This window comes from Musca autumnalis, unplaced genomic scaffold (genome assembly GCF_047663935.1).
Source record: "Musca autumnalis isolate F117 unplaced genomic scaffold, ASM4766393v1 scaffold_1, whole genome shotgun sequence".
NCBI lineage: Eukaryota > Metazoa > Arthropoda > Insecta > Diptera > Muscidae > Musca > Musca autumnalis.
Window position 1 is genome coordinate 134,803,740 of NW_027411644.1, and position 52,154 is coordinate 134,855,893.

A 52,154-nucleotide genomic window follows, 5' to 3' on the forward strand; every position below is an offset into this window, starting at 1 on the left:
CCATTACTTGTTGATAAAGCTGCGGACGCGCTCTAGTACATCGTACGCATTTTTGAACAGTTGATCTTGCTGTTATTTTGCCTTTGATTGGCCAAAATCGCTGCCTTATTGTGTTTAACAGGGCTTGGGGCCCACAGTGCTTATTCTCTTCATGAGTCATCTTGAAGAGCAATTTCACCAAGGAATCGTTATATGGTAATATTATCGGATGTTTTGCATCTGGTTGTAGCATGGAATGTTCCAATCTTCCTCCGACGCGAATAATACCTTCAACATCCAAAAACGGTGATAGACTGCATAAAGAACTATGCTTGCTCGGTTGCTTTTCAGCCTTCAACTCTTTTATTTCGACTGCGAACTCGGTAGATTGTATAGCGTGAGTAATTAAGCGAAGGGATTGATCCAACTCTTTGGGATTAAGTGCTATATTTTCAGGCCGTTCCGTCCTTGGTATCCGAGAGTTTCTTGTAAATCTAAGCACGTACGCCATGATTCTTTGCAATTTCCTGAAGGAATTTTTGTGTTCGATTCCATAAATGAAATTGATGTCAGCAGTTACTATTCCTGCAATAGCTGCTCCCTTTAATTACATGTTATTAGTAATAGCATTTTGAGAACAAAGTTTTGCCGGCCATAGCTCCTCTTTTCCATGAAGAAAAACTGGTCCATGGAACCATAATCGACATTTATCGAAATATATATATATATATATATATATATATATATATATATATATATATATATATATATATATATATATATATATATATATATATATATATATATATATAAGGGTTATGACTTTTTTACAACCTCATATCCCTGTATCATAGCGTGATGAGTTTTGCCATAAGATTACATCAAATCTTAATTATAAGGTGATTCGGTGAAAAAACCTCACGCACAAAATGATTTTAAAATTTGAATTTATCAAAATTATGGACAATTTTTGAAGTCACTGAAAACAGATATATAATTGAAAATAAACTTTAGAGCCACATGAGATAATTAAAATAACATAAAATTTATTTCTCACTATTTTTCTTCAATTCTGAGAATCGTAAAAATGTCGTAAACGCTTTTATTCAAAAATATAATTTTTTAACAAAAAACAAAAAAATTTAAATTTTTTCAAAGTGACTTTTTTGGCGACTTTTTTAATATTTGAATGAAATAAACGTTATTATAGTTATTAGTAGGCTTATATTTATTCATTCGTGCAACAAAAAATAATTTTTTGAAACATTTTTTTTTCATTTCATATATTTTTTCAAAAAATTATTTTTTTAAAATCGATTTGTGCGTGAACTTTTTTATATTTCAATGGAATAAACGATAGCATAGTGATTAATAGGCAAAAGTTCATTCATCCCTGCTACAGGAAATCATTTTTGAGGAAAAATGTCAAAAAGTCATAACCCTAATATATATATTTATTTATTTATGCCTGAACAACAAGACAATGTCTTATAAATTACAGTTCAGGATTATAATTATAATATATCACGTCCATCTTATACTAAAGCTTGTACAAAGATAAATTTATATGAACATATTTTGAGTGTATAAATTAAATAATGATGTTTTTGAAGTTAATTTTTAAAATCGCAACCTAACCCTGCGTTTACACATGACAGGACAGTTGAGTACATGTATTGATTGTCAAAAACCCAAAACTTGCATGTGTGACGTGGCCGTCCAGACAACTGCAAAAACAGTTGTAAAATTATGAATGAAAATCGTCGATTTCTTTTTGTTTTCTGTTCACATATTTTGTTTTTGTTCATATTCTTTTGTTTTAAACACATTTCAATTATTATCTCACACATTTTTACAAAAAATGTCAAAAATTTGTTAACCCTGCTGTCTGTGAAAAAATGATGGACAGCTGGGAGACAACCGACAAATGTATGTATGTGTTAGTAAATCAGAGTTGTATTTGAAGACAAACTGTCTGGTGTAAACGCCTAGTAAGGGATGTTCAAAGTAAAAAGTTACAGATTTGTGTGAGAGGTCAATATGGAATAAAAAATATAATTAGAAATTAAACGTTATAATAATGTGTTTAGAAAAAATGTTCCAGTTTATGTTTAAAAGTGGATACGTTGTTGATGCGTTGTAAATCGTGTGGAAGAGTGTTCCAAAGACGTGTAGCGCCAATAAAAAAATGCCATTTTGAGACGAGACTTTTTCTTTTTTTGGGTTTGATGTTTCTCCCTCTATATGATCTACTGAATGAAATCCTTTGGTAAAGATAGTTAGGTGAATGTATAGTAATAATTTTGTGCAAAAACTGCAAGGACGTAATTTTCATTAGGGTATTAAGGCTGAATCCATAAAGAGACTTTGTAAGATGTGAGATATGTTGAGTTCTAGTTAAACGATAGACGTATCGTATGATGCTGTTAAAAGCCACATTTAATTTGTCTTGACTTAGCGAATCAAGCAAATAGTTCGAAACCGTACAACAACCCAGGCACTAGGTATGATTTGGCCAAGAGGCAACGAATACTAATGGGTGTATAAGAATGAGACAGCCATAAAGCACGAAGTTTAGCAAATGTTTGGCCAACGACTACATTAACATGATTTTCCCATGAAGGAGAACTGTTGAATGTTACTCCCACTTGTAACGAGTTCATGATTCACAAAGATGCCTATGTCTTGGAAAGATATACGCTTATTCTTGTGTATTACTAAACATTTTGATTTTTTCGGGTTTAATAATAGTCCATTAGCATTGGCCCATTCGTGAACCTGGAGTAAGTCGTCGTTTATTTTTTGAATGCACTGATTCATGTTAATTATGTGGCAACTCAAAAAAAGTTGTACGTCATCTGCGTACATATGAATTCGACAGTTGGATAAATGTGGAGGAAGGTCATTAGAATACATAGAGAAAAGGAGCGGGCCAATTATGGAACCCTGTGGAACTCCTTTGAGAACTGGAAGAGACTCAGATTTTTTGCTTCCTATGTATACCGATTGTGAGCGATTCATTAAGTAAGAATTTATAAGCTTTGTCGACGTCAAAGAAAAGTGGAAAAATTTGCGAAGTTTGAGAAGCAGATTTTGGTGATCGACGGTGTCAAAAGCGCTGCAATCTAATACCTCGGCAATAGTAACACACCGAAACTCAAAAGCTCCATCACTAGAAAAGTTGACATGTGAGCCATAGTATGTGAGATCTGCCCGTGATGTCGGAATGTTAGTAAAAATTTTATTAAGTTCATCGGGATCATCGTGACAGTGACCAAAGCCATTAGATTTTCCAATTCCAATATCATTTATAATCCTCCATTTACTTTTGGAATTAATGGCTGAGCTAAATCTATTAAGATAGTATTCTGTCTTGGCAGCACTAATATTTACATTCACTCTTCTTCGTGCTATTTTAAACTCTTCATATAATTCCACGGTTTTAAAACGTTTCCACCTAAAGTAAGCGTTATCTCTTTCTTTTATACAAGACTTTATATAGGAATTAAACCAGGGCTTAGCATTGGAAATAATACGCTTTTTTTTAATTGGAACCGTTGCATTATACAGGTAAAGAAGGTTTTTTGAAGAAACTCGAGTTGGCGATCGACGCTACTGATAGTGTACAGTTCACTCCAGTTTATTTGGGAAAATTTGTTTGCTAGGTCACAGAGGTCCACGTTTCTGTAATCCCTAAAGTAGCAAGTTTCTTCCTGTGTGTGTATCCTTATATTGTAGGCCAGAAAAATGAGGTCATGCTTCGAACAACAGGAAGCAGAGAGCTGATCATACAAAAGAACGTTATTTAGATTATTAACAAAAAAAATTGTCCTTTAGAAATGGGTCAACAATAATGTTAGAATTAAAATCGCCTGTGATAATTACTTCATTGTATCCCAACTTAAGGGTTTCCAGAATGCCTAGAAAATTACTAAACTCGATGGTATTGTTAGGACGGTATATACAACCTACTAACATTCTCGTATTATGACATTTCAAGTCAATAAACAGATGCTCGATTTCGTCCCCTGTGTTTGATTTAAGACAAAGCTTTGCATTCAGAGTGGATTTAACAAAAACAGCAACGCCTCCTCCGCGTCTTTCTCTATCCGACCTGAATACAGAGTACCCTTGCATGTTTATGAAAGTATTAGAAATTGACGAATTTAACCATGTTTCCGATATGCATATTATGTCAATATTAGAATTTTGAAAGACATACCTAAATTCGTCGATTTTATTAACTATGCTTTGTGCATTAATGTGGCATATTTTAATACCATTTTTTTGCTTGGCAAGAATCCTTACTAGGTTCTGAGTAACGTCCTTGGAACATCTTAATGCGCTATCCGAAGAAGTCATCGGAAGGTATGAACGGAGGAAAAAGGGCATCAACAAAGTATATAAAATGATAAAAATTTTGAAGTAGCATCCACTTTGCAATTATTAGAAGTAGAAATATTGGTAAAGTAATCACTGTTATATGAAAATTAAAAATAATACGTAAGTGAATAAATAGGTGATAAAAGCATAATGTTATATTATATATTATGGTGAGAAGACAACGGCTAGTTCTGTGGTTCATTACAAGGTTCCTCACCCAGACGACGAAAGTCATCGAGAATTCTTGAATGGTATACGCAGATGGGTTCGTTGCTGTTATTCCGTTTAACATATACAAGACCACGAAATGTGTAAGCCGCTTTTTTAAGATGTATCGCGTCTTGGAGGTACTGATAATTTGTGTTCGACAGATTTTCATTGACATAGAATTGGTTGTTCGAACTAAACCCAATAGAATTCAGAATAAGCTTGTTGTTGTTGAGCTTTTTAAATTTAGCCAGCGATTTGAGGAAAAAGTTCTTGTCGTAGGGTGACAAGAATTTTACGATGCTAACACCATCTGGCGAGTTTATCTTCTTAGTGTTGTTTCGATTCTCCAAACGATGAATTGATTTCACGCAAGGTGTAGTTATGCCCACGGAGCTTGATATATTTCCAAAGACAGTTCCCAAGTTCTCATTGGCAGAGTATTTGTATACCGTTAATACGAATTTCACAGCATACATGTGAATTTTCTTGTTTAAGAACTTGCATTCTAAGTTCCATAACTTCTGATTTTAAGAATTCAACTTCATCATGGACTTTTTCCAATTCCACTACTCTTCGATTGACATTATTTAAGTCAGCTCTAATATCGGATAATTTTGTATCCAACTCATAAAGTATACGATCCTCAGTCTGCTTCAACATAGATTCAAACTTCTGCATGAGTCGGTCTGCAAGTTTGTCAATACTATCATCAAGTATTTGCATTACTCGAAGAGGCGAATCAGTGAGTCGTGGTGTCTTAGATAAGCGTTGTATAATGCTCTCTCTATCTCTTTTAGGTGCTCGCGCGTCACGTATAATTGTATCATTTTCAAAATTTAGATTTAATTGAGTTACATCAGACTCTTTTTGTTCATATATTTTTTTTTTATTTTAGGTATATTTTAAACACGGTTTGGATTACCACAGGGTGTAATGAAATGATTTTTAATTTGGTATTTATTTGTTTGTAAAATTCTTGTGGAAATCTGTGGCCTACTTTTAGGCGCAGTTTGAGTATTCGATTGCTATTGTTATTGTAATGTTATCATTAACAGTTTTAACAGATTTGTTTTCCGTGAAAAAGCTTTTCTTAGATGTAAAACACTTTTTGACACTTGACGTTTTCCTTAGTTTTCAATGCTCAATTGCTCTCTTTTGTTTACGTAGATTGTGCTCTCAAATATAATTGCTCACTTGACTTGTATTTATTCTTTTTGCTGTTTAATAAATGCAATTTTGATTTACAAGTTAAAGCGACACAAGACTTTGCACAAAGGGTCTTTTGGAATTATAAGGCACAGGGTGTGTAGTTTATAATTGTTGAAGAGTTATTTGTTCGTAAACTGGCGTTTTAACCGAGATACAATATGATTATTTGGAGCTTGTATGAAACACGTCTGCACGTCACGGAGATTTTTTATCAACATTTAGCCAGATCTGATGGTTGAAGTCCACGCGATAGAATGTCGGCTGGATTTTCTTTCGATGGTACGTGTTTCCATTGTTCTGGTAAGGTTAATGTTTGGATAATCGATACCCTATTAGCAACAAAAGTCTTATATAAAGTTGACTGTGATTTTATCCAGGCCAGTACAATTTCCGAATCGGTCCAAAGAAACATAGGATGGTCTTGAAGCCTTAAATCAACCTTTACTCTGTTAGCTAGCTGAGTTGCTACTACTGCGGCACATAGTTCCAGTCGAGGCAATGTTTGTTGCTTCAAAGGAGCCACCCTGGATTTAGCACAGATAAGACGCACCGTTACGCGGCCATCATTCGTAAGAAATCGGATGTATACAGCTGCGCCAAAAGCTCTTTCAGATGCATCGGCAAACACATGTAATTGTGTTTTTGTCGGAATTTCCCCACAAAATACATGCCGAGGTATTTTGAAGTTGTTGAGACCTTCCAATTCACATCGAAATGTTTTCCAAGTAGCACAAAGTTTCTCTGGTAATAGTTCATCCCAATCTAATGTAAACTGCCACAGCTGTTGAATAAATATCTTTGCTTTCACAACAACCGGAGCCAGTAGACCAAGAGGGTCGAACAGTTTTGCAAGTTCAGACGCAACTGAGCGCTTTGATATTGCTTGATGATGGTCGATATTTGTCTTCACGCAAAATTGGTCTGCTTGAGGCATCCAATATAACCCCAATGTTTTTATTGTTTTGTTTATATTTTCATCCAAATCTAAGTTGACTTCTCGGTCGCTATGTGGTATATCTTTCAGCAATCTAAGAGAATTCGAAGACCATTTTCTTAAACTGAAACCATGTTGCTTCAAAAGAGCTATCAATTCCTTTTGAGTTTCAAGGGCTGCACTTAAGCTGTCGGCATCTGAGCCCATCATCCATATAAAAGTTTTCCTTGAGCATCTTTGATCCAAGTGGATAACGATCCATGTTGTCGTCTGCAATTTTCTGCAAACATTTTGTAGCAAGATAAGGCGCGGTACGAGTGCCATATGTCACAGTATTCAATTTGTAATAACTAACAGGATGCGTCGTATCTTCTCTCCATATAATCAGTTGATATTTTTGATCATCAGGATTTAGTAGTATTTGCCTATACATCTTTTCAATGTCTGTGGTGAAGACAAATTTTGGCAATCGAAAACGCAGCAATATAGAAAAAAGTTCACTTTGGACAGTTGGCCCAGTGTACATCAAATCATTTAACGAGCAACCTGATGAGGTTTTTGCGGATGCATCAAATACGACCCTTAGTTTTGTTGTGGTACTATCCGGTTTGAGAACACAATGATGCGGGATAAAATATTTTGGGTTTGATACCGTCCCCACGTCAATCTTTTGCATGTGTCCCAATTGTTCGTATTCTTGCATAAACTTAATGTATTGACTTCGGATGTCTTCCTTCTGTAGAAGCCGGCGTTCCAGGCTCATAAATCGGTTATACGCCATTGCATGTGATTTCCCCAATGCAGTTGGAGATTCTCGGAAAGGAAGCCTGACAATGAAACGACCGTATTCATCCGTCTGAACATGTTGATTGTAGTGAGTTTCACACAGCTTCTCTAGCGGAGACATTACTTTCTCACTCGCTTCTACTTCCTCGAGCTTGTTCTAGTGGTTCTAGTTTCACTGTCGAAAATTGCACATGTCAACGCTGCTGGTGTGGCGTCCGTTGAGGTTTGTTCTATTAAGCCGCCAACAATCCAGCCGAGCGCAGTTTTTTGTAGTATGGGTTGAGTGCCACTGAGTTTTATTGTACCTGGCTGCATTAGGCTAAAGTAGAACTCTGCTCCAAGTAGAATATCAACCTTTCCTTGCGTGTTAAAGTTGGGATCCGCTAATTTAATATTCTGTGGGATCTGCCATTTAGAGATGTCCAGATCGTGATTCGGTTGCGCTGGTATAATTGTTGGCAAAACAAACTCCTCCAAATCAGTTGAAAATTCAGAATTATTAGATAACATCTGCACATTCACCCTATGATAAGCCTTCCTTTGAGTCTTTCCAACTCCCTCAATGGCCAATGAGGCATCTCTGGTTCTAAGTGATAACTTTTTTATCAGCCTTTCAGTCACAAGGTTCACTTGTGAGCCCGAGTCGAGTACCGCTCTAAATTCGCCTGACATACCGTTTGCAGCCTTGACGATAACCTTAGCAGTAGCTAGAATTACGTTCTTCTGATCTTCGACTGATGCTGACGAGATTGCAGCTGTGTTGGCTGGTGCGGCATCATTCCTTGTGGTTGGTGATTAATTCGAAGCTATTGAAGGTGTCTTCGATTTGCTTGGCAAATGTAGTAAAGTATTGTGCTTATTACTACATATTTTGCAGTTACTAGAAGTACACGCTTTCGATACATGATCGTATTTAAAGCAGTTCGTACACATTTTATGTTGTTGTACCCATTTGAGCCTCTCAGATTCCCTCATTGCCAAAAATTGTTTACAACGATAGATGGGATGGTGGCCGTTTTTGCATAGGCTGCATTTGCTGTTATCCTCCACTGATGCTATGGACGAAACAGTTTTGCTTGAACCTTTTTGAGTAGTTGCCACTTTTCCAATTGATTCCATCGACTCAAATTGCAGCTCCAAAAATGCAAATAGCTCATTCATGGTAGGGACTTCCTTCGGCTTTGTTAACGATTGCATGAATCGTATGTACAGCGTCTGATCCAATTTTTTCGTGATCAATTGGATCAGTAGAGCGTCCCACGACGAAGTGTCGATATCCAAATTTTTCAGGGCTAGCATGCATTCCCTCGTGGTGTCATGCAGAGCCTTTATTGAAGCGGTAGATGAGATTCCTGTTGGCTGGTTGATAATCTTTTCTACCAATGTTGAAACAAGAATCCGTTTATTGTTGTAACGATCTTGAAGCAACATCCATGCTGTTTTGTAGTTTTCCTCTGTCAAGGCTAGATGGCTTATGAGTTTGTCAGCCTCGCCCGACAAATTCGTTTTGAGATACCACATTTTTTGGACGTTGGGGAGTGGCTGTTTGTCAACCATATCTAAAAACAGTTCATATAATTTTCGCCACTTCAAACAATCCCCATTGAATTGAGGGATTGTTACCTTCGGTAGCGGAAGTGCGCTGTATGTTGCCAAGTTACTTCCCAGTAGAGGTGCGGTTGTTGCATTGTCAGAGCATTCGTCTTTCAGGACGGCCAGCCCAATTAGGTTATGTCGAACCGTATCTTCTAGGCTATCGTAGCTATCTTGATCTAGCCCGACTCTGGAAGGGTCCTCAATCTGCGGCCAAATTTCGTCGTACAAATCTGTGATTTGACTCCACAACTTTTTGATCGTCTCTTCTTTGATTCCATAAAATTGAATTGACTTCAATTTGTCTAGTTCCGCCTCGATATAGCCCATCGTTGAACTAAACTTTTCTCCAATGTTCTTGTGTAAATTCTCCGCTATGTATGGGTCGTCCTCTGGCAAAGATGGATCATTGCGGATCTGGTTTTCTGCCTTTTCCAACGTCTGCCAGAGCCCCACTAGCTCATTACGCTTTCCTACGTAGAACTCTTCCGTTCTTCTTTCAAGCGGAGCCTTTTTAATTGTCGCCACGAATTTATCAAAATTACTGCCCCTTACTTCCTGCAGGGCTATGAGTTCTTGTACTGTCGCCATTGATAATTAAATTTTTTTTTTCAAAAACACTTGTGGGGTTTTAATGGATTATATTTTGTAAAAGTTTCCGAAACCACTTGTGGGGTTATTGGATCCTCTCCACTTGAACGGTGAGCAACTGCCCTTTTTAAATAAATTCCAGGATACGTGTCGTGTCACGTCTGGTTACCTTACCGATGATTCGGTTTGCGTCCTTTTTGAAATAAGGTACGCTTCTGTTTGATTCAAAATGCGTGTGGCTAGCACGAGGGATGCGATGTATCCAAAGTTGCGAGTAGAATCTGCAAGGATTTGTGTTGTATCCGAGGTTGAGTGTAGAATCTGCAAGGATCTGTTGTGTCTGAGGTGGCGTGCTGAATCTGCAAGGATCTGTTGTGTCTGAGGTGGCGTGCTGAATCTGCAAGGATCTGTTGTATCTGAGGTTGATTATAGAATCAGCAAAGATGTGCGGACACGAGGATTCGAATTTAATATCCGCGACACGTTATACTTAAACCGAAACTATCACGTCGGGGTCAGCAAAAAATGTTAATCTAACTAGGATCTAGTGTTAGTCCATTCAAGCACATGAACTTGAATTGGCACTTAGGATCCACTTTTTAATTGTTCCTTACAAGCACATAAACTTGAAGGAAACCGTCGACTAATAATTAAGAACAAATGGTTGGTTGTAGTACTAAAAGACGACTGACTTTCTTTATTAATAGCCTTTTTTTTTTAAGATTAATTTTCTGCTGACATACATAACTTATAACTAGGTGAAGTATTATGTTTGCAATAGAGGTAAATAAATGTGCATTAATGAAGTTTAAAACATTGCAAAGGCTAACGAACGAATGACCGTGAAATTAAATTAAACGGTATGTTGACACTAAAGTAAGCAATGGGCAGTGAACTTAAATGAAATAAGTTTTACGTTACCAATAAAATAAGAAATGCTATGTTAGCAAACTATGTAAATAAAATTAATAATTGTAACTACATATGTATGTATGTGCTGTTGTATGTATCTTCGTATGTCCTTAACATATACGTTTGAGGAACTGTCAACACTTCTATGTAGGATAGAAGCATGTTTAAATTCGCGGCCTCTGTGTCCTATGAACGACAGCCCAGATTCTCAAGTGGCACTAACTCCGGGACATTTTTTGATAGGATCTCCTATTCTTGCTCCGGAGCCAGCAATAAATGAATCTCCCTTGCATATCGTTAACCGGTTTAGAAAAATGAAAGACTTAACTCAACAATTCTGCCTCCGGTGGAAGGAAGAGTATTTGAAAGGTCTCCATAAACGTTATAAGTGGAAATATCCGGAACGCGATATACAGACGGACGATTTAGTCGTTATTCGTAATGAGCAATTACCCCCCACTTCGTGGAAAATAGGTCGCGTTATCAACGTGTTTCCGGGTGTCGACGGACACGTACTCGTGGCGGATGTCCGCACAGAAAACGGTGTTGTAAGACGACCGGTAGTCAAGTTAGTCATTCTGGGCAACGAGTAATTGTTTCTTATAATATTATCGCTGCATCTCTCTTTTTTCATAGAATGGAAAATATGAGCAAGATTGCCGCTACCCTACAGTCCTACAGTAGATGATGGTAGTGCCCTTAAGGCAAATAGAGCCGAAGTGACTCCTATCCGGGAGACTGCACACACACCTCGCGCTTCTCGCTTGGATTTAGATATCACGAAAGCCGCTCCTATCCGGGAGGTTGCACAAAAGGCTTCGGGTGAACAGTTGAAGAATTCCGTATCCGCGGACCAAAGTAAGTCGGCTCCGTCGACTGTATCTATTCGGAAAAACTCAGGTTCGAGAAGAAGCGAACAGCGCTGCGCATTCTGCAATCACGGTCACAAACTTCGTGACTGTTGTAAATTTCAAAGTTTGTCCCATGAGGGCAAAGTTCGGGTCGTGGTGTCCAAACGGTTGTGTTCGAACTGTCTTAATGTGGACCATTTTTACAGGAATTGTCGGAACCCAAAGAGAAGCCAGATCTGCCAACGTGATCACCACACTCTGCTACACCCCACAAACAATTCCCAAAATCTGGATCTTAGGAGGCCAAACCGCAGAAATGTGCGTTCACATCCTTCTGTCCCATCCTGTAACAACGAAATATCTCCCTTCACTCCCTTCCAAAATCCCATCCCCATGTCCGCTCCTTTGCTTTCCTTCCAGCCAACCGTGACGTTGACCCCAACAATGATTGTGAACATCCATATAGGTGAGCGAAGAATACCCGTAAGGGCTCTTTTAGACTCGTGTTCGGGGCACAGTAGGATCTGCCAGTCGCTTGCGGAGGAGCTTCAGTTGGGTGTGGTGCCAATGGGACATGGCATGTTCTCCCAAATAAACGTGGGGTCTTTATATGAACGGGCCCAAAACGTGACGGTGTTTGCGCCGTTACGAGATATCGTGAAACCTTCGACGTCAGCACCAGAGAGTATTAAGGAACGATACGCTGGTCTACAATTAGCAGATCCCGAGTTCTATAGGGCGGGACACATAGGTCTCATTCTTGGGTCTGAGGTTTACCCCAGAATCATAAAGATGCAAACCTTCTCGAACCCGGGTTTTCCGTTGGCTCAACTCACTATATTTGGGTGGGTTATAACTGGGCCCTGTTGTATGTAAGTTGAAGTTGTAGCGCCAATGTTTGTTGGCATGGACTATCCGAGTCAGTTGTTTATGAAAAAATGAATAATAAATGAATTGAAAACAAATGCTCACCATTGACGGTTCTACCCTTGAATTTTCATATATATAGACACATTCATAACTAACATAAACGCTGTATGTTCCAAGGTGGCCGAGAAATGTTTAATTCCAAATGATTTCCGCATTTTAGCAAATTTAATTTCTTCTGCCGTAAGAATTTGCACATCTCTAACCCAAATGCAACTTTGGGCATTCGCACAAAGTGATAGATGTCAAATTCTAACGAGTTAAATTCGCGGCACTTTGCAACACCTAGTTTACTCGTTACTATTATACTTCACTACTCTTTGGATTTTCGTCCACCGAAGAACACCAATTGTAAATAAACGGTAAAGATATTGTTTTCCGAACAATATTATTTAATAAAGGATTTTTCATTTTTATTATTATAAAAGAATTGATACTGGTGTTTTTCTTTTTTTTTGGTTTTTTTATTTCTTTTTATTGCTCCGCAAACAGTTACAAAATGATGATTCTTCGACATCAGTTATAAAAATAACGAACATTGTAGACAATATTATACATATACGGGTTTAACATAGCAGCTCTTCAGAATTTTTATTCCCTACCTATACCATCCACTCAATTGGGTATATCACTCGTCGACAGTATCAATGGAACAGGAACTGAAGTTGAGTTCAATTTATTGTTGCAATTGAACTCAACTTCAGTTCCTGTGATGTACCTGCATGATGTAAGTGCAAAATGATGTGCCTGCCGTATAAACAACAATTTCTGGTTATGCCAATGTTACACAATTGTGTATAAATAAAATATCGTTTTGTTTTTGTATTTTTAATAGTTATTACATTAGATCAAATAATTATAATCTATATATATATAAAATTCTCCTGTCACGGTGTTCGGCTTTGAACTCCTCCGAAACGGCGGGACCGAATTTGATGAAATGTTGTATGTGGAGTTTGTAGGTCTGAGAATAGGTTTTTAACTACTTTTTATAGTGGTCTGTGGAGTGACCAGGGTACCTCCCCCACAATTTTTTTTAAGAAATCGTGAAATGAAATTTATTTTTGAACGTTTTGTTTAAAAAACGTTTGCAATAATATGATTTTTACTGTCTTGATCTTGAATGGTCATCTCAACCCAATTTTTCAAAAATGTATAATTATAGATAATATCCTTAATTTTAGTAAGCTTGACTACAAAAACGCTTTTAACCCGGGCTCCAATAGGTGGGAAAGCGCGATCAATTCCACATTTTAGAATACAGTACAACACCGATAATGTGCATTGGTCACTAAAACGACGGGCCAACAATGCGGTTCGAAAATCTAGAGGGATCAATATTTAAGTGATAAATTGTAAATAGATTACAAAGGCTTACACGGAAATCCAAAACGACGGGCCAGCAACGCGGAACCGCGTCAGCTAGTTTAATATAAAACTATGAATGTGAATACACAATCTATATCAACTATAACACTGTGCAACACTGGAAATGCAAACAACTTCTAATGGGTATTTTCTGAAAGTACATATTGAGACTACAAAAACCTTAATTGGTTTTTGTGTTCTTAGATCGGGTTTAGATTTTATGGCCTCATCTAAACCGACCTAAAATGAGAATTTTTTCCAGTGATCGGGCCTTTATCTCCGAAACTAATAAGAATTTTGCTTTGCAGTCTTCAGCAATACTGTAGCCGTAAAGTAGTAGATCTTACGTGTCAAACTGATGAACTAGGAAAAGCTGCATCTAGCGCATCAAACCCGTTAAAATATAGAAAAGTTTACATAATTTCTGAAATTCTGGTCAGTAACAACTAAACAGTTGGGAGTTGAAACAAGTAACCATTCTAAAAATTTTCCAAATAATGTGACAATTAATTCTTCAGAACATTCTGAAATTTTAAAATGGTTATTTCACGTTGTTTAAGTGGTATTTCATAACACACCTTTTACAAAACTTATTTCAAACAATGTTCACACAGGCTGTTTATTAGGGGTATAACTTTTTGCACTTTTTTGCAGATATCGAAAATACCACCACATTAAATTACAAAAAAATAAAAATTTTAATGAAAAGCAAATATGTTGTTATAACAGATAAAATTAAAAAATGCATTTCTGAACTTCCATGCATTTGGTGCGGAAACTTTTTTCGCGATAGAGAAAAATTGACACCGTATTTCATAATAGTTTTCCATGCTCTACACGGCTATGTGGTGGTATTTTTTTGGTTATAGCCCTACTGTTTATCCTCATGTTGGGGATTTCAATGAATTATTGAAATATTTACCTAGTTGTTGTTGAAAAATTTACTATAAACAAGGCGATAGAGGCATTTTACAATAATATAATGTTCTGAAGAGTTGTGTATTTCATTCCAGAGAATATTTTCCCAAAAGGTAACATTAAGAAGAATTTAACATTTTGGAAGATACGCTGCGAAATATACACAAATTATAGAATTTTTAGATATATTATAAAATTTGAGGCAATAAATTCAGTTGTTCGAGTTCACTATTCCTACAAATATTTTCTTCTTGCTCTTATCTACAAGTTTGCTGCAGATGTCAACACAAGATGCGTATTGGTTTCAGAGATACAGCCCCGATTTGTTTTAAAAATTCTATCTCTAACCATGTTTAGATGAGGCCATAAAAACCGAACCCGATCTTAGAAAACAAAACCCAAATATGGTTTTTGCCTATTGGTCCTCTACTTTCATAAAATTCTGAACAGAAGTTGTTTGCACGCGATTGGCTCAAAAATTTTGCACAGTGTAATACTAAAATTGGAAGAGATTGTTAAGCGGCAGGAAGAATTAGCGAAAATATTGGCGGAGAATAATGTTTTACTGCGGAGTAACTTGGGAGTTTTTGAAGCTACGCAATCGATATTTCCAATTTCTTCGGAGGATAGTCTTAAAGAAGTAGAAAATGTTTTGCAAACGGAGAGAAGAGCGGAAATAGTAAGTGTATTTTAAATTAATGTTGACAATATTTATGTATATTTAATCACTTATATAGGATGGCATTATGAGAAAATTGCTTCAATACTCCGTGAAAGGTATTGACAAAATTCTGGGTAAAAAGATCATAATGGATTACAACTTTGAAGGTACCAAAAACAAAAAACCTTTGAAAATGTATATAAACTTTGTATCTAACATATATGGTAAGTATTTTATTAAATACTGTATTTTATAATATTACTAAATACTGTATTTTATAATATTACTACAATATATAAAACATCTTCATATTTACAGAAGCAGTTAAATCCGAGGGACTTACGTATGAGGAGTTCATATGTATTTTAAGGAATTCATTCAAAAGAATTAAAAATACAAGAAATAAAACTAATTCGAGAAAAATATTGAAAGAGTGTAACATCAATTCATAAAAGTTAATTAGTACTACATTATTAAATATATTTTCTTTTCATTATTCATTATTTTTAATTATTTGTTATTATTAAAAGATTCTTTTTAGAAAACAATGAATATTACTACTATACATTAAACATATGTATATCCTTGTTTTTTGATTTGTCACTTTGTAATTATTATTTATATTGAAATGAATTGAATAAAATATGTGCACATTCTAAATGACATTTTCCAATATTCCAAGGGATTTAATGTAGGATTCGACCCTTCTATTGTCATCGAAGATAATATTGTTGACCATGTAATGTAATATGTCGTCAACGAAAAGTTACACGACTATGTCGGTGGAAAAGTCGTCGACGAAAAGTTGGGGGTTTAGCCATCGAAGTTGTCATTAACGAAAGTAGGGAGTTTTTTCCTTGATGTTGTCTTCAGTGGCAACTTCGCTTACCCTGTCGCTCAAGTTGTCTTGCATGAACACATGGACATTTGTGTAAAAATTTCGTCGATGATTTCACATTGCTGTCTGCAAGGTGTCTTCAGGGATTTATCATTGTCTTAAACGATTCGTCAATGTTGTCTTCAAGACACTTTCTACTGGGAAAAAGATCGATCGAATTCATATTCAAACATACAATAACCCTGCAAACATTTTCTATCGTCTGCTTGACGAAACAGTCACTTAAAAGCGATTGTGGTGTCTGCTGCGACAGTCGAATTTTTAACCGAAAAGATAAAAATGACTAAAGAAACTGTTCCACTTTTGCGGCCCTAACTGATTTGTCGCTTCCGTCACAACTAGGATCTAAAACTCCTAGCGATAAAATGGGCATTGACGAAAAAAGTAATGTTATTTCTCTTTTATTATATCCTACACCACCATATGGGGTTGGTTGGTTTTGGCCAAAAAGTTGTAACGCATCGAAATAATGGTCGTAGACCCATCTTCTTTTTTTATTATATAAAACTGAAATGACGTTCGTACGTAAATCAAAAACTCGTCCAATTTACAACCGATTTTACAAAATGTTCATATTTATACAAGGAAGGATCTGACATATTTTATTTATTAGATATCGCGAAAAATCCGCGACAATTTGCAAAAATATAGTTTGAAAAAAAGATTTTCAGAGAATATTGCTACATCGCCTGAAAGTAACATTGGCTATATAAATCTTTGAAATTCCACGTTGATCTGGGGATATAGCATCGGAATCAGAGGTAACTCCAAAAAATCTAAAAGTTGTTTGTGAATATCTATAGAGCGGTAAGAGATATAGTCTCCAAAATTTGCATGCGTGACGGAAAATGATTCAAAAATAAGTATGCTCAATTATGTTCAAATCGGTTCAGATTTGAATATAGCTCCCATATATATTTTCGGTTGTTTTCATGTATTTTATGCATCAAACATGCTATGTATGTCCAATTTCATTGAAATTTGGAATGTGTGACGGAATTTGGTGTAGAAAGAAGTATGTCAATTTATATTGAAATCGGTTCAGATTTGGATATAGCTACTGTTTATTGAATGGACTGTTTTGTCCTTCAATTAGGTTTTAGATGTCGTTTATCAAGGCGGATCACCAAGATAAATTAGATGAGGTTGTAGATGTCGTTTATCAAGGCAGTGTCACCAAGATAAATTGTAGTTTTAACACAAGCACATGAACTTGGTTAAATCGGAGAGGAAATGGTGTATGCACAAGAAGGCTTTTTCAAGTTCTCACATTCTTTATTGATAAATTGGTTCTTAAATACTAACTTATTGCTAAATTGCACATTTTGTTTGGTGTCTAGTGTGTTGTAGAAATTGCTTAATTTACAAAGTAATTATTATGAAAAGAAACGTTGTGGTTCATTGCCCCACAACAGTACTACAACATTGATTTTTTACATTTTTAGGTAATGATAGTAAATCTGCGTTTGCACTTTCAAGTAGAACATTTAGTTTGTTTGCTTTTTGCAATAACCTACTGTCTGAGTTATTATTGTTATACGATATGAAGAATTAACAATTTCATTAATGCATTATGTGCTTAATCATACTAGGCAATGTGAATGTCGTTGAGCCATGCTCAACTGAAATTTGATGTGCTGATACAACAGATGTCAATTGCTGCTGTTAAAAAAGAAATGCAGTAGTTTGGTTATTCTTGACCTAGACACCAAACAAAATGTTTGTATGAATTTTATTTTCTTATGGATATTATGATACGGAAATTACAAATTCTGATGACGCGACATTTTGACGGACTGCTGCAATGGGAGGTTGTTGACTTGGCTCCATTTTAATGAATTGTCTTCTTTTGTAGACTGCTGTTATAGTAATTCCAATTGCAAGAATGAGGGCGGCGTAAGCTACTGTTGCATGATGTCTCTTGATGTTGTTAAGTTGCAGTGGCAAGTCAGTTAGAACTTGTTGATGAAGGTGATTTTGAATCTCAGATATATTCTTGATGTGGTCAATGAAGTTTATATGATATGTTTTGCTATGTTTTGGTTCGTCTGGATAACTGATTTCTGTAGCGTTGGCGGTGGCTGTATATGATGAGTGAAGGGATGATGAATATGTTTGATGTCCCTGAATGAACATTGACCTGTACTTTACGGTACAATCTGGACTTATTTTAATGAGTCCGGTGCCCTGCAATATTACTCGAGAGTGTTCCTGATTGCATACAGTGGTTATTTGAGTTTGATGTGACATTGTATACATCCACTGGTTGCCGTGTTTTAGTTGTGTCATCGACGTGTTGTCTATGAATGGGTCCACGGTACAACTGGGACGAGTGATATTATTAAGAAGTGAAATTTCGCATAGGCACTTGGCTGCGTCTGCATTGAATTTGGACTGCATATTTGGACATAAGAATTCATCTTCTGTTAGTGGTGTGCATGCTGCCCATTCTTGTTCTGTTAATGTATAATACTCATCTCTGTGGGCAGTTATAGCGATGAGGTCGCTGCATGGCCTAATGATCATCATGGTGCTATTAACAGGTGCAGGAATTGGATGTAGCTTAAGCAGTTCCAACGATTCTGGGTCACATAGAGGAATTGTTATGTAGAAAATTATATGATTATCTGTGATTCCTCCCTTTACATTCATAATTTTGTAGAGCTGCAGGAGATTCTCTTGACGGACAGGTAGCTGCAATGCTGGTGGAAGATGATTTCGGACTTGTATGAGCTCTGATTGAAGTTGTAGCGGTGATAGTAACATTGGGCTGATTTTCCCATGATGTGAATCGGACAATGTTGTTATTATTGCTGTTTGTATTCGGTGTAGCCTAACTGATATCAATGTCAATTGAGAAGATAGTGACACCATATTTTGGAACAGATTAAATTGGTGATTCTCTTGTTCATTTTCGTGTAGCCGTTTCTCAATGTTGTTCATTTGATAATCGAGGCTGTCGAAGTTTGCTTTTAGTTGTAGTTCATCTTGTTTGAAAATGTTGAGGGTTGAGTTAATAATTGAAGTTTGGTTTTTTAAGAGCTGTTTCATGTGGTTTTCATCTTCCTTGATCAAGGTAATAGTGTCCGACATTTGTTCCGCGTAATTTGAGTCCAAAACTCCAAAAAGTGAGTTAGCAATGTTTCCAACAATATTTACAGCACCACGTTTGCTTCTCTTGTTTTTTAGTAAAAGGTTTCCGTCCTTGAGGTCTGAGAAACTGAGTTCAAGGGTATGCAGAATGTTCAGACATGGTGCCCTTTGGGATATAAGGGTGCATAACTTCTGGAGTGCCAATGTGCCATTTGTAAATGTGTTCATCTCTCGCCAGTATGGTTGAAGTTCGTAGTACGTTATGAGTTTCCATTCAGATCTTGAGATACGTGTGGTGCCAATTCCTTCAAAGTGTATTCCAATGTTGGGTTCAAACTTGGTTACCTCTATTTTGTTTGCAAATAGAGCGACGATCATCGTTAGCATGATGCTGGAGCTTGAAGCCGTTCGTTTCCTTTTGCTTGGACGTTCGTCTGGTGATGCTGAAGATGATTGCGTTTCCTGCTCTTTCTCATTGATCGGGTTTGGTGACAATTGCATGCTCGGCTGATCTTTGCATGTATTGTCTTCTTCGAGTCGCGGAAGTGGTGCTAAATATTGGATGGCTCTTTTAAAAGCTCCGGATGCGGTTTTTACGTCAACAACTCTCACTACATTGTCGTTTCCTTTGTATGTTTTGATAACACGACCTAAAGGCCACTTCATGACCGGAACATTGTCTTCTTTTATAATGACAATGGCTCCTGGTTTTAGATTCTTCGACTGCTCTTGCCACTTATTACGGTATTGCAATTCATTAAGATAGTCTCGTGACCACCTGCTCCAAAATTCGTGCTTAAGTCGAGAAACCAGATTCCATCTAGTTGCCAGGCTTATGGTTGGTTGCTTTGCTTGTGAGTCCACTTGTGCAGTGAGTGGTTCTCCAATCAAAAAGAGCAGAATAGAGCGACGATCATCGTTAGCATGATGCTGGAGCTTGAAGCCGTTCGTTTCCTTTTGCTTGGACGTTCGTCTGGTGATGCTGAAGATGATTGCGTTTCCTGCTCTTTCTCATTGATCGGGTTTGGTGACAATTGCATGCTCGGCTGATCTGTGCATGTATTGTCTTCTTCGAGTCGCGGAAGTGGTGCTAAATATTGGATGGCTCTTTTAAAAGCTCCGGATGCGGTTTTTACGTCAACAACTCTCACTACATTGTCGTTTCCTTTGTATGTTTTGATAACACGACCTAAAGGCCACTTCATGACCGGAACATTGTCTTCTTTTATAATGACAATGGCTCCTGGTTTTAGATTCTTCGACTGCTCTTGCCACTTATTACGGTATTGCAATTCATTAAGATAGTCTCGTGACCACCTGCTCCAAAATTCGTGCTTAAGTCGAGAAACCAGATTCCACCTAGTTGCCAGGCTTATGGTTGGTTGCTTTGCTTGTGAGTCCACTTGTGCAGTGAGTGGTTCTCCAATCAAAAAGTGTCCAGGAGTGAGTGCACCTATATCATTGGGATCATTTGACATTGGAGAAATAGGCTTGAGTTTAATATGGCTTCAATTTCAATGACCAAAGTTTCGAGTTCTTCATAAGTCAAGGATGCGTTCGCCATGCTTCTGATTAGAAGATGTTTTGCTGACTTGACAGCGGCTTCCCAGAGGCCACCAAAGTGTGGCGCTCTTGGCGGAATGAAATTAAACTGAATGCCTCTGTTATTGCAAGCATTTGTAATGGCTTCTTTGGCATTTGTTGAATGTATTATGGTTGATAGTTCAGGTAGCTTGTTTTTGGCTCCTATGAAGTTCGTTGCGTTGTCGCAATATAGGTTTTGGCAATGTCCACGTCGTCCGATGAATCTTTTAAGAGCACCTATGAACGCCTCGATGGTGAGGTCACTCACTAGTTCCAGGTGTACTGCCTTTGTTGAAAAGCAACAAAATACTGCAATGTAGGCCTTGTGTGGCCGTTTTCCGCGAAGTTTGTAATGTACTGTTATTGGCCGCAAAAATCTACCCCAGTATTAATGAAGGGCCTGGCTGGTGTGACACGTGTGGAAGGCAAGTTTCCCATAACTTGATTAAATAATGCTGGCTTTGCTCTGCTACATGTTGTACAGCGATGAACCGTAGCTCGAGCCATAATCTTTCCTTTTAGTGGCCAAAACAGTTGTCGTACGATTCCCAGCAATGTTTGCGCGCCACAATGTTTATTTTCCTTGTGTACCATTTCAAATATTAATTTTGAAATTGGGTCATTATAGGGAATAAGGAGTTGATGCTTGGAGTCGAATGACAAGGACGATGCTTCAAGACGACCTTCAACCCGAATTAAGCCGTCATTGTCCAAAAATGGTGACAGGTTACACAGTTTACTTATTCCACGCAATTCTTGGTACTTCTTCAGCTGTTGAATTTCTTCCTTAAAGTCCGACTCTTGTATGTGTCTGATTATATGCTTTAAAGCCGTGTCTAGCTCGATCGTTGTAAGTGATCCTTGGGCCTGTCGAAGGATATTTTTGCCCCTGCTCTTAGTAATGAAGCGCAAAACGTATGCTATGATTCGTTGTAGACGGGTGAACGAGTTGTTGTGATTTATTTTGTACATAAAGTCGTTTGGTGTTACTGTGGTAAAGAGTGCCTCTGGTACCTTCCTTTTTCTCTCAAGGTTGGTCGAAATTGCAAGATGTGGATTGAATTTTGCTGGCCACATTGTGTCTTTTCCGTGTTAAAATAAAGGACCACAGAACCAAAGAGCACAATCTTTAAGGGCTGTTGGTGAAATGCCGCGAGATAGTACATCGGCTGGATTGCACTTTGAGCTGACATGACGCCATTGTTCTGCCTGAGTGACTTCTTGTATGATTGCAATTCTATTGGCCACAAATGTGTTGAATGCTGCAGATGATGAGTTTATCCAGGCCAGCACGATTTCTGAGTCAGTCCAAAACCAGGTTGGACACGTCAATTGAAGATCGATTTTGATTTTTGAAGCTAACTGGGCTCCAAGTGCTGCTGCGCAAAGCTCCAAACGTGGTATGGTTTGCCTTTTGAGTGGGGCAACACGAGATTTCGCACAGAGGAGACGTGTCATGGTAGTTCCGTCTTTAAAGGTTGATCGCATGTAAGCCGCTGCGCCATACGCCTTTTCTGATGCATCTGTGAAGATGTGTAGTTGCCTTGATTCTGGCACTCTCCCTTTAAAGATGTGTCTATATATCTGAAGAGTTTTTAGAGCGTTTAAGTCCGATCGAAACTTGGTCCATTTACAGTGTAAGGATTCTGGTAACGATTGGTCCTAGTCTAATTTTAACTCCCACAATTCTTGTATGAATATTTTGGCTGTTACTGTAACTGGAGACAGTATTCCTAATGGATCAAAAAGTCTGGCAAGATCTGATGTAACTGTACGTTTAGTGATTCTTCTGACGGAATCAATGTTAACTTTTACACAAAATGTGTCATCTTTTGGAAGCCATGTTAGTCCTAGTGTTTTAACGGTGTCAGCCTTTGAGCTCTCGAAATCTAAGTTTACTTCTTGATCTCCTTCTGAAATGTTTTTAAGCAGTTGAGGGTTATTAGCACACCACTTGCGTAAGTTGAAACCTCTGTCTTTCATAACTTGAATGAGTTGCTGCTGCATATTAATTGCCGTTATTAAACTGTCGGCTCCGCCCAGGCCATCGTCGACGTAAAAATTCTCTTGGAGAAATTGCGAGGCGAGCGGGTAACGGATTGCGTTGTCCTTGGCTAATCGTTGCAGGCATTTTGTTGCCAAATATGGGGCGGCTCTTGTGCCATATGTGACTGTGTTGAGTTGGTAGTAGGTTATAGGCTGAGAGACATCCTTTCTCCAAATTATTAGTTGAAACTGGCGGTCCTCAGGAGAGATTAGGACCTGCCTGTACATTTTCTCGACGTCAGTTGTGAAAACGTATTTGGGTAGCTTAAATCTCAGTAGTATGGAGAACAGATCGCTTTGAACAGTAGGTCCTGTGTACATCAGATCATTTAACGAATGCGATGACGAAGTTTTGGCCGATGCGTCGAATACTACACGAAGCTTTGTTGTTGTGCTCTCAGGTCGTTGCACGCAATGATGTGGGATGAAGTAGTGTGGTGAGCGAATAGCATCCGCCGATATTTTTGTCATGTGTCCTAGGTTCTCATATTCTTCCATGAATCTGACATATTGTTCCTTCAACTTAGGATCTTTCTGCAACCGGCGTTCGAGGGAGAAAAATCGATTGATTGCGATCCCATGCGAGTCTCCTAACGCGTCAGGGTTTTGTTGAAAGGGTATTCGGACTACAAATCGATTTTTGTTGTCCTTGATGGTGTGCTGCTCAAAGTGATTTTCGCATTGTCTTTCTTCGATGGACATTGGTTTGTTAGTTGTCTTGATTTCCTCCAATTCCCATAACCGGGCGATAGAGGCGTCAAGCGATTCATCCGTGGTACAGATTCCACATGTAAAGTTCCTGGGCTTTTCCTCTTGAATTTTTCCTGATATTATCCACCCAAACACAGTGTTCTGCATTGTGGGGAGATCCTTGGCTAATTTTATTTGTCCAATCGACAACAGTTCGTGATAGTGTTCTGCACCTAATAATATATCAATTTTATCAGGACGGTTGAAGGCTGGATCAGCTAGCGTCAGATTCTTTGGAATCGACCAATCTTCAACGTTAATGAATTGTGATGGCTGTGGTGACAGGATACGAGGCAAGACAAATGCTTCAAGTCGAGTCGAATAATTGTTGATTCGAGACTTCAGAGCCACATTTACTCGATGGTTTGTTCTAGTGTTGGTTGCACCGATTCCGTTGATATTAATTGTTGACTTTTGCATTGAAATGCCAAGTCGCTTTACTAAACGTTCTGTGATGAAATTGACCTGTGAACCAGAATCAAGCAAAGCGCGGCACTCCACTTCTGCTTCATCCACCTTTATTTTGACTACTGCTGTGCTGAGTAGAACGTACGAGCTGATTTGTTCTTTATTTGCAGCGGCCAGCGAGGTGGCTTCCTGATTATTGGGCGACTCAGTATTTACGGAGGCTACCCCTCCGGCAGGCTTTGTACCAGTTTCAGCTGATAAAGTCATACGACTGTCTTGTTTGTTTGTAGATCCTTGCTTGCGCTCTAGATGCAACAGTGTGTTGTGTTTCTTGTTGCATTTCATGCAGCATCGCGTAGTACATTGCTTCGATGAATGGCCCGCCTTTAAACAGTTTACACATCGTTTTTGCTTTTGTGCGAAATTTAGTCGTTCTGGTGGTGTCATTTTGAGAAAGTTCTGGCAGTGATATAGTTTATGGGTGCCATTTTTACATAGAGTACATATGTTGTTTCCTTGGTTTGCCGATGCCACTGTAGCACAAGATTTAGATGAAGGTTTTTCCTTTTGACCCATTGCCTCCATTGACTGGAATCGAGTCTCCAGAAATTCTAGGAATTGACTAACTTGCTGCAATTCCCTTGGGTTGACAATTGATCTTTCGTATTGATTGTAAATACTTCGGTCTAGTTTCTTCGACAGTAGATGAAGTAGTATTGGACTCCAAGAGGACGTGTCGACTCCCACGTTCTTAAGCGCATGTAAGCACTCTTGTGTGACGTCATGTAGCTGCTTTATGGACGCGGCTGATGATCCGGTTGATGGCTGATCAATCAGTTGATGTATAAGGGATGCTACCAGCACTCGCTTGTTGTTGTATCGGTCTTGCAAAATTTTCCATGCTGCTTCATAATTTTCGGCTGTTGCTGAGATATGACTTATCAAATTTTCCGCTTCACCAGTGAGATTGGCTTTCAGATACCACATCTTTTGTACTGTGGGTATGCGTTGATTGTTTACTAACTGTGTGAAAAGGTCAAAGAAGGCCGGCCATTTTAGATAATCTCCATTAAATTTTGGGATTGTTATTTTGGGCAGTGGCAACACATTTGCTTGCCCAAGTTCTATTCCTTTTTCTGCAGTTGGTGTTGTTGTTGTTTTGAAGTTTTCTACTACCATATTCTCCAGAGTGGTGTAGGAGTCCATATCGTAGCCTTCTTCCAGTGGATTGCAACTGTTTTCCCATATTGAGAAATGCAGTTCTTGAATTTGTTCCCACAGTTTTTTCCTTCAGTTTCATGTTGGATGCTGTCGGATCCATGGTAAGTACCCTCTTCAGAGACGCTATCATAACGTTTTGTCTTCTGATTGCCGAATTGGTTGAGGATACTGAAGCTATTGAGCCGCCGTTGTTTATGGTTGATTTCTTTGCATGAGGTTTATCAGCAGTTGTTTCTGATTCTTTTGAAGGCTCCAACATGGCTGTCTCAAATAGCTCCCGGTACTTCATTGTAAGTTCAGACACCTGCTGGTAGTACTTCTCGGTGAAGTACTTGTGGTCCTTTGGATAATTTTCGAGACACTGTATTTTCGAGTCTGTGATTTCGAATTCGGCCCATGCGGCGTCTAATTTAGTGAGTCGATCCTTGTAGAAGCTAGTTGTTCTTTTCGAGAACGGCTCCTTTTTTGCATTGCGGATGATAGTTTCTATCCGATCACCCGTGGCTCGTTGAGCATCTACCAATTGACTGAACAAGGTCATGCCTGCCGAATCTTCACCGGTTGCCATTTTTTAATTATTTAATGTCCGGAATTTGCCCGAAGATTGCCTTCTGCAACAGTAGCTATATGTAATCCTTTGGAAGCAATTTATTCGTATTGTCCAATCAAAATTTCGGTATTCTGTGCTTGATACGCTACTGTTCTAGAATGCCGACTGATGTCCTGGTGGACTTGCTAATGTTGATCCTGTGCCGTGTTACAGGATCTGAAATATTTTGGGATGTATTTTGTCCTATTGGAGGGACTCGATGTCACAAATGTGGTTGCGTGTTTCGTCCTATCGCAAGGACTCGGGCTCACCAAATGTGGTTGCGTGTTTCGTCCTATCGGAAGGACTAGGGGTCACCAAATGTGGTTGCGTGTTTCGTCCTATCGGAAGGACTAGGGGTCACCAAATGTGGTTGCGTGTTTCGTCCTATCGGTAGGACTCGGGGTCACCAAATGTTTATTGAATGGACTGTTTTGTCCTTCAATTAGGTTTTAGATGTCGTTTATCAAGGCGGATCACCAAGATAAATTAGATGAGGTTGTAGATGTCGTTTATCAAGGCAGTGTCACCAAGATAAATTGTAGTTTTAACACAAGCACATGAACTTGGTTAAATCGGAGAGGAAATGGTGTATGCACAAGAAGGCTTTTTCAAGTTCTCACATTCTTTATTGATAAATTGGTTCTTAAATACTAACTTATTGCTAAATTGCACATTTTGTTTGGTGTCTAGTGTGTTGTAGAAATTGCTTAATTTACAAAGTAATTATTATGAAAAGAAACGTTGTGGTTCATTGCCCCACAACAGTACTACAACATTGATTTTTTACATTTTTAGGTAATGATAGTAAATCTGCGTTTGCACTTTCAAGTAGAACATTTAGTTTGTTTGCTTTTTGCAATAACCTACTGTCTGAGTTATTATTGTTATACGATATGAAGAATTAACAATTTCATTAATGCATTATGTGCTTAATCATACTAGGCAATGTGAATGTCGTTGAGCCATGCTCAACTGAAATTTGATGTGCTGATACAACAGATGTCAATTGCTGCTGTTAAAAAAGAAATGCAGTAGTTTGGTTATTCTTGACCTAGACACCAAACAAAATGTTTGTATGAATTTTATTTTCTTATGGATATTATGATACGGAAATTACAAATTCTGATGACGCGACATTTTGACGGACTGCTGCAATGGGAGGTTGTTGACTTGGCTCCATTTTAATGAATTGTCTTCTTTTGTAGACTGCTGTTATAGTAATTCCAATTGCAAGAATGAGGGCGGCGTAAGCTACTGTTGCATGATGTCTCTTGATGTTGTTAAGTTGCAGTGGCAAGTCAGTTAGAACTTGTTGATGAAGGTGATTTTGAATCTCAGATATATTCTTGATGTGGTCAATGAAGTTTATATGATATGTTTTGCTATGTTTTGGTTCGTCTGGATAACTGATTTCTGTAGCGTTGGCGGTGGCTGTATATGATGAGTGAAGGGATGATGAATATGTTTGATGTCCCTGAATGAACATTGACCTGTACTTTACGGTACAATCTGGACTTATTTTAATGAGTCCGGTGCCCTGCAATATTACTCGAGAGTGTTCCTGATTGCATACAGTGGTTATTTGAGTTTGATGTGACATTGTATACATCCACTGGTTGCCGTGTTTTAGTTGTGTCATCGACGTGTTGTCTATGAATGGGTCCACGGTACAACTGGGACGAGTGATATTATTAAGAAGTGAAATTTCGCATAGGCACTTGGCTGCGTCTGCATTGAATTTGGACTGCATATTTGGACATAAGAATTCATCTTCTGTTAGTGGTGTGCATGCTGCCCATTCTTGTTCTGTTAATGTATAATACTCATCTCTGTGGGCAGTTATAGCGATGAGGTCGCTGCATGGCCTAATGATCATCATGGTGCTATTAACAGGTGCAGGAATTGGATGTAGCTTAAGCAGTTCCAACGATTCTGGGTCACATAGAGGAATTGTTATGTAGAAAATTATATGATTATCTGTGATTCCTCCCTTTACATTCATAATTTTGTAGAGCTGCAGGAGATTCTCTTGACGGACAGGTAGCTGCAATGCTGGTGGAAGATGATTTCGGACTTGTATGAGCTCTGATTGAAGTTGTAGCGGTGATAGTAACATTGGGCTGATTTTCCCATGATGTGAATCGGACAATGTTGTTATTATTGCTGTTTGTATTCGGTGTAGCCTAACTGATATCAATGTCAATTGAGAAGATAGTGACACCATATTTTGGAACAGATTAAATTGGTGATTCTCTTGTTCATTTTCGTGTAGCCGTTTCTCAATGTTGTTCATTTGATAATCGAGGCTGTCGAAGTTTGCTTTTAGTTGTAGTTCATCTTGTTTGAAAATGTTGAGGGTTGAGTTAATAATTGAAGTTTGGTTTTTTAAGAGCTGTTTCATGTGGTTTTCATCTTCCTTGATCAAGGTAATAGTGTCCGACATTTGTTCCGCGTAATTTGAGTCCAAAACTCCAAAAAGTGAGTTAGCAATGTTTCCAACAATATTTACAGCACCACGTTTGCTTCTCTTGTTTTTTAGTAAAAGGTTTCCGTCCTTGAGGTCTGAGAAACTGAGTTCAAGGGTATGCAGAATGTTCAGACATGGTGCCCTTTGGGATATAAGGGTGCATAACTTCTGGAGTGCCAATGTGCCATTTGTAAATGTGTTCATCTCTCGCCAGTATGGTTGAAGTTCGTAGTACGTTATGAGTTTCCATTCAGATCTTGAGATACGTGTGGTGCCAATTCCTTCAAAGTGTATTCCAATGTTGGGTTCAAACTTGGTTACCTCTATTTTGTTTGCAAATAGAGCGACGATCATCGTTAGCATGATGCTGGAGCTTGAAGCCGTTCGTTTCCTTTTGCTTGGACGTTCGTCTGGTGATGCTGAAGATGATTGCGTTTCCTGCTCTTTCTCATTGATCGGGTTTGGTGACAATTGCATGCTCGGCTGATCTTTGCATGTATTGTCTTCTTCGAGTCGCGGAAGTGGTGCTAAATATTGGATGGCTCTTTTAAAAGCTCCGGATGCGGTTTTTACGTCAACAACTCTCACTACATTGTCGTTTCCTTTGTATGTTTTGATAACACGACCTAAAGGCCACTTCATGACCGGAACATTGTCTTCTTTTATAATGACAATGGCTCCTGGTTTTAGATTCTTCGACTGCTCTTGCCACTTATTACGGTATTGCAATTCATTAAGATAGTCTCGTGACCACCTGCTCCAAAATTCGTGCTTAAGTCGAGAAACCAGATTCCATCTAGTTGCCAGGCTTATGGTTGGTTGCTTTGCTTGTGAGTCCACTTGTGCAGTGAGTGGTTCTCCAATCAAAAAGAGCAGAATAGAGCGACGATCATCGTTAGCATGATGCTGGAGCTTGAAGCCGTTCGTTTCCTTTTGCTTGGACGTTCGTCTGGTGATGCTGAAGATGATTGCGTTTCCTGCTCTTTCTCATTGATCGGGTTTGGTGACAATTGCATGCTCGGCTGATCTGTGCATGTATTGCCTTCTTCGAGTCGCGGAAGTGGTGCTAAATATTGGATGGCTCTTTTAAAAGCTCCGGATGCGGTTTTTACGTCAACAACTCTCACTACATTGTCGTTTCCTTTGTATGTTTTGATAACACGACCTAAAGGCCACTTCATGACCGGAACATTGTCTTCTTTTATAATGACAATGGCTCCTGGTTTTAGATTCTTCGACTGCTCTTGCCACTTATTACGGTATTGCAATTCATTAAGATAGTCTCGTGACCACCTGCTCCAAAATTCGTGCTTAAGTCGAGAAACCAGATTCCATCTAGTTGCCAGGCTTATGGTTGGTTGCTTTGCTTGTGAGTCCACTTGTGCAGTGAGTGGTTCTCCAATCAAAAAGTGTCCAGGAGTGAGTGCACCTATATCATTGGGATCATTTGACATTGGAGAAATAGGCCTTGAGTTTAATATGGCTTCAATTTCAATGACCAAAGTTTCGAGTTCTTCATAAGTCAAGGATGCGTTCGCCATGCTTCTGATTAGAAGATGTTTTGCTGACTTGACAGCGGCTTCCCAGAGGCCACCAAAGTGTGGCGCTCTTGGCGGAATGAAATTAAACTGAATGCCTCTGTTATTGCAAGCATTTGTAATGGCTTCTTTGGCATTTGTTGAATGTATTATGGTTGATAGTTCAGGTAGCTTGTTTTTGGCTCCTATGAAGTTCGTTGCGTTGTCGCAATATAGGTTTTGGCAATGTCCACGTCGTCCGATGAATCTTTTAAGAGCACCTATGAACGCCTCGGTGGTGAGGTCACTCACTAGTTCCAGGTGTACTGCCTTTGTTGAAAAGCAACAAAATACTGCAATGTAGGCCTTGTGTGGCCGTTTTCCGCGAAGTTTGTAATGTACTGTTATTGGGCCGCAAAAATCTACCCCAGTATTAATGAAGGGCCTGGCTGGTGTGACACGTGTGGAAGGCAAGTTTCCCATAACTTGATTAAATAATGCTGGCTTAGCTCTGCTACATGTTGTACAGCGATGAACCGTAGCTCGAGCCATAATCTTTCCTTTTAGTGGCCAAAACAGTTGTCGTACGATTCCCAGCAATGTTTGCGCGCCACAATGTTTATTTTCCTTGTGTACCATTTCAAATATTAATTTTGAAATTGGGTCATTATAGGGAATAAGGAGTTGATGCTTGGAGTCGAATGACAAGGACGATGCTTCAAGACGACCTTCAACCCGAATTAAGCCGTCATTGTCCAAAAATGGTGACAGGTTACACAGTTTACTTATTCCACGCAATTCTTGGTACTTCTTCAGCTGTTGAATTTCTTCCTTAAAGTCCGACTCTTGTATGTGTCTGATTATATGCTTTAAAGCCGTGTCTAGCTCGATCGTTGTAAGTGATCCTTGGGCCTGTCGAAGGATATTTTTGCCCCTGCTCTTAGTAATGAAGCGCAAAACGTATGCTATGATTCGTTGTAGACGGGTGAACGAGTTGTTGTGATTTATTTTGTACATAAAGTCGTTTGGTGTTACTGTGGTAACGAGTGCCTCTGGTACCTTCCTTTTTCTCTCAAGGTTGGTCGAAATTGCAAGATGTGGATTGAATTTTGCTGGCCACATTGTGTCTTTTCCGTGTTAAAATAAAGGACCACAGAACCAAAGAGCACAATCTTTAAGGGCTGTTGGTGAAATGCCGCGAGATAGTACATCGGCTGGATTGCACTTTGAGCTGACATGACGCCATTGTTCTGCCTGAGTGACTTCTTGTATGATTGCAATTCTATTGGCCACAAATGTGTTGAATGCTGCAGATGATGAGTTTATCCAGGCCAGCACGATTTCTGAGTCAGTCCAAAACCAGGTTGGACACGTCAATTGAAGATCGATTTTGATTTTTGAAGCTAACTGGGCTCCAAGTGCTGCTGCGCAAAGCTCCAAACGTGGTATGGTTTGCCTTTTGAGTGGGGCAACACGAGATTTCGCACAGAGGAGACGTGTCATGGTAGTTCCGTCTTTAAAGGTTGATCGCATGTAAGCCGCTGCGCCATACGCCTTTTCTGATGCATCTGTGAAGATGTGTAGTTGCCTTGATTCTGGCACTCTCCCTTTAAAGATGTGTCTATATATCTGAAGAGTTTTTAGAGCGTTTAAGTCCGATCGAAACTTGGTCCATTTACAGTGTAAGGATTCTGGTAACGATTGGTCCCAGTCTAATTTTAACTCCCACAATTCTTGTATGAATATTTTGGCTGTTACTGTAACTGGAGACAGTATTCCTAATGGATCAAAAAGTCTGGCAAGATCTGATGTAACTGTACGTTTAGTGATTCTTCTGACGGAATCAATGTTAACTTTTACACAAAATGTGTCATCTTTTGGAAGCCATGTTAGTCCTAGTGTTTTAACGGTGTCAGCCTTTGAGCTCTCGAAATCTAAGTTTACTTCTTGATCTCCTTCTGAAATGTTTTTAAGCAGTTGGGGGTTATTAGCACACCACTTGCGTAAGTTGAAACCGCTGTCTTTCATAACTTGAATGAGTTGCTGCTGCATATTAATTGCCGTTATTAAACTGTCGGCTCCGCCCAGGCCATCGTCGACGTAAAAATTCTCTTGGAGAAATTGCGAGGCGAGCGGGTAACGGATTGCGTTGTCCTTGGCTAATCGTTGCAGGCATTTTGTTGCCAAATATGGGGCGGCTCTTGTGCCATATGTGACTGTGTTGAGTTGGTAGTAGGTTATAGGCTGAGAGACATCCTTTCTCCAAATTATTAGTTGAAACTGGCGGTCCTCAGGAGAGATTAGGACCTGCCTGTACATTTTCTCGACGTCAGTTGTGAAAACGTATTTGGGTAGCTTAAATCTCAGTAGTATGGAGAACAGATAGCTTTGAACAGTAGGTCCTGTGTACATCAGATCATTTAACGAATGCGATGACGAAGTTTTGGCCGATGCGTCGAATACTACACGAAGCTTTGTTGTTGTGCTCTCAGGTCGTTGCACGCAATGATGTGGGATGAAGTAGTGTGGTGAGCGAATAGCATCCGCCGATATTTTTGTCATGTGTCCTAGGTTCTCATATTCTTCCATGAATCTGACATATTGTTCCTTCAACTTAGGATCTTTCTGCAACCGGCGTTCGAGGGAGAAAAATCGATTGATTGCGATCCCATGCGAGTCTCCTAACGCGTCAGGGTTTTGTTGAAAGGGTATTCGGACTACAAATCGATTTTTGTTGTCCTTGATGGTGTGCTGCTCAAAGTGATTTTCGCATTGTCTTTCTTCGATGGACATTGGTTTGTTAGTTGTCTTGATTTCCTCCAATTCCCATAACCGGGCGATAGAGGCGTCAAGCGATTCATCCGTGGTACAGATTCCACATGTAAAGTTCCTGGGCTTTTCCTCTTGAATTTTTCCTGATATTATCCACCCAAACACAGTGTTCTGCATTGTGGGGAGATCCTTGGCTAATTTTATTTGTCCAATCGACAACAGTTCGTGATAGTGTTCTGCACCTAATAATATATCAATTTTATCAGGACGGTTGAAGGCTGGATCAGCTAGCGTCAGATTCTTTGGAATCGACCAATCTTCAACGTTAATGAATTGTGATGGCTGTGGTGACAGGATACGAGGCAAGACAAATGCTTCAAGTCGAGTCGAATAATTGTTGATTCGAGACTTCAGAGCCACATTTACTCGATGGTTTGTTCTAGTGTTGGTTGCACCGATTCCGTTGATATTAATTGTTGACTTTTGCATTGAAATGCCAAGTCGCTTTACTAAACGTTCTGTGATGAAATTGACCTGTGAACCAGAATCAAGCAAAGCGCGGCACTCCACTTCTGCTTCATCCACCTTTATTTTGACTACTGCTGTGCTGAGTAGAACGTACGAGCTGATTTGTTCTTTATTTGCAGCGGCCAGCGAGGTGGCTTCCTGATTATTGGGCGACTCAGTATTTACGGAGGCTACCCCTCCGGCAGGCTTTGTACCAGTTTCAGCTGATAAAGTCATACGACTGTCTTGTTTGTTTGTAGATCCTTGCTTGCGCTCTAGATGCAACAGTGTGTTGTGTTTCTTGTTGCATTTCATGCAGCATCGCGTAGTACATTGCTTCGATGAATGGCCCGCCTTTAAACAGTTTACACATCGTTTTTGCTTTTGTGCGAAATTTAGTCGTTCTGGTGGTGTCATTTTGAGAAAGTTCTGGCAGTGATATAGTTTATGGGTGCCATTTTTACATAGAGTACATATGTTGTTTCCTTGGTTTGCCGATGCCACTGTAGCACAAGATTTAGATGAAGGTTTTTCCTTTTGACCCATTGCCTCCATTGACTGGAATGTGTGACGGAATTTGGTGTAGAAATAAATATTCCAAAGTAACGTTGGCTATATGAATCTTTGAAATTCCACGTTGATCTGAAGATGTAGCATCGGAATCGAAGGTATCTCCAAAAAAATAAGTATGCCAATTATATTGAAATCGGTTCAGATTTGGATATAGTTTCTATATATATTTTCTGCCGATTCGAATTTCAATAAAATTCGGAATGTGTGACGGAATTTGGTCTACAAATAAATTTGCTACATTTTGTTGAAATCGGTTAAGATTTGGACTTTGCTCTCATATATACTTTCAGCCGATTTCATATATTTGATGCACCAAACACGCTATGTATGTCCAATTTCATTGAAATTTGGAATGTCTGACAGAATTTGGTCTAGAAATACAGTTCCCAAATTATACTGAAATGGATTCAGATTTGGTTTTACAGCTCCCGAACATATTTTCGGCCGATTTCATGTATTTGAAGCATCAAACACGCCATGTATGTCCAATTAAGTTTGAAAAATTATATTGAAATCTGTCAAGATTTGTAAAATGTGTGCAGAATTATTGTGAAATCGGTTCAGATTTCAGGTTGTCCTTTTATTAAAAAATATCACTCGTGTATAAGTTACATCAATATAGGTTCTTAAATTTTAATTTGAACAAAATCTTTATTTCAATATGCAAGTTACATCAATATATTTTTCATATCCAAATTACATCAATATAAATTGTTGTGTGTTTTATTTTTAATTATGTTAGACGAGCAGCGTTGCTGGCTCTTATGTTCTTGACTTGCGACGGCAGAGTGAGTGTTATTTGGTATTTTGTATGTTTATGTGTTAACTCAATTCAGTTGGTATTTTTTATGTTTATGTGTTAACTCCTCCCTCGTTTAAATGGAGGACGTCCCCGGAGTCCCTAAGACCATCAATAACAATTTGAAGATTTTGTCGGCGTTTGGTTTTTTGATGGTTCTGGTAGTTTTTAAGGAAAACATAACATATAATCAAGAATGCCATTATGACAATTCCGGATATTACAGTCCAATTTATGAACTGTTTTTCCATGTCGTCAACGTATTGCAGGTTCGGCGTATTTAACCTTTGCAAATATGGCAAACTCAAAATTTCTTCATGGCCTGTTATGTTAACGAGTGTTGACACGGCCGGTGCTGGAGATTTTCTAACATAACTTCTTAAGTTCCGGTATGTGGAGTTATTGATCATCACCTCATCTTCAAATGTAATAAGGAACGTCCCGGTTACTACACCTTTTTCAGATGTAATTCGAATCATTTTAGTTGTAATTCGAGAATTCCATTTGTAATTCGTAACATTTTATTTGTAATTCGAGAATTCCATTTGTTATTCGAAACATTCCATTTGTAATTCGAATTATTCCATTTGTAATTCGAATTATTCTATTTGTAATTCGAATTATTCCATTTGTAATTCGAATTATTCCATTTGAAATTCGAATTATTCCATTTGTAATTCGAATTATTCCATTTGAAATTCGAATTATTCTATTTGTAATTCGAATTATTCCATTTGTAATTCGAATTTTTCCATTTGTAATTCAAATTATTCTATTTGTAATTTCAATTGGAATAATTCGAATTACAAATGGAATAATTCGAATTACAAATAAAACAATTCGAATTACAAATAAAATAATTCAAATTACAAATAGAATAATTCGAATTACAAATAGAATAATTCGAATTTCAAATGGAATAATTCGAATTACAAATGGAATAATTCGAATTTCAAATGGAATAATTCGAATTACAAATGGCGTAACTCGAATTACAAATAGAATAATTCGAATTACAAATGGAATAATTCGAATTACAAATGGAATTCTCGAATTACAAATAAAATGTTACAAATTACAAATAGAATAATCGAATTACAAATGTACAGCCAGTTTCTGTATGTCGAAAGAAGAATGTGTGCGAAAGAAACACGACCAAACTCTTGTGTGTTTTTCAAATATGTTTTTTGTTTTGAAGCAAAAGCAAAGGTAAACCTATTTCAAAAACTAAAGTTCGGGCGTGTTTCATTCGCACAATTTCTTCTTTCGACATACAGAAACTGGCTGTTAATGTTACGAATTACAACTGGAATGTTTCGAATTACATGTGAAAAAGGTGTAGTTGGCCATTGATGATGATGATGCCGTCATCAATAATTGATAACGATTCGAGATGGCTGGGACGTGTGGTACAATGTGCGATACCCCCTGAGTGGAGTTGTTGAGCGCAAGTTGTCGTATTTTGTAGTTTTTTGCTAAATTTTGTTGTAAGTGTAGCTCTGCAGTTTATGATGGGTATAACCTGGTCGCCACATTCAGCTTTGTTGTTATTATTGGCAAAATTAAGGGTGGTATTGTTGTGCTGGACTGGATGTATGATAATCCTCTTACAAACTAACTTAACTTTAGGGTATTTAATTATGAAATATAAAAAATTATTATTTAATAGAACTTTAATTTGGGATACTTCCATAAGGTCAATAACCGTAATATTGGTAAAGTGTTCATTTACAATTTTCTCCAAATCATTGGAGTCTAGGATTGCCGGATTAATTATTCCGATTTTTGTAAGTGTAACTGATAACATCAGGGTTTCAAGCTCGGCAATATTGATTCTATTTCGGGAAATCATATAAACCTTCTGTATTCATTTGTTCTGGTTTTGTGTTCTTTACTAAATTATTTACAGCGTCTGTTAATTTAATTATTTTTCCTGCGTCTTTGTATTAATTGTTATTTGCCTATGCTCTGACTCGATGAGCTCTTTTTGCGTGAATTTTATATTTTGAAAGTCATCATTGTTTGCGGAGGCAATAAAAAAAAAAACAAAAAGAAAAACAAAACAACAGCAGTATCAATTTCGTTATAATAAAAATGATTCAATCCTTTATTTAAGAAATATTGTTCGTATAAACAATATCTGTACCTTTTGTTTTCAAAGTTGTTGTGGACGAATATCCAATAGTAGGTGGACGAAAATCCAAGTTATTTCTTCAATCGACGAAAATCGAATGACAACCCTTTATTTGCAAAAGAGAGAATAAAAACAAACGATGGACACTGCAAAGTGGCGCCAATTTTAGTACATTCTCATTAGAATTTGACATCTTTCACTTTGTGCGAAAACACAAAGTTGCACTTCTGCTAAATGGTCAAGTTCTAACGGAAGAAATGAAACATCATAATTTGAAAAGAGAATTAAACTATTCGTAATTAAACATTGCCGGCCACCTTGAAATATCCAGCGATGTTTCAACTTAATTTCTAGTACTTCATTTATGAGTACATATTTATGAATACATACACAGTAGGGTGGGGCGATTTGAGTGGAAGGAAAAAAACCTTAATGAGCCCTTCGCGTTTCTGATTCCTGGGATTGAACTGAGCAAAAAAGTTTACTGGACCATATATCTACCGCGAAAATCGAGCCTCCCGATTTTGACTTTAAGTTTTTTATTGACGTTTTTTTGATATTTTGGCATATAACAGCTTAACCATTGAGATTTTCGATCCAACACAAAGACAAAAATTGTAGTCAAGACAATAATTGAAAACTCTCTAATACATTGCAAAAGCATTGGAACGCTCCTTCAGGCAGTTTTGGTCTTAAGAATGTGCAAATTTTTCGGAAAATGTCGATAAATGACATTGTGCTACAAAATTTAACCAGAAAAATATTCAAGCGTTCTGTTACAAAATTCTATCGTGTTGGGATCCATGGACAACGAAAATGCTATTAGTTCGTTTGGGTCACTTCGTTTTATTTTTGTATAACGGTAAAAGTAGTGAACATCTAGGTTTCTAACATTTCCAAATTTAAACGGGCATATCTTCTTTTTTACACAACGGAAAACCCCCACAAAAAAACTATAACTGAATTTCTCATAATTTTCAAAAATATTATGTTGTTTTCTTTTGTTCAATATTTATTTTGAAAATTGTGAGAAATTCAGTTATAGTTCTTTTGTGGGGTTTTTCAGACTTAAACCACTATAACTTAGCCATTTGTTAACCGATTTAAAAAAATAATATTTTGTTTGAAAGATATTATTCGCCCCTTTAAAAGTAAGAAGGATCAATAGAAATTTGTTGTGAGAAAAAGAAGATATGTCCGTTTAAATTTAAAAATGTAAGAAACCCAGATCTTCAATACTTTTACAGTTATAAAAAAATAAAACGAAGTGGCCCAAACGAAATAAGTGCACTAACGTTGTCCATGGATCCCAACACGATAAAATTTTGCATCAGAAAGCTTGAATAATTTTCTGGTCAAATTTTGTAGCACAATGCCATTTATCGACATTTTCCGAAGAGTTTGCACATTCTTAAGACCAAAACTGCCTGAAGGAGCGTTCCAATGCTTTTGCGATGTATTAGAGAGTTTTTAATTACTGTCTTGGCTACAATTTTTGTCTTTGTGGTGGATCGAAAATCTCAATGGTTTGGCTGTTATATGCCAAAATATCCAAAAAACGTCAATAAAAAACTTAAAGTCAAAATCGGGAGGCTCGATTTTCGCGGTAGATATATGGTCCAGTGGACTTTTTTTGCTCAGTTCAATCCCACGAATCAGAAACGAGAAGGGCTCATTAAGGTTTTCAAATCGCCCCGGCCTAATACACAGTCTTACATAAGTATACGTACGCCCCATAAATCTCGGGTTTTAGAAAAAGTAATAATAGTTATGAAATTCCAAGTACACAGGTTTATTTCGTCTCACTAATAAACAATATCTAATACAACAAAAGTATATTCCATAATATAAATAACGGTAAATTTTACAAAAACCAAAAAATGATACTTACATAAGTATACATACGCCCCAAGGAAATATGAGTATTATCGTACAATTTATGGAATTAGCAGCAAAATTTATACATTTTATTGTTTTGGGGAATGTGTCTGGGTGTCCGAGATATATTTTAGAGAAAAAAAATAATTTGTGGGTGTTAAGTGCCGTTATTTAATGCCAAACTTCTTGTATAGCTCGTTAAAGCGGACCCTTGCTGATTTCCTTCCGTTTTAGGTATTTGAGTATACAAAAGCCACAATATTAGTGTCAGATTGTAGATTTTGAGATCCTAGAAAGCCTTTTAGTTGACCTTGTGCATAACACACCTTCCTGGGTGTCGATAAATTCACATTTTTCCTTGGATATCTCAGGAAGTTAATAGTTTCCTCGGAATTCATGGCTCAAATTGCATACAGAAGACCTTGAATTGTGTTTTAATATGGTTTGCATCTTTATGATTCTGGGGTAAACCTCAGACCCAAGAATGAGACCTATGTGTCCCGCCCTATAGAACTCGGGATCTGCTAATTGTAGACCAGCATATCTTTCCTTAATACTCTCTGGTGCTGACGTCGAAGGTTTCACTATATCTCGTAACGGCATGACCTGCGCAAACACCGTCACGTTTTGGGCCCGTTCATACAAAGACCCCACATTTATTTGGGAAAACATGCCATGTCCCATTGGCACCACACCCAACTGAAGCTTCTCCGCAAGCGACTCGCAGATCCGACTGTGCCCCGAACACGAGTCTAAAAGAGCCCTTACGGGTATTCTTCGCTCACCTATATTGATGTTCACAATCATTGTTGGGGTCAACGTCACGGTTGGCTGGAAGGAAAGCAAAGGAGCGGACATGGGGATGGGATTTTGGAAGGGAGTGAAGGGAGATATTTCGTTGTTAGAGGATGGGACAGAAGAATGTGAACGCACATTTCTGCGGTTTGGCCTCCTAAGATCCAGATTTGGTGAATTGTTTGTGGGGTGTAGCAGAGTGTGGTGATCACGTTGACAGATCTGGCATCTTTTTGGGTTCCGACAATTCCTGTAAAAATGGTCCTCATTAAGACAGTTCGAACACAACCGTTTGGACACCACGACCCGAACTTTGCCCTCATGGGACAAACTTTGAAATTTACCACAGTCACGAAGTTTGTGACCGTGATTGCAGAATGCGCAGCGCTGTTCACTTCTTCTCGAACCTGAGTTTTTCCGAATAGATACAGTCGACGGAGCCGACTTACTTTGGTCCGCGGATACGGAATTCTTCAACGGTTCACCCGAAGCCTTTGGTGCAACCTCCCGGATAGGAGCGGCTTCCGTGATATCTAAATCAAAGCTAGGAGCCCGAGGTGTGTGTGCAGTCTCCCGGAAAGGAGTCACCTCGGCTCTATTTGCCTTAAGGTCACTACCATCATCTACTGTAGGACGGGGTGCAACCTCCCGGATAGGAACCGCCTCCATTTTCTCCGCACTATTCGGATCTTCCTTATCAATTTTCTTTTCAGGAGCCATCTTTACATCGAAGTCCCTCTCCTCATCAGGCATCAATAGCTCGTCCTCAAAGTTGGGGAGGGTAGCGGCAATCTTGCTCATATTTTCCATTCTATGAAAAAGAGAGATGCCGCGATAATATTATAAGAAACAATTACTCGTTGGCCAGAATGACCAACTTGACTACCGGTCGTCTTACAACACCGTTTTCTGTGCGGACATCCGCCACGCGTACGTGTCCGTCGACACCCGGAAACACGTTGATAACGCGACCTAGTTTCCACGAAGTGGGGGGTAATTGCTCATTACGAATAACGACTAAATCGTCCGTCTGTATATCGCGTTCCGGATATTTCCACTTATAACGTTTATGGAGACCTTTCAAATACTCTTCCTTCCACCGGAGGCAGAATTGTTGAGTTAAAGCTTTCATTTTTCTAAACCGGTTAATGATATGCAGGTGAGATTCATTTATTGTTGGCTCCGGTGGAGCAAGAATTGGAGATCCTATCAAAAAATGTCCCGGAGTAAGTGCCACTTCAGAATCTGGACTGTCGTTCATAGTACACAGTGGCCGCGAATTTAAACATGCTTCTATCCTACATAGAAGTGTAGACAGTTCCTCAAACGTATATTTTATGTTCTTTGCATGCTTCTTAAAATGCAACTTGAAACTTTTCACAGCTGCTTCCCAAAGACCACCCATATGAGCCCCAGCAGCTATGAAATTCCATGTTGTTTCCTGATAACTCAATTCAGAACATATACGCTCACGACTTTCCCTCAAGAAACCTTTGAAATCCTCCTCTAAGTGTCGCGAAGCTCCAACGAAGTTGGTGCTGTTATCCGAAAACATCGTTATAGGACAACCGCGACGCGAAATAAATCTATGAAGTGCTGCTAGGAAAGTTGTTGTGGATAAATCAGAAGCAGCTTCTAAGTGTACAGCCTTTGTCGAAAAACAAACAAAAACGCAGATGTATCCTTTAGTAATCTTGCAACATCTACCAGTGAATGATTTTATGTCAATAGGCCCGGCAAAATCTACCCCTGTGGTAGCAAATGGCCTAGTGAAAGTTGTTCTCTCCGGACAATGAACAACGCTTGCAACGACTAATTATTGTACGAATCAATGTAGTGAGACGAGGTACCCAATATTCACTACGAACTATACGCAACATTAATTGAATTTGTCCATGGATTGAACGAATGTGAATACCCTGCAGTAACAAATAAGTAAATCGACTATTATATGGAAGTAGTATAGGATGGGTTTCCGAAGGAGTAAGAGTTGGCGACCTAACTAAACGCCCATTAATTCTCATGACTCCTGCTTCATCTAAATACGGATTTAAGGACAAAATCGAACTCTTAGAATGCAAGGGCCTTTTATTTAACAGACTATTAAATTCTTCTGCATAGTGAACCTTTTGAGCTAACATTGCTAAACGTAGTTTAACAAAATGGACCTCAGAACTCGAAAGAGCTATTTCCTCAAAATTATGATTTCCCCTATGCAGAGGATGAGTGCGGTGGAAAAACCTAAGCATGTATCCAATGGCTCCTATAGCCGTTTTCATACACGAAAATCTATCTAAAATGTCCGAATATTCTGAAAAGAATGATACATGAATTTTTACACCTCGCATCTCTAGATCAGTATCCAGAGATGATAAATCTGGAAGATTCCATTGCGAACTATCTAAGCGCAACCACGAAGGACCACACCACCACATTTCAGAAGAAGTCCACGACTACCTAAATCTGCGGGATTGTCTTCTTACCGCACGTGATACCAATTTTCTTGACCAACGTTTTCATGAATTCTGTTCACCCTATTGGCAACGAACGTTGTCCAAGTTGAAGGGGTTTTTTTTAAGCCACGAGAGGACGATCGTAGAATCTGTCCAGCAATATATCCTATGAAAATCTATACCAATCTCAGAAATAATTGATTTCACCAACTCTGAAGCCAAAACTGCACCACATAGTTCCAACCTAGACAATGAAATCGACTTAAGCAGAGCAACCTTGGTCTTACAAGATAGTAAATTTGTGTAAATTTGCCCATTCGGTGTGACAATACGAATATATATCACCCCCGCGTATGCCTTAACTGAGGCATCAGAAAAAACGTGAAGTTCGGCTTGATAATCTGGGGCATAATTAACCCATCGAGGAATGTTAATGTAATTAACATCCTTATAGGTGTTCACAAATCTTTGCCATTCACTTGCCGTCGAAGATGGTAGTGAATCATCCCAGTCAATTTTATCTTGCCAAACCCGTTGCATTATAATTTTGGCTACCACTATCACTGGTCCTAACCAACCTACAGGATCAAACAACTTGGCGATAGTGGATAAAACTTCCCGTTTTGTGAACTTATCTTTTTGAGCGAGAGGTTTCACACTGAAATAGAACAAATCTGTTTCCGCGTTCCATCGAATCCCTTAAGGCTTGAAGCTACTCGCTTCTACGAATGTAAGAAGCTTTGTATCATACAAATGGTCAGGGGGCAAACTTTCTAATATGGTACGGTCATTCGAAGTCCACTTTCTTAATTCAAATTTAGCTGATAATAAAGCTTGAATAAGATCATCACGTGCCTTCTGGGCGGAACCCAAATCGTGATAACCTGCCAAAACGTCATCCACATACATACACCTACGTAATATGTGGGCAGCAAGCGGAAATTCCCTTTCGGTATCATCAGCTAATTGTAATAAAGTCCGTATAGCTAAATACGGTGCACAGTTAACGCCGAAAGTCACTGTTTGGAGCTCATAATCCTGAATATCTTTGTCGGGAGAATCCCTGAAAACTATTCTCTGAAGAGGTGTGTGCTTCGAACTTACTCTAATCTGGCGATACATTTGGGTGATATCGCAGTTGAAGACGAACTGGAAGAGTCTCCATCTCAAGATAAGAAGAACTAAATCTAACTGCAAGGTGGGACCTACATACAAAATGTCGTTAAGGCTTTTGCCACTTTACGTTCCACTAGAGGCATTGAAAACGACTCTCAGTTTGGTAGTGGGCTTTTCAGGATTTATAACTGGGTGATGAGGCAAATAGCAAACCATTGGAGTCGCTGAAGGAGAAGAAACAGGCCTCATATGCCCTAATTTTAAATATTCTTTTACTACCCCATCGTACACCTCTTTAATACTTGGTTTTCGTAAGAGTGAAGCCTCGTTACGAAGGAATTGTCGTAAACAATTCGTCCTCGAATGTCCTAACACAGCTTGACCTAAGTATTCTGGCTTAATAGGGAGAGTAACAACATATCTGCCTTCAGAATCCCTTACTGTAGTAGATTTGAAATTCTCCTCACAAAATTTGTCCGAAGGAGACAAAATGCACCTTTTGGGGGGTTCCTCTAACTCCCAAAAACGTAACAAAGACTTGTCTAGAAGTTCCTCTTCTGAATAGGAAATTGTAGTAGAATACACTCTTACACTGGAATTCGGAACTTGACCTGTAACTATCCAGCCAAAAACTGTCTTCTGTGCCACTAATGAATCTAGCAGATTAATATGAGTTCCTTGCAATAAAATCCTTGGATATAAGTCAGCTCCTATTAACATATCTACCGGTCTACAGTCGAATAACTGTGTATCTGCCAAACGAAGATTGGGTAAACGTGAAGCGAACTCAGGACTAACCGAAAACGAGGGTAAATTTCCAGAGATACTAGGGACCACTAGAGCCGTTAACTGCAATATCAACGAATCCTGTATAGGAGAGCCAATATTCAGCGAACATATCTTCCTCGAAGTAGTGTAAACCGTCTGATTTACCCCTGAGACCGTGGCAAGAGTGGAGCTTGTTGAAATTCCTAACTGTCTCTGCAATTTTTCAGTTATGAAGGAAGCTTCAGACGCGGGATCGATGAGAGCACGAGCAGGATAGTTAATTCCGTGGTGAATAATATTTACCATTGCAGTTCCTAATAACACATTTCTATTTTGAGAAACATGGAACGACTGTCTATTCGATTGACCGAAGTTAAACCTGACGAAGTCGTTGGTAAATTTGGATCAATTGCAGAAGAAGAGGGTGGGACTGAAGATAAATTGGAATTTGTTTGTAAAGGAGCAGCTGATCTTGAAGAGTTTGGAACATTTGAAGATTCTCTATGAAGAAGCGTGTGATGACGCTTATTACACTTCCCACAACTATGCTTACTAATGCATTTCTTTACTTCATGTCCAACAGTTAAACAATTCATACAACACTGATGTCTACGAATCACCGAATAGCAACTTTCGACCGTCAATTTGATGAACTCTGGACATAAACGTAATGGATGAACAGATCTGGGACAGAGAATGCAGAATTTTACCGAAGGAGCGAAAGAAGATTTATTCGATGCTTTAGTTAAATGAGATCGAATCCTTTTTACACCTTTTTTGGAAGAATCTATGCCCCTTATATCTCGAAGAGATGTTAGAGTTTGAATTCTTTCCGAAAGGAAAGAATCCAAATTTTTCCATGTCGATAATGCGGATTTATCCTTTACCGTATGTTCCCACAACGTCACCGTATTTTTGGGCAACCGTTGAATACAAATGAAAACAAGTATTGGGTCCCAATCATCAGTAGAAACTTCATAAATGGTCATTGCCGAAATGCAACCATTTATTCCTCGTTGTAAATTTTTAAGCCTGAACAAGATTCGTTTTCAAGGACCGGAAGGTCAAATAATAATTTCAATTGATTATTGACAAGTATACGAACATTGTCATAAGTGGCTTTTAATGCATTCCATGCTAAGTCAAATCTCTTATGTGTAAGAGGAAACTTGGAAACGATATCCTTTGCTTCGCCACTAGTCTTTTTCAATAAGTGGCATAACCTTTCAATATCACTTAGACTGTTATTTTTAATTAAAAACTGCGGAGAAGAAATCCCTAAATGTCGACCAGGAAAGGATATCCCCGTTGAAAACATCAATATCGCAAGGAGGTAGATGCAAATTATGAAAATTACTTTCACCTAAGTACGCTGACGCTCCCATTGATGCTCCCGTACGATGAGAAACCTGAGAAATAGGTAAACTATCATCGGAACCATTGCACTCCGATCGCAGGGTACTATTTCCATTTTGCCCAATATTGGCCGAAGAGGTCTTCGGTGTTCTAACTTTATCTAATTTCCTATTAATCATGGCAATGCTATTTATGAATGCCTTAAACGCTACCTGTTATTTACTCTCAGCCGAGGTAACATCTGTAGGATCAGGATGATCAGAAGTTTTTAGGTAATTAAGACATTCTTCATACCTATCTTTGACTTTTCCCCACATTTCCTTTACTTCAACGGCTTGCGCCTCAAGAATGTAAACATCAAAATCTTCATCTCGGAGAGCAGATAGATTTTGATCGAAAGTGAAAAGGAAATCAGTGGCTCTAATGAAAAAGTCCAAAGGAGTAAGCGACATTTTGATTGGGATTTAAATTAATTGAACCGAAAGCACAAAAACATCCAAAAAATATACAAATCTTTTAAAATCGCTCGAAAAAATTAGCCAAACGCCAAATGAATTCGAATAAATTCACTAAATTCTGTTTTCGAATAAAAATTCTAAGACCAGACCAGAAACACCAATGTAAATAACAAATTATAGAAAAACTTCAACAAATTCCAAAAAATATGCTTGAATCCAACGATCTTTAGAATCGGAATCGAAAAATACCCAATTTTATTTTTAATATATCGAAAAATATACCAAAAATCCAAAACAATTACGAAATATTTTTTTTTCACATGTACCGAAAAGTCGCAAAATTTCTCACTGTGTATCAAAAAATTGGTTAAATGTATCGAAGAATACTCAACACAATTATTTCTTGCGGAGAAATTGAAATAATTCAACGGAAATTGCGAAAAAAGTTCAAAAAAAAAAAACTTTAGAATCTAGAAATTCGTAAAAATTTCAACCAAAGTAGGGTGTACGGACTGTAAAATACACCCGAACGACCAACAACAACAATAAATTTCAAAAAATCAAATACATTTTATAAGCAATTCAAATAAATATAGAAATATATTTATAATTAATAAAATATTCGCGAAAAAATGACTTATTTGAGTTTACTTTACTTAATATCGAGTGTAGGATGCACCGGAAGTCGACCCGTTTGATAATTTTTTCACTCGAATAATTTTTTCCACAAAAAAAATCGATAAAAAATTTCAAAAATTTAATTTAAATTCAATGCAAACTTTTCAACAAACCGTCGTATAACTGCCTTTTGAACCCGGCCTCGTATATTAATAATGTGTACGTATGTGTGTATACCCAACGTCAACGATAAACAAGCAAGCAGTGAGGATGGTTGGCAGGTATATTTGTTAGTGTTTTTTTTTTCTTTTTTCTGTTCTTCTATTTAAAATTGGAAACTTTACATAGGGATAAAAAAACACTAACAACAATAGGAATATTATTTGAAATACGAATTATGCCACCAACAATTATTTTTTAAAGGTTCACTGCACTTTTTGATTTTGCTTGTTTATATCACTTTCTTGTAATATTAATATTTTCGCTTACTGAGAATAGGCACTGCAGGTATTTGCAAAGAATAACAACCACAGCAACGCGCGACGGTGTTGTAAGACGGACGTATGAAGAAGAAATTAACACTTTGTTATTTGAAGTAAAATGCAAAAAAACACACGCGAATGCTCACTAATATTGACGGTACTCACCTTAAACAATATTAGATGAAATTTATGGATAAATTGATGATTTTAATGAGGGATGTGGGTGAATTCTTTTGATGGATGGATTTCTGTTATTATGCTGCTGTGACGGAGTCAGTGCGCCTTTGTGAAACAAAGAAAAACCAAAAACCAATTAGATGTTGTTGTTGCGGAGGCAATAAAAAGAAAAAAAAACCAAAAAGAAAAACAAAACACCAGCAGTATCAATTTCGTTATAATAAAAATTATTCAATCCTTTATTTAAGAAATATTGTTCGTATTATTAATATCTGTGCCTTTTGTTTTCAAAGTTGTTGTGGACGAATATCCAATAGTAGGTGGACGAAAATCCAAGTTATTTCTTCAATCGACGAAAATCGAATGACAACCCTTTATTTGCAAAACAGAGAATAAAAACAAACGATGGACACTGCAAAGTGGCGCCAATTTTAGTACATTCTCATTAGAATTTGACATCTTTCCCTTTGTGCGAAAACACAAAGTTGCACTTCTGCTAAATGGTCAAGTTCTAACGGTAGAAATGAAACATCATAATTTGAAAAGAGAATGAAACTATTCGTAATTAAACAATCATACTGTGGAGTGCCGGCTACAACTGTTTCATGTGTGACCTAGGAAAATGAATTCTCATGTCTTCTGTTTCTTTTATAATCGCTGAGTACATAGATAAATTAGTTGAATGTTTTAGGTACTCAAAATCTTCCCAAATTAAGGCATCTCCATCTACTATTGGTATGTAGTTCGAATTAGTGAGTCGGTAATTTTTGCAGATATCGATACGGCGAGAAGTAGCGTTGTCCAAATCCTAATAATAAAAAAGATAAAATAAACTTTATTTTAATTACCTTAGCCAAGTCAGCTTCGACAGTTTCCTCTGTGTACAAATTTGAAATTTTATTTCCTAATCGTCGATTTGATTTTACACGGACTTTTTCTCCTACTTCAAAAATTCTATTTTGCCTTGTCTTATTTAACCTTTCCAACTGAACGTTCTGAGCATTTTGGATTTTTGCGCTAATGTCTGTGTTGTATTCTGACGTCAAAGGATGAATTACATCAATCGGTCGTTTGTTTGTAACGGAATGAATACTTCTGTTGTATTCTATGGCGGCAAGACATATTAATTCAACTGTGTCGTCAATATTTCTATCCATCTTTAAACACCGTGCTATTTCTACCAGGGTACTTAATAATTTCTACACCAAATCGGTTTTTTAAAAGTGATTTTATAGTTTCCGAGTTAATAGAGGGCTCATTACCACAATAGATTGTCTTTGTTTTCTTAAAAAAATTCATAAGCTGTAAAATTGCAATTTTTACATCTATTATTGTTCTGGAAGCAATTGTTTGAACGACAGAGAACTTAGAAAATTTGTCCACACATGTGAGAAAATACTTTTTGCCCGTTGAAAAAATATCGATATGCAACATTTCCCCTGTGTACGAAGGAATGGGTGTTTCCCCTAAAACTTGTTTTTGGGGGTGTCGGTCATATTTTGCTTTTTGACAGATTTGGCAATTCGAGACGACTTCGTTTGCTATACAAGTAATTTTGGGGAAAAAATAATCTTGCAAAATTTGTTTCACATTTTTTTGTGCGGCTCTACATATGAGCTCTATTGTGCTCCAAGACCGCAATTTCCTTTTGCTCATTTTTGTCGAAAATGTCAGTCACCATCCGGTCCGTGTAACGGAATGTAGTTGAGGGAAATGTCTCACTAATTTGTGTTGAATGAATGCCAATATTGTCAACTCGCACAAAATTGTTGACGACATCGCTTTTGACCACGTCGCATATTCTCTGAATCAGTTTTTCTCTGTCCGAAAAATACAAAAGATGTCGCGTTTTTTTACCGAACATAATGATCGTTCTAACCGAATCACTTCCACTTTTCTCTATTACTATTTGATTCCGAAAGCAGTTCACTGGCTTGTCAGTTCTTTCTATAGTGTAGGCAAGTGATAACTCACTATGTACCGTGGCAATATCTGAATGTGTGTCGTCATCTAAAGCGTGAATGTGTTGTCGAGACAACGCATCAGCAACATAGTTCTCTTTTCCAGGCTTATAAAAAACTTTGGCATTATGTTCGTCAAGGAATGCTTTCCAGCGTTTTATCTTGGCGTTCGGATTTCGATCCGAGACGGCAAAAGTCAAAGATTGGTGGTCTGTGAAAATATTTAAATTTTTTACGCCATATAGATAGTTCCTGAGATTCTTCAAAGCCCACACTATTGCCAGAAGTTCTCTTTCGTTTGTTGCAAAATTTTTTTTCCTGCCTTTTAAAGTTCTTGAGATCATGGTTATTGGCTTCCCGTCTTGCGACAAGACGGCTCCCAAACCAGCAGACGAGGCGTCTGTTGTCAAATCAAAAGGTTTCTTGTAATCTGGGTATTGCAATATTACATTTTCAGAGGCCAGTACCTCCTTTAGCTTCTCAAATGCTTGCCGCTGTTTTTCGTTAAATTCGATAGGTATTTTCTTTGAACGCCCAGCGCTTACCTTGCCATTATCACCCTTTAAAATGTCACTTATAGGCTTTGCTATCGAGGCAAAGTCCTTAATGAAACATCTATAATAGCTTGCTAATCCAAGGAACGATCTGACATTGAATAAGGTTGTCGGCATTTCGTTGTTACGAATTGCGTTTACCTTAACAGGACATGTCTTTATGTCTCCTCGCGGGACTACGAAGCCTAAATACTCTACGCTTTCTTTGAAAAATTGTGATTTCTCATGCGAAACTCTCATATTGGCTTCATACAATTTATCCAAGACCCAATCTACATGCCTTAAATGATCATGCATATTTTCGGAGAAGATAATTACGTCATCAACGTAAACATAACACGATTTCCCTATTTGTTTTTTTTGAGCACATCGTCGATGGCTCTTTGGAAGATACTGGGAGCATTCTTTAACCCAAAGGGAAGTCTGCAAAATTCATATTTGGCATTCTCTTTTCCCTATCTTTTTCAGCAAGTAATATCTGGTGAAAGCCAGATTTTAAATCTAAAGTAGTAAAGTACTGTGCCTTACCTAAATTTGCCAGAATGAAAACCACGTTTGGTATTGGGTACTTGTCATCTATTGTATTTTCATTTAGTTTCCTAAAGTCAATTACTAGACGTTTTTTTGTATTTCCTTGTTCATCGGTCCCTTTTTTATCTACAACCCATACGGGGTTATTATAGGGCGACCGAGACGGTCGTATTATACCGTCTCTTAACAAAGCCTGTGTTTCAGAATTAACAAAGTCTGATACTCCCATTGGGTAGGGATATAATTTTGAATAAATGGGTTCTTCGTTCACTGTACGAATAGTTGCAACGATGTTGGTGTTGTATGGCAGAGCTTCGTCCGGTTCTGCGAATACTCCCATTAGCTTTTCTAAAGTTTGTTGGAATTTTTCTTTTATATCCTGGGGTAGTACATTGTCGCCGACGCATGCAAAATTTACATCCGGGCATTTAAAAAAAAAATTGATAGTTTCGGATCCACTCACATTTACTAGTTTTTTGTTTTTTAAGTCAAGTACAGTATCTGTCCGCTTATGTAGATCTACCGAAAATATTTACCGAAAATATTTAAAATCGACTGTAGTATGACCATGAATTGACTTTAGGTGGAATGGTTTATTCACAGGTACAATATTGTTCAATTCATTAAATGGTTTCATGTAATTTTTGGACGCTCCCGTGTCTATCAATAATTTAATATTTCTCCCTGCAATTTCCCTTTTATTGAACGGTAGCAGGGAGTTATTCCCTAAAAAATTGAGTTGGTCGAATTCTAAAAGCTCGTCATCTATTTCTTCAGGCGTAGCTATCTGAACATTTCGGAATTCTTGCTTAACCTCTTCTAGTTTCCTACTAAAATTTTGCTTATGTACAGCGAGCGCGTTTACAACTGCTGTTTTTCGAAAAATCCTCAACAGAACCAAAAATACCGAAACTCAAATTGAAAAGTACCAAATTTTTATCCTCAACAGAACCAAAAATACCGAAACTTAAATTGAAAAGTACCACTTTTTTATCAGTTACAGCTATTTATGTTTTTATGCTCACTTTTTTTATAAATAAACACTCTACTTAAATTTTTTTTAAATTAAGTTGAAGATGTTGGTTAACGTTCGCTTTTTTGAGTAGAATCCAAGTTGTTGTTTTATTTGCTTTGTAAACTCCACGATGATGGTTGTAAAATGGTGAGTAAACTTGTCGTTGGGCTGTTTTGTGGGTAGTGTTGGGCGCCAGTTACATCAATATAGGTTCTTAAATTTTAATTTGAACAAAATCTTTATTTCAATATGCAAGTTACATCAATATATTTTTCATATCCAAGTTACATCAATATAAATTGTTGTGTGTTTTATTTTTAATTATGTTAGACGAGCAGCGTTGCTGGCTCTTATGTTCTTGACTTGCGACGGCAGAGTGAGTGTTCCTCTTTGTTTTGAAAATGTTCTTCCCACCAAACTGCAGCATCAGCATTTTCATTTTATTTTACTTCTCGCAGCAAACTCAGCGTCTGGCAATTCAGATGGTTTTGGATGGAGTAAACATTAACAATACAATTGAAGTTATCGCACTAAGAAAATATTACTCCCATGAGTAAAGTAAATTCAAACGTAGTATTATTCTTATTTTAATTCTCCTTTTTAAAGGGGAGATCTACATCCAATCTGCCGAAATTGTGTAAGAGTATATGAAATTTTTAAATGTTACCTACGTAGGAGTACCTATAGTCGGAAAGGATTTATGAGGAGCGTTACCTCCTGCTCGATACAAAAGTACCATGTCATAAGCTCCATTCACAGAACTGAACGGGTAGAAAACTCCTCCATCCTATATTTATGCATTGACATATTTAAAGAATGGTAGCATTCAAAGTTAATTTAATTACTGTCATTGCTTGGTAATGTACCGGGTTCAGCTAGTACATACATATATATACCAAAATGAATGTCTCGACGAGCAGAGTATATCTGGCTATGTGTGTCCGTCCGTCTGTCCATCTAAACCTTGTAATCACGCTACAGGTCGTATTTTGATCGGATCGTCTCAAAATTTTGGGTGTTGATGAGGGTCCCGGAGAGTAAGAAGCCTATTGATTTTGGTGATGGTCGGATAATATTCAGGGGGAATGGGCAAAAACGATTTTTTCTTATGCGAATATCTCCGCTTATGGTAGGAGTATTCCAAAAGGAAAGCCCGTCAACGGAAGAAAAAAAGATCTCCTTTTTATTGATGTAAAGTATGTTAGCGTAAGTGGGCAAACAACCGAGATATCGCAAAAGTCAGTAATATATCCAATTTATCAATTTTTTGTAATAACTCTACTGGTTGGAATTTTGATCGGATGGGCAC

General features: G+C 37.9%; 3 protein-coding genes and 1 long non-coding RNA gene across 4 annotated transcripts; 1 reads left to right on the forward strand and 3 right to left on the reverse strand.

Annotated features, from left to right (window-relative positions):
* Window positions 1-13,559: 13,559 nt before the first annotated feature.
* On the forward strand, window positions 13,560-15,982 carry LOC141386733 (uncharacterized). Its single transcript, XR_012408428.1, has 3 exons — window positions 13,560-15,340; window positions 15,399-15,546; window positions 15,641-15,982. It is a non-coding gene; the product is annotated as an uncharacterized lncRNA (long non-coding RNA).
* Window positions 15,983-21,989: 6,007 nt separating this feature from the next.
* On the reverse strand, window positions 21,990-22,355 carry LOC141404577 (uncharacterized). Its single transcript, XM_073988062.1, has one exon. The coding sequence runs from the start codon at window positions 22,353-22,355 to the stop codon at window positions 21,990-21,992; it is 366 nt and encodes a 121-aa protein (XP_073844163.1).
* Window positions 22,356-22,559: 204 nt separating this feature from the next.
* Window positions 22,560-25,890, reverse strand: LOC141404637 (uncharacterized). Its single transcript, XM_073988198.1, has 2 exons — window positions 25,381-25,890; window positions 22,560-25,124 (listed from the first exon to the last, which is right to left on the reverse strand). Exons 1-2 carry the CDS (start codon window positions 25,888-25,890, stop codon window positions 22,560-22,562), a joined length of 3,075 nt encoding a protein of 1,024 aa, XP_073844299.1.
* A 5,145-nt stretch (window positions 25,891-31,035) lies between these two features.
* Window positions 31,036-33,594, reverse strand: LOC141404690 (uncharacterized). The gene has a single exon (XM_073988329.1). The coding sequence runs from the start codon at window positions 33,592-33,594 to the stop codon at window positions 31,036-31,038; it is 2,559 nt and encodes an 852-aa protein (XP_073844430.1).
* Between the last annotated feature and the right edge of the window lie 18,560 nt (window positions 33,595-52,154).

Coding starts and splice junctions, on each gene's coding strand:
- LOC141404577 (XM_073988062.1), bottom strand. CDS start 22,355: ATGACACGTCTCCTCTGTGCGAAATCTCGTGTTGCCCCACTCAAAAGG.
- LOC141404637 (XM_073988198.1), bottom strand. CDS start 25,890: ATGGCAACCGGTGAAGATTCGGCAGGCATGACCTTGTTCAGTCAATTG. Junction 25,125..25,380: donor TGAAACTGAAGGAAAAAACT/GTGGGAACAAAT, acceptor CTTTTCACACAG/TTAGTAAACAATCAACGCAT.
- LOC141404690 (XM_073988329.1), bottom strand. CDS start 33,594: ATGACACCACCAGAACGACTAAATTTCGCACAAAAGCAAAAACGATGT.